Genomic DNA, 72,089 nt, shown 5'->3' on the forward strand with positions numbered 1-72,089 from the left:
TAGCATACGAGGCACTAACCCACGATCGTACTTTAGCTAGTACGGTAAGCATACACTTAGGAAAAATACCCATTTCAAGTACTAGCCTCAAGGACCAAAAATGCAATGTTTTAATTACGAAGGGCTAAAAGGAAAAATACCCATTTCGAGTGTTATAGTGTGATTCGATATATTGTATCTCATTCATTTAGTAGGGGTTTTGATATTACTCTTAGAGATTTAGCATGTCCATTGCGGGTTTTTATCACCAATGAACATGGGGTTTCTGCGTCAAGTATTTATCAGGGTTGTATCTTTGAGATTTTTAGGGTGCCTTATCTGATTGATTTGATTTATATTCCTATGGGGGATGTGTGTGTGATAGTTGGGATGGATTGGTTGAGCAGGTTTGGTGCTATGACCAACTGCGAGGGTCAGCAAGTGGTAGTTCGAATCCCAAGTGGGGGAGAACTGGTTATTTATGAGGAGGGTACCAAGATTGGATCAGCCTTTTGTTCTGTTTCCAGGGCTCGAAAATATCTATATCGCAAGTGTATGGGTTACATTGTGTATGTGGTTGACACCCTGGTTAGGACGGAGGTTTTGGTTTCGGATGTGCCTGTTGTTAGAGATTTTCTTGATGTGTTTCCGGACGAGTTACCCGGTGTGCCTCCTGAGAGGCAGGTTGAGTTTAGGATCAATATGGTTCCGAGAGCGGATTCGATTGCTACATCGTCGTACCGATTAGCACCACCTAAGATGTAGGAGTTTTCCTCACAACTTTAAGAGCTGTTGGCAAGCGGTTCGTTAAAACGAGTAGTTTTCTATGGGGAGCACCGATTTTGTTTGTCATGAAGAAGGATGGTTCACACCGGATATGCATTGATTAGCGGGAGTTGAATAAGTTGACGGTGAACAATCGTTACCCACTTGCATATATTGATGATCTCTTCAATTAGTTGCAGGGTGCATCATGGCTCTCTCGATTTGAGGTCGGGATATCATCAGGTGAGGGTTAGAGAGGAAGACACGGAGAAGACTGCATTTCAGACTCGTTATGGTCATTATGAGTTTGTAGTGATGCGATTTGGGCTCACCAACAAGCCTGCAACATTTATGGATTCGATGAATTGGGTGTGTAGGCTGATGCTTAATCGACCAGTCATTGTTTTTATTGATGATATATTGGTGTATTCCAAGACCAGGGAACATCAAGAAGATCACGTTTTAGAACTTCTGAGAGTTTTATAACGGGAACGACTGTATGCCAAGTTCTCATAGTGTGAGTCAAGTTATGAGAGGTCTAGTTCTTGGGGCAACTCATTAACCAAAATGGGATTTTCGTCGATTCGGCCAAGATTCAGGCTGTGATGCAGTCAAAGGTTTCGAAGTCTCCATGGAGATCAGGAGTTTCTTGGGATTAGCAGGGTATTACTAGAGCTTTATTCAGGATTTCTCCAAGATTGTGGTACCCATCACTCGTTTGACGAGGAAGGGTGTGGGTTTCTGCTGGTGGCCTGAGCAGCAGGTTGCATCCGAGACTTTGAGGTGAAAGTTATGTGATGCCACAGTATTGACCCCCCTTGAGGGTGTTGAGGATGTTGTGGTATATTGTGATGCATCCATCACTAGTTTGGGAGCGGTGCTTATGCAGCAAGGGAGAGTTATTGCTTATGTTTCCCGGCAATAGAAGCCACATGAGGGTCGTTATCTGACCCATGATTTGGAGTTAGGAGTAGTGGTGTCTGCTCTCAGGATTTGACAGCATTACTCCTATGGGGTTCATTATACCATTTACAAGGATCACAAGAGTTTGAGATATCTCATGGGTCAGCCGAATATGAACATGAGACAGTGGAGGTGACTTGACATGGTCAAGGATTATGACAGAAAGATTCTGTACCACCCATGGAAAGAGAATGCAGTTGTCGATGCTTTAAGCTGCAAGACGGCGAGCTATTAAGAGACTTTATGTGAGGATTTCGATTGATTCGTAATTGTTGGGAATGATTAGAAAGGATAAGGTTGAAGGATTCAAGAAACAAAATTGAAAGCAGGAGCGACTCAGAGGCGAGATTAGCAGGTTTTCCACCGAAAGCCATGGATTATTGACCCGGTGTGGTCGTGTATGGGTAACAGATTTTGGTGGGGTCAGAACAGTTGTGCTGGAGGAGGCACACAAGTCTAGATTTTTGATACACCTTGGAGCCACCAAGATGTCTTGGGATTTGCGACTTAGCTATTGGTGGCTGTGCATGAAGCGGGAGATAACCTGGTATATCGAGAGGTGCTTGGCATGTCAGATGGTCAAAGCCGATCACAAGAGGCCGCATGAAAAGCTTCAAACTTTGGAGGTTCCCATGTGGAAATAGGAAAAAATCACCATAGATTTCATAACCAAGTTACCTCAGACGGCTAAGGGTTGGTTTGATGCGAATTGGGTGATAGTGGACCGGTGGACCAAGAGTTCTCACTTCTTAGCCATCTACGATAGCTTGTTGACCGATAATTGGGTGATGTTTTTGTGTGCAAGATTGTCTCTCGACATGGTGTTTCAGTTTCTATTGTTTCAGACTGGGTTGTTCAGTTTACTTTGCGATTTTGGCAGAGGTACCACGAGGAATGGGGTACGAGGTTGCATTTTAGCACCGCTTATCATCCGTAGATGGATAGTTAGAGCGAGTGGACGATTCAGATGCTCGAGGATATGTTGCGAGCATGTGTGATTGATTTCGGTGGGAGTTAGGACTGCTAACTTCCCCTAACTGAGTTTTCTTACAGCAACAACTATCACTCCAGTATTGGTGCACCGCCATTTGAGCTCCATTATGGGAGGAAGTTTCGTAACCCAATTTGTTGGAGGTTGGTTGGTCATAGGGTCATGGGAAGGATTGAGGTAGTGCTTCAGATGATAGAGCTTATTTATCAGATTAGGAAAAGACTTTAGAGAGCTTAGAGTCGGCAGAAGAGTTATGCTAAGAAGCATCGATTTGAGTTGGAGTTCCAAGTCGATGACATGGTTTTACTGAAGGTATCACTCTGGAAGGGTGTAATACGCCTCAGGAAGAGGGGCAAGTTGGGGCCCTGATATATTGGGCCATTTCAAGTAATTGCCAAAGTAGCTTATTGACTGGATTTTCCTGAGGAGCTCAGTCAGATTCACAACACCTTCCATGTTTCACAACTTTGAAAGTGTGTAGTTAATGACTCAATAGTTATTCCCTTGGAGGATATTTAGGTTGATGATCGCCTGAAATACATGGAGAAACCAATGTCGATTTTGGATTGGAAGGTGAGGACCTTGCACAGCAAGGTGGTGTCTTTGGTCAAGGTTCAGTGGTTGCATCAGAAGGGTTCCGAATCGACGTGGAAAACTGAGTAAGAGATGTGGGAGCATTACCCTGAGTTGTTCATAGCAGCAGACTTCGGGGACGAAGTCTAGTTCAAGTGGAGGAGCATTGTAATATCTTGATGTAGAGGTATTTCCATTCTTAACCCTAAGTATGAGAGTTATTGCATTTTAGACCTTGTGTAAGAAATTGTTGCAAAATGGCCCTTAGTGGCATTTTTGGAATATTTGAGCAGAGCACGCATACGCTAGGCATACACAACATACGTTGGTCCTACATTCCAAAACCACAAACCCTAATATTTAGGGTTTAGATCCTATATAAACATCATTAACTCCCCAAGGCTCATTCCCACATCAGCCTCCAACCCTCATTTCGTCCATAGGAACCCTAATCTCTTGTGTTTTCATTTGGAGCTTGATAATGTGTGTTTTGGTGTCTTTGAAGCCAAGAGAAGATTGAATAAACATCTTAGAATATCAAGACCACTTAGATCCAGAAATACCTTACCTCCAAGCTTCATTTTGAGGTATAAAGTTCTGAACCTGATGATCATATATCTAGATCTTGATAATTTTCGAAGTTTATGTTAATTAACCCCATAGCCTTGGTCTATTTGGGTATAAGCTACCTTAGACCAAATAGTTGTCCTTTTGGATGTTTTATGGTGGTTTGAGTGATAAAAATGTGATAGTTGTCCTTTTGGATGTTTTATGGTGGTTGAGATGTCTTAATGAGATAAGAAGTTAGGGTTTCAGCTTTTGGGCACTTGCTAGCCATGAAATACCATAAAGTTGGAAACTTTATGGTTAAGGAAATTATTTTGGGGCTAGATCTGAGAATCAGACGAAAGAGCTTAATGAAATAAGCTCTTAATAGAAGGATTAAGATGAGGCAGTGAATGCTAGGGATACAGAATGGTACACTGAGCGTAGCAGTTTAGTATTGCGTTTTTGGTCAAAGATCGAGTACGCCCTACATATAGGCTGAGTACGCCCAACATACTCAGCTGTGTTGATAAACTTTGACTTTTTGACCTTTTGATTTGGACCAAGTTTGACCTAGGGGCATCTTGGTTATTTTGAGTGGTATTTGAGATTGGACATTATTTGAAGAATAGGTGACTGGTTGAGCTCGTAGCTGTATCCTATTCAGTGATCTTTTTCAAACTGAGAGGTGAGTTTTCCTTACTGTACTTGCGGTTTGAAGGCACCAATGTTGATCCAACAAGTTATGTACCCTGGTTTAGATGATGTTGCTCTGTTGTATTGATCTGTTAGTACTGAGTTCTTGTATATAGGATGTTACCATGCAGTAATACTCAGTAGATATGCCTCTGAGTCTGTTGACTTGCTATATGATTATATGTCTATTTAATATATGTTATATGTTAGATTTCGACATAGTATGGTTGGTTTGATATTGTACTAGTTAGGTTGAGACTGTACTACTTTGTGCATTCAGTCAACAAACCCGTGGCAATCCAACCGAGAGGTTATAAGCCAGGGTAATCTAATAGGGAGGTTGTGGGCTAGAGTAATCCAACTAGGAGGTTTTGCACCCAGTATGTTATATGCAGGGCAATCCAACCGAGAGGTTATGGGCCAAGGTAAGCCAAACAGGAGGTTGTGGACGCAACATGCATTATGTATATTTGTTTGGTTGTGCTATGTGGTAATTTGGGGGAACTCACTAATCTTTGGCTTACAGTTTCAGTTTATTGTTTTAGGCACTTCAGACGATCAGGGGAAGGTGAAAGCGTGTTCATTCACATCCTTTGGAGTTTTATGTATTTGAATCTTCGGATACTCTGAATATTGATTTTACTTTTGAAAAAATGGTTTTGTAAACAATTATTATCTTGTGGCTGTTTTGGAAAAATGAATAATTTTACTCAGATTTTGGGATGTTACACATGAATTGCTGGATGCATGCAATATTCATGAGACCATGTTTTTATAAACTATAATTGTAAACATATATAAAACCTTTTATTAAAATACAATTCATTTCCGTCATTTTGAAGAACACTCAATATTATTTGTATGGTCTTAGTATCATAAAGTCACCTGGTCATTAGGATGGTCTTATGATGTTCGAGGTAGTTTTGTAGTTTCTGCTATCTAAAGGGTCACCTTGTCACTGGTTAGTTGCAATACTACAAGTTGTTTCAAGTATGATGACTTGATCAGAATCTTGTGTGATAAAGGTCACCTAAGCATGAGAGGTCTGAGGAATAGATTGGATCAAACATGCCAATATAAGCAATAGTTGTCTAGGATCCCATTATCTAGGAGTTACATATCTTATGCAATTGGTAGTCGCTACCTACCGATTCTGATTAAGTTTATGGGATAAAGGTCACCTAATCATTTACTTGTTTCTTTTACTTGGATACTAGACTATAGTAAATTAATGTTTTAAGAAGCAATAAAAGGTATTGGTTTTTAAAGACTACATATTGAAAATACTAAATGAAACTTTGTTAAATTCTATTAATAACCGTTAATACTCTTTCACCCTGCAAAACCTCTCTCTTGTTGAGTTTCAGAGATAGTGACCTTTGATGGTTATAATTTCTATAACTAGTATAATATCTTGAGTTTCTACCTTAAAGATAAATAGAAATTATATATACTGAAAGATCCCATACCTGAACAACCTCTGCAAGCCAGTTTGTATGATCATGATACTTTGATGGAAGTATTATTGTGATGATATTGATGTGTCTCACATCATATTGGAGTGATTAACCTTGACTTGCAGAAAGTATTGGATAATTATAAAACATGTTAGATGTCTCACCTAGGGAAACAAATATTGAATATGAATAGTAGAAAGTGCTCCAAGTCTGTTCAAGCAATGAATAGTGGAAGTCTAAGAGATTTTGTACTCAAATAGATTGATAGTTTAGTTATAGGAAATACAACATAAACCCAGAAATCAAGAAAGGACCAAATGATTAGTGTTGTTTTTATTGTGAAAGAAACTAGAAACTAAAAGAGAAACTAATTCTCTAATCTTATCAAGTTGGGGAAGTTTGACTTGACCAAGACTTCAAATATCTAAATTATAGAACTATTTATTTTTCCATAATTCACTTGAGTATTTTACACTTCAGGTGACACTAATAATTGATATTATGTGCTGATGATTGGAAGAAATAGTCAACTCATTACATACGAATGAGATTTCATGCTGAAGATATAAGAAGTGTTGTTATAGTCTTTATTTAAACAATAAATGTTTTGTACAGATTTTATAGGAACATGTAACACTTGTAAATTTATGAATAAATAGGGATTACTTATCATTTAATGGATGTTCACACTCATGTTCTGAAACGATGTATTATGTGTTAAAGAATATTCTCTCATAATGTTATTTATGAAGTAAATCTATAAGTTTTTCACTAAATTGATAGTTCTAGTCATAACCCCTAAATAATCAAATGATCTTTTATTGAAACTTATCTATATAATAATCTTCATAAATATATAAATATGATACACATATACCAACATCAAAAAGGATGGAATTTTTGAAGGAAAATGAGCTTGATTCATATGATATATGTGAATACTATTTATATAGGAATATGATTTGCAAGTGTCTTTGTAAAGCAAGTCTTCTTGGAACATCTTAGGAGTTGTAATTGATTCACAACTCATTCGGTCAAAAACACTCAGTTGTCATTAGTATCGTTGTTGTGGCAGATGATCACCTGGTCGCTTGGATCTATCTTTTGATGTTTGAGGTAGTCTTCGTATTCTCTAGTGGGATAGGGTCACCTGGCCACTAGTTGAATGTTGATAGTACAAGTTTTTGAATAGGATAACATAGACCTTGAAGTCTATTTTATGATGTTTTTAAAGAGCTATTTATTTTATAATTTTTTTTGGAATTTTGCTCACTACAACAAATATATATATATATATATATATATATATATATATATATATATATATATATATATATATATATATATTCCAACTAGAAAAGTAGATTAAATACTTTCGTTAGAATAAGGATGAAATAGTTTATCCTCATCTAAAATGTATGGAGTTATAGAGTTAATGTTAGACAATAAGCTTAACCACTCTACCATCTACTCACTGCATTTATGTAGATTATCCTAAATGTTGGTTTAGGATAAAGTCTCTACTAATCCCACTAATTGTCATTCCAGAAGACAAGTGCTTAGAAAGTTCTTTTTCTAAGTGAGAGAAATATGGAACTTTAAAAGCTAAAGAACCATAAACTAAATGCATCATATTTTGGAGGAACCAAGTTTTTCAACCATTGTTGAATCTACTCAATAGTTGATCAGAAACTAAAGAAAAACATAGAGATACATTCATGTATGATTATCAGCTATGAGCTTGATTAATCTTCCTCGATATATTATGAATATAAAGAGTAAGGGAGTTTTAGAGGAGAAAACGTACATGAATGAATATCTTTCCAAGATTTAAGCTAACATCTCAATGTAAGAATCTTCTTTCTTATAAGATAAGTACATAATGTGGTTTAATTATAAGTCCAGATGAGTCTTCTGTTTTCTATAAAGCTAGTGGGCGCGCAACAACATTCCTAGTCTTATATGTAGTCGACATACTTATTGTTGAAATAAAGATCTATATAGGTAAATCATGGTGACTTAAAGGATTAAGTTACATTGCATTAATTTTCAAGGATTTTAAAGAGATTTAGATAAGGACTCTAAGAGAATTATCTTGTTAGATACCACATGACATGATTTTGAGCAAAATCCTAGGGAAAATATTTTTGAACAAGATAATATGATTGTATTCCATATGCTACTGCAACTGGATTAATCATATATGTTATGATTATGTGTAAAGGCCAAATAAGTCGTATGCTTGGGGCATGTCGAATGATACTAATATAATCGTAGAATAAGTCATGGTGTGACTAAAAAGAACATTCTAAAGTACTTACAAGAACTAAAGAAATATTCCTAATTTGAGGAGTATTTGAAAGAAAGATATTTTTAAAGTTGTAGCACATGTGCTGAACTTTCAAATAGATCGAGATGATTCTCAATCACAATCGGACGTGTCCTCATTATGAATGAAGATAAAGTTACATGGATAGTGTTTCCATGTAGATTTTAATTACAATTACACATTAGAGTTAGAGTAAATTTTTGTCTAGGGAACCACATACTAAGATGCTTAATGTATGACACATTATGACTGTGAACAATCCCATTATTCAAGTATCGGTATCTAAGTCATGTTTAAGCATCTAATACATTCTCAATAGTTTTCCCATATATATATATATATATATATATATATATATATATATATATATATATATATATATATATAACTGAAAATGTTTGTATTCGCAAAGTTGATACAAATCAAATTTTGTCATATCTACTTAACAAAGATCCATCATTAGCTAAAACATGAAAGTCATGCTAATGCTATAGGGCCTTGTTGATATATGTATATGTATTTGATTGAAATTTAGTATTTGAATATTGGAACAATAAAGAAATATATATTGTAATGAGTTAAGATATTGGATGAGTCTTTCATTAATGAATTGTTGTGTTTTATATTAGCGTGTTTGAATCCTTGAATAATTAGGTTATTCTAAATGTCCATAGTCGTGGGAGCATCCATGAGGTAAGACTAATAAGACTGGATTGGTTGGTTTTCATGGAGATGAAAATAGCAAGATCCGCTTCCAAATTCGTAGGTACTTGATTAGGAGAATAATTGTTGGACCTGACCTCCATCAGAATCACTTTATGGATCGTGGTCATGAGTGATGTTTTGATCAAGGTTATATATTTGTATTCTTATATTTGAGATACATAATTGGGACTTGAAGTGTAGGAATTGTTGTGCTTTGGCATGGTTTAAACCTGTTCCGTAAAAGGTAGTCATAAGGGCCAACATTGGGTATGACATAAACTGTATTGATGGGAGTATGTAGTCAAGATGGGATTTTCAATTTTATTCTTTTAGAGTTAGACATCTAAAGCCTTACTTGAAGTTGAACACTAAATGAGATTTATGGTGATCCATATCTCATGTTCAACATGATGTATGAGACAAAGGAATAATTAATACTACACCTTTAGTAACAATTGTAGCTTAGAGTTGTTGGATGTTGATGAGATGACACCCTTCATATGTTGTTAGGGGTAGTATCCCGTTGCTAGACATCAACTATTGTCTATTTCAGTCTATAATGAATCTTGTGAAAGCGGGAGATTGTTGAATCTATATACCCAAGAATCATTATGGAGTGATATTGCTAATAATATATGATCCTATAGGGTCACACCTTTATCAAGTTGGCATCTTTTGTATATTTATTACTAATACGATTATTAATAAATAATATCAATTCTAGTATTTTAATTGGGGAATAATTAATGTTTTGTGAAAATAATAGTTATAAGAGAGTATTACTAGTCATTATTTCATACGATATTAATTAATAAGTCATGCACAACCTTTTGGACTCGTTGAATTCTTTTTTCTCTTAGTGAAAGACAAAGTTTATATTTTATAAACTTTAAGTTTATAAAATTCAAACAACCCTTCCTTTTTTTAATGGGTATGGCCGAAACCTTTAGGAGACATGGAGGTTGCTTGTCAACTTACATGCTTTTTCTCCCCATGCTTCTAGAGGATACAAACACTTTAATGTATTTTAATGTAACCCTTACCTTGAACGTGACTACAAAAGAGTGTGTCTTGCATGGGTTTTGAGATAGTTTTTTTTACTCTTCTTCTCCGTATTTCTATTCACCAAGTGTTAGGTATAGAAAGTATTGTGTCAAATGTATGTTTTATTGTTTTGTATAATTCCGAAATGGGCCTGTCCAGGTTCGGAACTGCCGGCGTAGTCTATATATAACATGCATGTAACTTATTAGGGTTAACGCTCTTGTGAACCCTAGTGTCGTTTTTGTAAGATCTTATAGAGAAGTTCATCTTCAAGAACTCTGCAAGAGCTGTTTCAATCAAAGCATTAGGCACAACTATGAATCATTCTTTCGTGATATTAATTCTTTTCTCAAATATATAATCTATCGATCATTATTGTTTTTTTAATAATTGGCATTAGAGTAGGAGATAGTGTAAATTAATTTGTTATTCTTCTGTCGAGTAATAAGAATCTCAAAATAGAAACCTAACAGTGTTAGATAGTGGACTTTACGTGAAGTAGAGTCAAACTTCTTGACTTGATCAACCTTATGATCTTTTAGGTAAATAGGCAGCTTCACAATCAATGTCCCTTCCTTTTGGCAAGAGAAACATATGGGCTCTTTGGAAATGGTACATGGGACTATCGTATACCTGCCTTTCTCTTTACCATTTGGTCAACCGAGTTGACTATGGTCAATCTCTTTCCTTAAGAAGAGAAGGTTTTTTCTAGATATCCAATGTTATCATTGTCAATGTCCATTGGGAAGTTGATCTCCTAATCAATTTGCTTTACTAGTCCTCAAATCATTGCTAATTCAGCAGCACCAAGCAAATAGATAAGATCATTAAGGTTCATGTCATAGTCTACTTCATAGTAGTTCCAAAGTAACTCACTATGTGACTTAGAAAGTGATTGAACATCCAACATTCTCAAGACTTTGAAACCCAACTCTCCCGGCTTGTCAATATGTGACTTCATCTCAGATTTGCTCTTGTTGTCTCAATCGTCTCAATTGATTGTAGATTCGAAATCTAGATCTCTACTTTTTCCCTTGAACTCGATTCACATTTTACACATTTGGTTCTATATTTGTTTCAGTGAATGCTTGATATTACGCCTAAAAAATCTCTTTAGTTCAATCTCTCTAGCAATATTGGATGCACGACAAGGATTCTAATTCTCTTTCCAGAAGATTATGAAGTTTGGGCTTTGCACTTTGAATATTATGTTCTTGGAATTCAAGAACACGGTTCCACTATATGGCATGCAATGACACAGGATACATACACACATACGGGCACCAAACATGTAATAAGACTCTGGAAGATTACAATGCATTGATTGTTGAACATACTGATGTTCCATAGAACGAGAAGGATAAGTTAACGATCAATATAAAAGCAATGAGAATTATTCGATTTGCTCTTCCTCCAGACACTTTTTGTCTTGTTAGTGCATGCGATACTACAAAAGGTATTTGCGATAGGCTGAAGGAGCTATATTCAAGTGATGCTCATTTAGAACACTCTATGCAAACTTTGCTCTTATCAGAGTTTGGAGCATTTGTACAAAAACCTGATGAGAAGCTAGATCAGACGTTCAATTGCTTCAATAATTTGTTAAGTTGAATGCCAAAGAATAATATTAAGCGTGAAGTAACTGAACAAAAGGTCACGTTCATGAATGGACTTAGATCCTAATGGAAGGCTATTGTTTTCATTGTTAAGGCATAAAGAAAATTTAAAAGCTATTCTTTGGCCACACTTTTCGACATTCTGAGATCTCACGAAGATGAAGTTTCTATGGAAGTGAAGCTTGTTTCTAGTGTTGGATCCTTAGCATTGGTTGCGAAAGGAAAGAATTTATCAGAAAGTGATTCTGAATTTGATTTTTAGACATTGAACTTTCAAAAGAAGACAAGGCTCTTATGGTATCCAATCCTAAGAAGTTATTCAAAAAGAATTTCACTTGATTCAAGAGCAAATACAGTCAGGGTAATTCTAGTTCGGAAAAGCCAATAGAGGAAAAATTGAAGAACTCTGGGAATGATGAAGAGAAACAGGAAAAGAAGCTACTGGGTGATTCGGGTTATGATTGTAATTATTGTCATGGCAAGAATGACTTTGAGAAGGAATGCTTATTGAGGAAGCAGAATGAGAAGAAAGAAAAAGAGAAAGACAAAACTTATTATGTTCAGAAGATAGAGGAACTAAGAAAGAAGAGTACATGAAATGCAAAACCTGCATTGATTATACCAGAGGAAAGTGATGACCGCATAGTCGAGGTGTGGTCTACACACTCAGAGGATGATGAGGTTAGGAAACCTGCCATGGTGGGTGCTTTGTAGCCAATTTAGAGAAGCATGGATTCTAGAAGTGTTTAATCGAGTATGAAAATCAAAACAGAGTAAAAGATGAACACAAGAAGTAAATAAGGTTTGGTTTAGCTCTTATTACTTTCATAAAACAAGAGTACAAAACTGATAGTAAATGATGAAAAACTCTACTATCAACTCTATGTTTAGCTCCTATTTGTAGGAGGCTGAAAGTACAAAAAATACTAAGGCTTGACATTACGCTTCGTTAAAAAGATGCCTTAGCAAATACATAAGGAAACATATGAAACTATCTATTACACAGACTTCGACATATTACAAGATATTTCGACTCTACAATCTCCCCCTTTGTAATCATGTTGAACTTCTCAATTCGTGAGAATCTATGTAGCAAAGTACATCATCCTTCGTATCTCTGAGTACCATGTCAAAATTTTTCTCAACTCAGTTTTATCTCCATCATTATTCTTCTTGCAATTATTCATACGGACAATGAAGTTCGTATATTGAGATGTAGTGTATCTTTCAACCGCACTTGCTTGGAACAAAAACCTCTTAGCTTTGTCATTCTTATCTTTTCCTGCAAAGACCAATCCAAAAGGCTTTAAGCATATCTCCCCAATAGCATATTTCTTCAGTTTAGCTTGGGTCTTCGATAATTCCATAGAAAATTTCACTTCCCTTCCCATTGCTAATGCTAACTCCTCATCAGTCAATGCTAGACAATCATAGTAATTGTCTATGAAGATTTTCATATGGGCAAGACCAAGCTGATGGGTTTTGCGCATTCTAACACTCCTATGGTGTACATGCAACCCTAGAAACTTTGGATCTATGTTTGACTAAGATACATGCAAATAATTATTTTTCCAAGGTTCTTATCCTATCTAGCATGGCATGGGGAACTTGAATCAAATAAAGCTAGTAGAATTACTTACCTTGTAGTTGTAGTTGATTGCTTGGAGTTTTAGAGCCTAGCGCCAATAGTGTGGATGCCTCAAATGGAAATCACAAATCACCATAAACTTTGGAACCTTGAGAGAATAGTCACAACTATCTTGAAATCGGCCCTCTTACTTTACTCACCACAACTAGTGTGATTTCAAGAACCAAAGCCTCCTTTATATAGTGTGGCGGATTAGGGTTACATCCATGTGAACCCTAATATCCATGTCTCTTCATTTCCATGAGATCAATGGGTTAAAGCTCCATGGAGTATCCATGGACTTTCCATGCAAGCCTAGCCCATTCCAAATAAGCATTAGCCCACACTATATAAATATAAGAGCCCATATTTAATTAGTAATACTTTTGATCTCTAAATTAATCCTAGATTAGTTATAGATCAATACTAATTAAATAACATGATCTTATATTAATATATTAGAAATTATAATATATTAATAAATCATAACTTATACTATTCTCAAAAGATTATCCATAAATTGTTCGGGTGAAGTGCAACCCAAATGGAGCATGCCGGGTCGGGTCAAGTACATACCAAATATAGTTATGGACTTAGACACTATATCCAACAGTCTCCCACTTGTATAAGTCTAATAACTATAATTGCAAGTACGACTTCAGGAACCGATCAACAATCGTAGCTCTTTAAAGTCTGTTGAACTAGAACGCGCCATTTTAGATAAGTGATCATATAAACATCTGTTCTAGATATCAGCCGGGCAAATACATGGAACATGGTCTTACTTATTTTCTAGCATTTGTTTCCCGATTTCTATTTTTGTTTGACATAGAACTTAACTGAACACATCAATTTAGTTATGACCGGGCCCGGTACATAGGTCAAAACAAAATCATCGAGGGGCCTAGATATCGCTTCTAATCCAAGAAGGAACATATAAACTTTGACTCATACGTTTGCTCTACTACTTGTTGAATTACACACAAAGGTACGTTTTATAACATCGAGTTACCAATGCGTTTTCGTACAATCAATGCATAATCAACTCATAGGTAACAAATCATATCCCTAGGTTTGAATACTTATACGATATTACCGTCTCACGATCACTCGAGACAAATTCCATGAAGTGGTTCCAGTGAGCGTGGGTTGAGTCCAATGCTCAGAACTTATGAGCACTCATGATTGTTGTAGCCATGTCCAACATCTTAGACCTCTGCAACGAATCATGATTGTCTTGATTCATACCTACTTCCAACATATGACCGACTGTGGAGGTTCGAATAATATGATATACTAAACATAATTATTCTGGAAGTCAAAACATGCAAAAGAAATATAGTAAACGGTTGACAAGTGATAGCAACACTTTACTCATAAATAACAGCTTTTATTTATCATCAAATGTTAATTACATTTTAAAAATTTCGAGATTATCTAACTACTAAAACTAATATCATCCTTCAGCCCTATGCTCCGAGCATGCTGGAGATGCTTAGCCCGAGTCAGTCCCTTTGTGAGGGGATCTGCTAGGTTCTCATCCGATGATACCCTCTTTGCCACGAGGATTCCTTCTTCTATTCGATGTCTGATGAAGTGATATTTTCTGTCAATGTATCAGGATCTTCCATGATCTCTCGGTTCCTTGGCTAAGGCAACCGCACTATTGCTGTCACAGAAAATCTCCATTGGCTCCTTTATAGCTGGTACAACTCCAATGTCTCCGATGAAGTTCTTTAGCCATATAGCCTCCATTGCTGCCTCGCTTGTTGCTATATACTCTGATTTACAAGTGGAATCAGCCACTGTCTCCTGCTTGGAACTTTTCCAAGTAATTTCCCCTCCGTTTAGTGTAAAGACCCAGCCCAAATGAGAGCGGAAATTATCCATGTCAGTCTGAAAACTAGCATCATTGTACCCTACAAATCTAAAGTCATCACTCCCATCAAGGGTAAGGACCCAGTCCTTAGTCCTCCGTAGGTACTTGAGGATATTCTTTACCAAAGTCCAGTATGCCTTGCCAGGGTTCCCCTGATACCTGCTAACCATGCTCAAAGCAAAGGCTACATCAGGTCGAGTACACGTCATAGCATACATGATCGATCCTACAACTGAAGCATAAGGTATTTGACTCATTTCTACTATCTCAGCCTCAGTACTAGGGCTTTGTCTCTTACTTAATCTGGTGTTACTCTGGATGGGTAACTCACCTTTCTTGGAGTTATGCATGTTGAATCTTTTCAACACTTTGTCCACATAGGTGCTTTGACTAAGTCCAATTAGTCTTTTACTCCTGTTTCTCAAAATCCTTATCCCTAGGAGATAGGCAGCTTCACCAAGGTCCTTCATAGCGAAACACTTCCCAAGCCAGGACTTTACTTCCTGCAGGGTTGGGATGTCATTTCCTATGAGTAGTATGTCATCCAGATACAGTACCAAAAAGCTGACTATGCTCCCACTAGCCTTGATATAGACACAAGATTCATCTTCACTCCTAGAAAAGCCAAATTCCTTGACATTTTCATCAAAGCAAAGATTCCATCTGCGAGGTGCTTGCTTTAATCCATAAATGGATTTCTCAAGCTTACACACTCTATTAGGGTATTCGTTGCTGACAAAACCTTTTGGTTGACTCATGTAAACATCTTCAGCCAACTTTCCATTATGGAAAGTGGTTTTGACATCCATTTGCCATATTTCACAGTCATGAAATGCAGCAATGGCTAACAAAACCCTAATAGACTTAATCTTGGCCACTGGTGAAAAGGTCTCATCAAAATCAACTCCCAGAGTTTGAGAATAACCCTTTGCAACCAGTCGTGGCTTATACTGTGTACATTACCATCCATGCCGGTCTTCTTCTTGAAGATCCATTTGCACCCAACTATCTTACGATCAGGTACATTGTCAACCAAGTTCCAAACTTGATTGTCATACATGGACTGTATCTCTCTATCCATAGCCACTTTCCATTTAGCAGCCTCAGGGCCTGTCATGGCTTCCGTGTAGCTGTTAGGCTCATCCAGATTTACCAATGTTTTATCACTGATAAGTGTCTCACCTTCTGCAGTAATATGGAAACCAGAATAATGCTCAGGTGCATTCCCAACTCTGGTGGAACGCCTCAGAGGTATAGATTCTTTAGTCGGCTCAACAGGAGTTTCCTCCTCAAGTTGAGGGCTAGGGTTTGAGGTTCCTTCACCACTTGACTTTTGAATTTCCTCAAGGTCAATTTGCCTCCCACTGTCTCCTTGTCTCATGAATTCTCTCTCTCGAAAGAATCCTCTTCTTGCTACAAAGACCACATTATCACTAGGTCTGTAGAAGATGTAGCCAAAGGATTTCTGTGGATAGCCGATGAAAATACACCTTTCACTTCGGGGTTCGAGCTTATCGTGAGTCTCGCATCTCACAAAAGCCTCACAACCCCAACTCTTGATGTGGTCTAGATTGGGAACTTTTCTAGTCCACATCTCATGAGATGTTTTGGCAACCTTCTTTGTAAGGACTAGATTACGGATAAGGGCGACAGTCTCTAAGGCATAACCCCCAAAATGAGATTGGTAGCGAAGCTCGACTCATCATGGAACGAACCATGTGCAACAAGGTCCGATTGCGCCTATCAGCTACACCGTTCAACTGTGGTTTCCTAGGAGGAGTCAATTGTGAGATAATCCCACATTCCTTAAGATAGTCAAGGAACTCAGTACTAAGATACTCACCACCACGATCGGATCGAAGCATCTTAATGTTCCTGCCCAACTAATTCTCCACTTCTTGCTTATACTCTTTGAATTTCTCAAAGGTTTCTGACTTATGCTTGATTAAGTAGACATATCCATATCTACTAAAATCATTAGTGAAAGTCACATAAAACTGATTAGCATCTCTTGTGGCGGTTCTGAAGGGTCCACACACATCCATGTGTATGAGGTCCAACAAACCTTCACCCCTAGCACAAGTGCCAGTAAAAGGTGACTTTGTCATTTTACCAAGCAAACAAGATTCACAACTATCATCTGACTTTAGGTCAAGTGACTCCAAGACTCCATCCTTTTTGGCCTATGCGTTTCTTGCTTACATGTCCAAGATGACAATGCGATAAAGTTGCTTTATATAAGCTACTGGAAGAGTCAATATACAATACATTATTTCTTAGATTATCTGCAACAGATACAGTTTCATACACGCCATCACAAGGTAATGCTTTAAAATAAAGAACATTATTAAAAAAAGCATCAATACTATCATTATTATTATCAAAATAAAAGGTAAAACCTTGTTTATACAATGCATGAAAGGAAATAAAATTTCATGCCATTTCTGGTGAATAATAACACTTATTCAAATCTAATGTAAACCCACTATTTAGAACTAAGGAATAAACTCCTATCTTGATGACAGGTGAAGCTTTCCTGCTTCCCATGATCAAGTTTATCTTTCCCTGCTCCACATTCTCACTTCTTCTTAGTCCCTCTAAATTACAACATATGTGAATACCACAACCTATGTCAAGGACCCAAGACTTAGAATGAGGTGAGTTACTAGACAATATAGTGTATATACCTGCATGGTTGGGTTTTACTTTCCCATCCTTCACATCTTGTTGGTACTTTGGGCAGTTTCACTTCCAGTGCGACTTTTCATGACAATAGAAGCATTCGGCCTCATTAGGGTTAGCAGAAGGAGTGACAAAACCTTTCTTGGTTTTGCTTGAAGAGGAGCCTTCAAGGGTCTTACCCTTGGTACCCTTAGAAGGGTTCTTTCTCTTCTTCCTTTTGCCAAGACATTGGCCGCCGTTGGAGTAGGAGTAGGAGTAGTAACAACCGACTTACCCTTTAGACCACTTTCGACGGTCTTCAAGAGTCCTTGAAGTTTACTGAGGGTGACTTCTTCCTTGTTCATGTGATATTTCATGCGGAACTAATCATAACACGATGGTAAGGAGTGCAAAATGATGTCAATTGCTAACTCCTCGGGGAAGTTCACATTCAACTTTAGTAAACGATCCACATACCTTTGCATTTTCTGCATGTGGCCCATGATGGGTTCACCATCCTTCATTCGGTTTGTTATCATGGAGGAGATTATTTCATATCGCTCTTGACGAACACTTTGATGGTAGCGGTCCATCAAGTCCTGGTGCATCTCAAAAGGATAATAGTCCTCATAGGACTTTTGGAGCTCGACTGTCATGGTGGCCATCATGATGCATGCTACTTTTGTAGCATCTCTTTCATGTACCTCATATTCAACAAGCTCTTCAGGAGTAGCAGTTGGCTCGAGTACCTATAGCTCCTTGTCGAGAACATAATCTTTATTCTCATACTGAGTGACCATCCTGATGTTTCTGATCCAATCAGTAATGTTGGATCCATCGAAGATGACTCTCCCACAAAGATTCATGAGAGAGAAAGAGCTAGTAGGGTTAGAGCCAGAAGCATTGTTATTGGAAGACATTTGAAAAGAAGAGGGAATATATTAGATTAGATTTAGAGATATTCCTTAATAAAACACCCAAATGTAGTATTAAGGCTAGGACCCAACACAATATTTTATAACTTAGAAGTGAGATGTCGTAATCTAAGCTATAAGATATTCGAAGGTAGGTGAATGATGATTCACCAATTTCCACCATGAAAAACGAAATTTTTAATTAGGTTTTAATTGCTTTAGAAACTCCTAGATTCTATGAGAATCATTGAACTTTCTTCAATGTCATGTTTCAATCTCGAGTGTGACCTTCAAGTTTTGTGACTGGGATGCCGAGGATCACAAAACAAGGTGTGAAGTAACCATGCAAATTACTTGGTACCCTCAATGTATTACCCCTCAATCGATGTGCCGGTTAACCACACACGCTCCATCGATACTATGATAAACATTAAGTCACCCTTTACCTACCTTGTTAAGTTCAAGTTAGTGTGCCGGTTAACCACACACGCTCCACTAACGACTTAAACAAAGTGTAAAGTGTAATTTTATGGATTAGTACCTTATTCACATTTTCCAAAACTAACTAAGATTGGGAATTCTATAAAGTTTAGTTACATTAGTATTATCATTATACTTTTAATGAGAATTTATAAGTCCTTGTCCTACCCGTTCGGCTAACGACCCTCCACCGATCAAGGAAGCGGTGGGTGAGAGTGGACACCCATTAAGTTGCCATTTTATAGGCAACAACCTTATACCCCCCTTATAGACCGGCTTCGTGAATGAGGCGTACTAGCAGTAAGACGACTTGATCTTATATATATATATATATATATATATATATATATATATATATATATATATATATATATATATATATATATATATATATATATATATATTATTAACTTATAATATTATAAAGTATAAGGGTTGAATTTCAACTTTTAAAATTCTAAGGGTTGGAACTAAAGTTTTAATCATGACTTTACTTGTTCCAAAACTTGAGGGCAAGTTTTGTAAACTATCAAAACTTTTCATTTCTTATAACTTATGAAGTTAATTGAGTATTATGATCAAGAATTAAACTACCAAGTAGGTTACAAACAATTCCTATGATCATCTAATCTTCATAAGTTCAAGAACATGAATATGAACATTTCAAGAATCATAAATTACTCATAAAACTTGTAATTTTTTATTATAGCCACTGTAAATGGATTAGCATAAACATTACACCATCTAAAACAAGTTTTATAACACCAAAACAGTTTAGGGTAATTTTTCTAGTCCATTTCCAGCAGCAAAAGTCGAAAATCTGCATTCTGAGGCTCATACTCGTCGAGTTCACGAACCTACTCAGCGAGTAGGATGAAGATACACATGGACTCGGCGAGTTCATCAGGCAGACAGCAAAAAATCAACTTTGTTCCACTATATTGCATCAAGTATCAAACAAACAAGCCTAGGCTCTGATAATGGGTTTTGAGCATTTTAACACTCCTATGGTGTACATGCAACCCTAGAAACCTTGGATCTATGTTTGACTAAGATACATGCAAATAATTATTTTTCCAAGGTTCTTATCCTATCTAGCATGGCATGGGGAACTTGAATCAAATAAAGCTAGTAGAATTACTTACCTTGTAGTTGTAGTTGATTTCTTGGAGTTTTAGAGCCTAGCACCAATAGTGTGGATGCCTCAAATGGACATCACAAATCACCACAAACTTTGGAACCTTGAGAGAATAGTCACAACTATCTTGAAATCGGCCCTCTTACTTTACTCACCACATCTAGTGTGATTTCAAGAACCAAAGCCTCCTTTATATAGTGTGGTGGATTAGGGTTACATCCATGTAAACCCTAATACCCATGTCTCTTCATTTCCATGAGATCCATGGGTTAAAGCTCCATGGAGTATCCATGGACTTTCCATGCAAGCCTAGCTCATTCCAAATAAGCATTAGCCCACAGTATATAAATATAAGAGCCCATATTTAATTAGTAATACTTTTGATCTCTAAATTAATCCTAGATTAATTATAGATCAATACTAATTAAATAACATGATCTTATATTAATATATTAGAAATTATAATATATTAATAAATCATAACTTATACTATTCTCAAAAGATTATCCATAAATTGTTCGGGTGAAGTGCAACCCAAATGGACCATGCCGGGTCGGGTCAAGTACATACCAAATATAGTTATGGACTTAGACACTATATCCAACACTAGCCACAATACATCTTTTTCAATCCCTTGAAGTTGCGAAGCCTCCATGTCGTTCAGGATTAATGCAACTTGAATCAGGTCATTCAAGTTCATTAGAGGAAAATCGGCAATCGAGAAATCACATACTTGATTGTTCACTCTTACAACATGATACCGAAAATTATGTATCATATTCTCGAACAATACATCTTTTGTTATACAGATAACCTTCTTGACATTCACTAATGACCATATTTCTTCTGGTTCTTTTCCAACACCGCATGAAACCTAAGTTTCATATGAATAAAATCATCCTAGTTTTCGAACTTCTCAACTATCTTGTACTGAGTCATTTCATTCACCGGAAAATCAAGCTGACTCATATCAGTGTTAGTGATAGAATAGCTTTTCTTAGGCTTTTTCTCAAACGCATACATGTGATTGAAAGCAACTCTTGCTTCAATATTCTCATTGTTGTACAACTTCTTTGGATCTCCCTTATACATACTAGGTGGATCACTTTCACGAAGTTTTAGTATGCTCTATATCTGCCTTTGTTTCTCAATTTCAGCTTCAATTTCAACTTTCTTCTCTTCTTTCGATTTTTCAACTAAAATCCCCTTCCCTTTTCCATCATCTTCAGAAGGTTTTGGTTTAGAAGAACTTGAACTTTCTCCTTAAGTAGAAGAGCCAATAACCAATCCCTTCGAAATAGGTCTTGTTGCTATGTTGATGGCTTCTGTTGTATTCACCTTTGAAACTGTAGGTGTTGGGATTTGATTAGCTACAACTTTCGTTTATTCACCAGTAGTTACAATCTTGTCAATATTTTTCGACTTTTCAACCCCTTTTGTAATTTTCGAAGATTTGCCTTCTTGAATTTTCTTTTCTCCCCCTTGCACCCCTGTGACAACAGGAGGAGTACTAACAGGAAACATGTTGGCAAATTTCGAAATTGGAGCAACAACCTTCTAAATAGCTTGATCCAAACTATGTAACTTCTGAGTTACAAACGATTGTTGAGCAGGCTTTGAGACAACTTCGTTAAGTTCACCAAGTTGAGCAGGATTTGAGACAACTTTCGTTAATTCACCTTCAATTGGTCAAACTGAGCCCTATCTTCTTTACCCTTGGCTTTGATAGAAGGAATAGTCAACTGAAAAGTCTGAATGAAGTTTGTAACTGCTCCTGCTATGATGTCAACCTCCGAAAGAATGGATGAGTAATTTGTACTCTAAGTGTTTATTTCTTTCGATACACCAACCTTTAACTTTTATATTGTCTGGTTGACATCTTCACGAACTTTCTTAACATCTTGTACAAAAAGAACATGACATTCTTTTGCAACATTTCGAAGCTCCTTGATTTATTAAGCAAACGAATTAGCTTGAGCTTTGACTCGTACCACATTATTATTATCAAGTACATCCAACTGCCTTTGCATTATGAGTTCGACAGCCTTGAGCATCACATCAACTTCTATCCCCGAAACCGAATTCTTGGCTCCAGAATTAGATTTTGATTGTAAAATAGAGTTGAGTTTTCAATTAAGAATCTTGAACTTCTTCCCCGACATCAGCATATGATTAGGTATGTTCTCCTCTTCAGAATCAAATTCCAAATCAGCAAATGTTCCTCCAAAACCTCCTCCATCTTCTTCATCATTGGAATTTAGTGTTGGTGGATCGGTGGATTGTGATTGGGAAAGTGTATGATGGGTTGTTGTAATACTTGTTCGAAAGTGGGTGAAGTGGTGGTAGTTGAAATGTGTTGAATAAAAGGTGGAAGTGAAACAAAAGTACTTGAAATGGGTTCGGAAGAAGATCTAATAGGAGTACCTTGAGATTTAGATGAACAATCACATTAACATGTGCACCCGTATCAGATACGTTTGCAGTAATGTTAGAAATTGGAACTTCCTCAGAAACTGACTTGGTTACAACAATTTCAAGTGGAATTGTTGTTTTTAGCAATGAAACTGTTGTGAGAATTAGTGGTTGTGAGAATTTGGGGGAACTCGAACCCAAAGTTGTTTTTGAGACGATCTCACTATCTGATGACTCTTCACGAACCACCAACTTTCGTGTTTTTCTCTTCTGTGTGAGGTGTTTCGCCATATCCTCACCTCTTTGCTTCTTTGAGGATGGTGAGACTGGTGCAGGAATCTCACGAACTTTCACTCCTTGTCTGTTAAGTTGAGCTTTGCAAATAGTAGGAGATTGATCTTCTAATGAAGTTCATTTGGTATAAGATAATTTCCTTAAACTTTTGAATACACTGGATTTTGAAGGGATCAATTCCTTCAAAGAGTCAGCAACAACCTTCTCCTTAGGCTTCTCAGTTTCCTTTGTAGCCTTCACCTTACCATCAACAACCTTCTTAGGAGACTTAGACTTAACTTGTTTCGTTGGGCCTTCGTGGTCAACATCATTAACACCTTTCTTCGACTTCTGTCCTTTCTTGGATAATCCTTCATCACTGGTTTTCAAAAAAAAATCTCAGTCTCCATTGAAGGGTTAGCATGTTTCAAGTATGCCACCAATACTGAATTCGTTGGATCATTTTTCTTCAGCATCCTATCAGGAGTTCGAGCAACATTTGGGAATACTACCGAATCATCTTCAACAGTCTTTGGAAAATGATACTTCATAAATTCTGCCTTAGCCTCATCAGCAGGAACTTGAATTCCTTCTTTCTCATATACAGACTGAAGAACCAAACTCCAGTAGCATGCACATGAAATTCCTTTTGCTACATTCGTGTTTTCCAGGCTCTTTATAAACTCTTTCCAAATCTGAGTAGCATAATCAACATTGAGATCATAGTACAACTCTACTATCATAGCATAGACTTCCATTCCCTCCTTGTCAAGCCCTACACTTCGCCCATTTAAGCAACAAAGATATATCCCGAACAAGAAATTCCATATGCAAGGAAGACCAGACTTCTTGAAGTCACTGATCTTGACAAGTGGTGGCTGATGACCCATATCGTTAAACATGAACATAATCTGAGCAGTAGTAGGTTGAAAGAATGGAGGTGAATTCGGAATCACCAAGATTTGAGTAAACATCTTCTTTGCGAGTAGAACTCGCTTTTAATTCACCAGATTGAATGTGATTACATCAGTGGCTTTGTTGTAAGAATCAGTGGAACCAGCCATTGATAACCATGAAATCGGGACATCAAAAGCATTAAAATTCGCAGTTGCGAGACCTGAATTTAGAAGAGCAACAATCAGCATCTTGAGTTCTTTAGGATACATTGACACATCTCCTTCAACCTGATAGTTTGTGCTTTGAATCTTCATAATTGGTTGAGATGCAGTTTCGACAGTAGTGTTGGTTGGAGCAACAACCATTGATTACGGTTTTGAGAAATTCTTGAAGAATTGAGAAATTTAGGGCTTGTTGATCGTCTGATAATTTGAACGTGTAATTATAAAAGGATATAATGACTTCCTTTTATATGTATCCCCATTAGAATTCGAAATGTTTTCTTTAAAGAGTAAGCCATGTCTGTCCTTGAAACTCGCACCACTAGCCGTTGAACTCACCATGTCAGATAAAGTACCTTGAAAGTCGGACCACATTGCCGAACAATCACATCAAACTGTTCGTGAGTACCAAGTGGATAAGATCGAAAACCTTCGACATGGAGGTTAGGCTCTCTCGTCTTTGGGTTTAGAAATGAAGTCATATGCCAAACTGTCGAAATCATCAGCCTGAGTTGGTAATACTCAGAACATCAAGGATTTCGTGAGTGCATTGTGCCAATAGATTAAGATAAGAAGCAAACTAACGAAAATTTGGGATCTGTGATTTCGAAAAATAAACTTTTGAAACAAAGGCAGTTAAACCCCGGGCAAAGGTTGCTTCGTTAATTATCAAGAGAGATAATCAACAACTTGTGTGGTTTCCCGTGAATTACAATCGAATATTTATAAAGAAGTATCGAAGGGCTTCTTTTTCAAGGCTTCGTGGGTGGCTTAAAAATTTCGTTACATATCAACCTAAACATAAGGTGAGTAATTGTAACAGAACTTACTTGTTGGACTAGTGTAGTCAGTGAAGAGTATGCTTTGGATTAATTTGAAAGTGATAATTGAAAGAATTGATACTCACACGAAAATCATATTCAAATAAAAATTATTTTCAGCTGGATCCTGCTGGGTAACAAATGTCGTGGTTTTCGAACATTTGATCAGACCACTCATAACGAAAGAATATGACTTGGAGTATCAAAAATTTGGTACTGAAACAAATGTTTCGTGAATATCTGGAACAAAGTTCCCCGTCAATTCCTTGAAAATTTAGAAAATTGGGTTTCACTTTCATCACGGCCTCATGAATCAATATCATAAACACAAAGTTTTGATATGTCTAAGTCATGATTGGTTTGATCAATGACCTCTTAGACATATGTCATTGTGTGTGAAATGTGTTAGAAGTTTGAGATGAAAAAGCATGTTTCACAAATTCAATTGTAACTCTGTTATATGTGGACGAGAAAGAAAACTCTTAACTCAAATGAGAAGAGTTAGGTAACTCAGTAGACTAATGTGAATGCAAGCCTGATTGAGAATAAATTTTCGTAATGAAAAATTTCATTAAGGCTTTCGAAATACCACATCGAGTCAATGGAGGCTTTGGTCGACATGCAACAACATGCTTCTAGGGACATTCTAACTAGTACAAAGTGTCGAAAATTTACCTTACCCTAGAAACACAAGCATCACCCTTGTAAAACTTCGTTGGTTCTGCAATTAAGAAAGAAAAGACAAAGTACAAAAAACAAAATCTTTTTGGATTTTATATTTTTGAAAAGAAAGAAAATATTTTTGTGTTTTTGAGTTTTTTGAAAATTAAAACAAATAACAAAAGAAAATCTTTTTGGTATTTTTGATTTTTCGAAAAGAATACAAATTAACTAAAATATTTTTGGTTTTTCTAATTTTTTGAAATTAAAGAATACACGAAAACTTAAGAATGTACCAAACTAATGAAACTTTTCTTTCCCAAATGTCGAAAACGAAGCATATTGAAGCGCTAAACGTGAACAATAACCTTTGAATGGTTAATAGTATCAGCCTCTGAATGAATCATTATTGCCCCTGAATCGACACATTTGCTTATCTCTTCTTTGTCATTCTTTCGAAATTAGTCCTAGAACAGAACTTGCTTCAAGCATTCCCAAACCTGTCAAAATTCTAACAAATGATTTTTTGTCCAATGGTTTTGTAAAAATATCAGCAAGCTGATCATTTGTTTCTCCAAAATGGACTTCAATATTTCCATCTTCCACATGATCTTTAATGAAATGATAACGAAGTGCAATATGTTTGGTTTTCGAATGTTGTACTGGATTATGAAAAATGCGTATAGCACTTTGTGGATCACAATACAATGGAATCTTTTTCATATTAATTGCATAGTCACGTAATTGACTCTAGATCCATATGATTTATGAAGTGCAAGCGGCAGCTGCAACATACTCAGCTTCTGTTGTAGAAATTGAAACACATGTTTGCTTTTTCGACTGCCAGCTTACTAACTTCCCATCTAAAAGTTGACATCCACCACTTGTACTTTTTTAATCAAGATTTCAACCTCCTAGATCAGCATCTGAAAAGCTTGTATAAAGAATCTAGTTTTCAAAGGATACCACAATCCTAACGAAATTGACCCTTTGAGACAACAAAAAATATTCTTCAACGCAGTCAAGTGGGGTTCTCTTGGATTTGCTTGATACCTAGCACAATTACATACATAAAACATGATATCAGGTCGACTTGCTGTAAGATAAAGCAATGAATCTACCATACTCTTGTATAAAGTAAGATCAACAGCAGGTGTGTCTAACGAATGTGTTAGGCTTGTTCCAACCGCCATTGGCACTCTTAACTTCGTGCTATTTGTCATTCCAAAATTTTCAAGCAAATTCCTGGTATATTTTTCTCGATTGATGAAAATTCCTTCTCTGCTTTGATGAATGTTTAAACCAAGAAAATTATTGATTTTACCCATCATGTTTCTTTTGAATTGGCTTTTCATCAAACATTCAAATTCACTAGACAAAGCAGGGTCAATAGAGCCAAAAAAAATATCATTGACATAAATTTGAACAAGCATTAGATGATTCCCAACTTTCTTTCGAAATAATGTGGGGTCAACTGATCCTTGCTTAAATTTTTCATTATTTTAAGAAATTAGTAGGAGTTGCATACCAGACTCTTGGTGCTTGTTTTAACCCATATACTGCTTTATCTAAAATATAAACATGATCAGGATATTCTTCATTAACAAAACCTGGAAGTTGTTCCACATAAACTGTCTCTTCAAGTTCCCCATTTAAAAATGCACATTTCACATCCATTTGATAAACATTAAAGTTTTTATGAGCTGCATAGGCCAAAAATATTCGAACTACCTCGAGTCTTGCGATAGGGGTGAAGGTTTCTTCATAGTCTATTCCTTCTTGTTGCAAATAACCTTTTAATACACGCCTAGCTTTATTTCGAAAAATATTACCATCTTTGTCTGTTTTATTTTTGAAAATCCATTTTAATGCAGCTATCGAAACATCTTTTGCCTTAGGAATTAGTCACCAAACCTTGTTTCGATCAAATTCAGCAAGTTCAGATTGCATTGCAACAACCTAGTCAGAGTGTTCCATTGCAATTTTCACTGTTTTTGGTTCTATTTTTCAAATAAAAACATTAAACATGCAAAATTGTTGATGAGTATTCAGTACCTCATTCTTTGCACGAATTTGAGCTCTAGTCAAACTCCATCTTGTGGATTTTCAATGACTTGTTCTTTTGGATGATTTCTTGTCCATTTTTCCAATAGTGGATATGTTGGATCAAAGTCCAATGGTGCATCTTCGTACATTTCTTCATATTTGGATCCTGCAACATAATTATTATCATTTAGTTCATGAAATTCATTGTTTAGATCAAGATTTATGGTTTCAGTATCATTATGCTCCCTCTCAACAAAATTGTTATTCTGATGCTCCCCCTCGAAAACATCATTCATACTGCTCTTCTCCCCCTCGAAAGAATGCTCTCCCTCAACATTTGAGGATATATGCAAGTGCTCCCCCTCCACTTGTGCATCTAGCATACTTTCTCCATTAGCGGTTATATCTGATGTGATTGTCAAATCATCATTATGTTTTGAGGATTCAGGAGTTTGATAAACAGCAGCATTTACTTCAGCATTAACAGGCCTGTCTGGAACACCAAAAATTAAATCATAATCAAAATCAGATGAATTATAACTTTCAGACTCGTCATTTGATTCATTGAGAATTGATTTTTGTTCAAAACATTTTTCAACTTGTTTCACATAGTAATCCTCAAATGTGAGATTAAATGTCTCTTCAACTTTTTGTGTTCGTTTATTTAAAACTCTGTATGCAACCGAGTTATTTAAATATCCCAAAAATATTCCTTTATCAGCCTTAGCTTTAAATTTCGAAAGATTATCTTTGAGATTCATGATAAAACACCTGCAACCAAAAACATGCAAGAATTTGACATTAGGATTTGGGTTATTTATGATTTCATACGGAGTTATATTAAAACGAAGATGAATGAAAGATCGATTCTGAGTAAAACATGCTGTCGAACCTGCTTTTGCCCAAAGATATTGAGGAAGATTCGCATATGTCAACATTGTTCGTGATGCTTCATAAAAAGACCTATTCCTTCTTTCAACCACACCATTTTGTTGTGGTGTATATGGTGAAGAGAAATTATGCGAAATTCCTTTTTTTGTTAAGAATGAATCGAGGACATTGTTTTTAAATCCTAAACCATTATCACTTTTGATTTTTCGAACTTTCTTCTTTAGGCTTGTCCAAATTTTCTTGATAAATTCAATCATTGTTTGAGCGACTTCAGATTTTAACCTGAGAAAATACACCCAAGTGAATCGTGAAAAATCATCAACATTAACAAAAATGTACCATTTCTTGTTAAGTGTTTCAACAGTTGAAGGTCCACAGCGGTCAATATGAAGATGTTCCAACGATTCAACAATTTTTGAATCTATGACTATTGGATGCCCTTTCCGATGTTGTTTCCTTGTTCGAAAGCTGCACATAAAGTATCATTATCAAACTTTAAAACAGGTAAACCTCGAACAAGATCCTCTACCACCAATTTATTCAAATTTCAAAAGTTTAAATGAGATAAACGTCGATGCCACAACCAGTTGACATCAGTTGGAGCTTTCGAAAGTAGACAACCTGAGGGTTTCCCAACAATTGGTTTGATGTCAAGGGTAAACATATCGCCATATCTTTTTGATTTCAACAAAACTTCCTTCGTTTCAACATTAGAAATGGCACTTCCTTCTTCGTTAAACACAACTTGATTGCCAGTGCCCACAACAAGTTGTGAAACACTTATCAAATTATGTTTAAGACCTTCAACATAAGTAACACGATTCACTGTAAATTGTCCATTTGTTACTTTTCCATAACCTTTAACTTGACACTTTTGATTATTTCCAAACTTCACTACTTCTTCATTTTCCCAAATTCTAAAATCACACAAATTCTCCTTCCTTCCAGTCATGTGACGTGAACAACCACTATCAATGTACCATTTCTCATCATATTGCTCGTCACACATTACCTGCAATTATTAAAAGAATTTAGGTACCCAAGGCTGTTTGGGTCCTTGGTCATTAGTTTGAAAAAGTGAATGAAATTTAGAACCTAAAGCCCAATTTCTAACAGTGGTTTTGAAAGTATCAATTAAGCCGACATCATCAGTTAAAGATATCGAAACACAATTTTTCGATAGTTTTGGACTTTCACTGACTTTCTTCTTATGCTTCTCAGTGTGTTTGTCCTTTGAGATTGGTTGCCATATTTGAACTAGAGTATTTGATTCTTTCGAAGATGAATTTCAAAATGAAGTATCATTCAAATATTGTTCATAGGCCTTCTTGATTTGATGTTGAGAAAACTTTCTTGATTGATACTTTTTCCCTTTTTCCTCAAGCCAATGATTTATAGTTTGCACCTCAGAATAACCTTTTGTGTACGAAACTTTATTAGCTTTGTGTGCCGATGGATTTGGAAAATTTGGTTTTTGTCGAGTAAACTTCGCATATGGATGAAATGTATCATTTACAATTGTTTGATTGTTCGCAGAATTTCGAACATTCTCAAATTTTCGAATATTGTCAAATTTGTGGACATTGTCAAATTTTCGAATATTCTGAAGGTGATGAACATTTTCAAAATATTGATTTGTTCTATTTGAAGAAAATCTGTTTTGATCATTTGTTGGTTTTGGAAAAGATGAATTTGAAGTTGAAAACTTTTGTTGGCTTTTTGAATGAAAATTCTTTTGTTGAACATTTGTTTGAAAAGTCTTTGAAGATGTTGATTTAGAAAACTTCATTGAATAATTTTGAGAATCATACCAAATTGGTTGAGCGAGATTTTCCTTTTTATCAGAACGAGTTGAAAACTTTGTTTGTACAAGTTTAGACAACCCATTAGCAAACATTTTCTTGGTTGGTATTTTTGATTGCTTTTCATTTGACACTACTTGCCAAAAAAAATTCTTTCGTGCCTGTGTTTTGGAAATTCCTTTTTCATTCAAAAAATTTTCAACAAGATTCTTGTGCATTAAGTTTCACATTCTCATTTGTTTCATTAGATTCTTGTCTCAAAAAATCTTTCGTATTTTCTTGTTTTTTAACCCATTTTCATTGTGGGTTTTGTCTTTGAAAAACATACGAATTCTTTGTTAGATTATTTTCGACAGTGCTTTGATTTGAAAAGAATCCTTTGTCCGATGTTTTCTTGTTATCTTCTTCGACAATTTTGTTGAACTTTGGTTTGATGTTTTCAACATTTCCATTAGTGACAAACACTTGATTCGGAAATACAACATCATCTGAACACTTAAAATTTGGATACACAACTGTATTTGTTTCCAAATAATGAGCACCTTTTTCAAATAAGACTTTGTCAAAATTTTCAGTGTCTCCAAACACTTGATCAACAGCAACTCATGGAATGGATGTTTCATTCGAACCATTCTTTTCTAGCTCAAAATTGTTCGAAACTTTTTCTTCATCCTCATCATCACTAATATCCGTTTAACTGTCTCTTACATTCACATAGTCAAAGTCACAAACTTTCGAAGTAGAGGGTTTGTCAGTGTTATCCTCAACCATCGAATCATCACAAATTTCTTTAGCTTTTGACTTAGATATGACATTATTGACAGATAACTGTGAACAATCGACACTTTCCTCTTCCTCAATTTCACTGATTTCGCTAAAATTATCAGAATTATCTTCAATATCAGAAAAATTAGATTGAGAGTCAAGTTTCGAATTCTCATTTCTTTTCAAAATTTTGATTTGTTCACTTTTGGTCAAAGTATCATTCACTATCTCAAAAAGTTCATCAACATTCAAATATTCGTCTATCTTAACAATACCATAAGCTAATCGATTATCAGGCACTTTATCGAATTATGCTATGGTTTTTTTCACAATCATAGGACAAACTATCAACTTTCTCTCTTCTAAAAACAAGAAGAGGCAATAATTTCCTATGTTTTTCTTTGCTTATATCAGATGAATGATGCAATGAAGTCAATTTAGCATATAATCTTTTTGCTGAATTATAGTAAATGTTTCACTGAGCAAGTAACATTCGAACTTCATTATCTGGACATTCTCTATCATTATTCACATTATTCAATTGCAATTCCAGATACTCTACCCTGCTTCTTTTCGAATCTAGCAATTTTGGGTCTCTAGCAACTCGATATTTAGTTTCTTAGCTACATTACTAGCAGATAACACAATTGTATCAAAGTAAGCAACAATATCATCAAATGCAATTATTTAAGAATCATAAGATTGTAATGTAATGTTAAAAGATTGATGAATAGAACGTACCTTCGTTGTCATCGGTGATTTGTCTCCTGATTTGGTCATGAAACAACGACTAGTCACCATTTCGTCCTCATCCTCTTCAAATTGTGCGAACATAGCCCAATGCGTCGGATTACGCATCTCTTCGTCATCAGATCCTGACCCTATTCTTTTTCTCTCCAGTTTCTCCATATAATAGGCTTTGTCCTTGACCCTATTCTTTGTCTCTTCTTTCTTACGAAGCATACAATCATTTGCCAAATGATTTACTCTGTTGCAGTAATAACAGTCAAAGCCCGAATCTCCCTTAAGTTTCTTCTCAATTTTGGCTTCAGTTGCCTTCACATCATCCTTCTCGAATTTCTTCTTCTCCCCACCCACAAACTTATTAATGAAACTTCCTTTCACATCACTCTTCTGCACCTTGGGATTGAAAGGTTTCTTGAAAAACTTTTTAACTCGGTTGTTCAAGTAAAAAGCAATCACCTCATCATCAGAATTCATTAGAAAGCCTTCTACATCTGAATCAACTTTCTCAACTACTTCTTTCTCAGACACTTTCGAAACAAGTGCTAAAGGACCTCCCAAACTAAGTTTCGACTCATCATCCATCTCATTCACTTCACTTTCGTGAGTTTTCAACTGATTATACAAATCATTCAGAGATGAAGTATCGAAGCTTTGTTGAGTCTTCACCATCATGCCGACACTTCTCCATTCCTTACGAAGTCCCATCACAAAAGTGAGATTGAACTACATTGAAAACCTTATGATTCCATAACGATTGCATCTATAGATCAATTCATTAAGATGACCATAGTAAACTTCAATCGTTTCATTATCTTTTTGTCTGAACTCTTTCAGCTCCACAAGACACTGCTTAACAAAATTTATCTTTGTTTTCTTGCTTCCCTGATACTTTTCCTTAAGTGTGTTCCAAATTTCATTTGTAGTTTTACAACCATAGACGTAATTGTAAACAACAGGTGGCAAGGCACCTCGTAATTCTCTCAAACAACACTTTACATTGTTTTTTAGCCTGGTGCACTGATCAGTAACTGCAGGTGCTGATCCCGATGATCCAATATTTTGAACATTCGATGGAGGTTGAGCAATTCCTGTAATACACTACAAGAAAAAAGGCCTTTTACGACGCTCATTGCGCGTCGTAAATGGCTCAGACGACGCGCAAATGCGTGTCAAGGAAGGCCATGTCATAAAGATAGACGACGCGCATTTACGACGCGCATTTACGACATGCATTTACGACGCGCGGTTACGACATGCAATGCGTATCAAGGAAGGCCCTGTCATAAAGGAAGACGACACGCATTCGCGTGCCGTAACCTTACGACGCGCGTGTTAATGACACGCAATGCGTATCAAGAAAGCCCCTGTCAAGAAAGGCCATGTCATAAATGAAGATGACACACATTTTTGCGTATCGTAATTTTAAATTTAAAAAAAAATTATTTATGGATTTACTTATTTTCATATTAAATTTGCATTTTATGTCACATAATGGAAAATAAAATACCATATACAAATAATACAATGCATTGCACAAAAGTTAATGTTATACAAATAATCATTCGAATAGTAGACAAATGTAATACTACAAATAATCATTCCAATAGTAGACAAATGTAAGATTTCAACATTTTTTTATATAATTAACTAAATTATTAGCCAAATTTCCTAAAATACCAACATACTTTTCTATGAAGAGCATTAACACTATTCTTTTCCATCAAAAACTTCAAAACCTGCATAATTAATTTAATGTTTAATCAGCTACAGGTCAATAAGGTAGGTTTAAGCAAAAGAGGTTCATAGTAGTAAGATTTTACTTACCACTGTTGTTAATGACATTGAAAGAAGCAGCCCAACAAACACCCCCTCAGAAGGATTATTACTAAATGAAACCACAAACAAAGTTAAAAAGTCAAGTATTTTGTGACAACCCCGGAACCAGGGGCAAGGCTGTTTTTACCCATGGTATGACCTAATACATGATAATAAAGACTTGTTTAACAAAAAGAAAAATGATTTCTCATGTGACATCACTATTAAGAATTGATGAAAGAGGGTACTCCACACTGTATTGCCAACAAGCTTGACACCAACACCTAAAAGCTGGAAAAAACAATAACAGAAATAAAAATAAATGTAAGATTTGAGATAACAGATGCATAATTCACATGTCTACTTTTACCAATTTATTTTATGCAGCATATATGCAGCTGACATGAATGAATTATACAACAAGTTAGGAGTAAAATAAGGGATGGTTGCATATTTAGTATGATAAATAAAGAGATTTGTGGCATAAGGGTGCATAAATAATAAAAAGCAAAAAGGAAGAGGAAAGCTGACTTACATAATCAGCAAATTTCTGAATTGGTGCTTTTAACATAATACATAAGAGTGGTCCCGAAGGGATAGCTGGCAGCAAAAAATCTCAGGCAAAAAAAATTCCAGGAGAAAACAGTTAGTACCTCAAAAGCAAAGGTTTTATAGGGTTAGACATGCACCAGCAAGACAGGGACTAATATTATAAGTGATGTGAATGGGACATAGTAATTAAAGGAATTTTTGTTACCATTGTTCCATGCATAGTGGTTGGGGTAGAGTGTTGTTCCATGTATAAATGTGTGTGTAGCCTCCAATATATTGCATCTTAGCTCCAACTTAACAATTTGTGGATCCAATCTATGTAGATACCCAATATAGATGCCATTGGTCAGACTTGTTTCAGGAGTGCATCATCATGTCATTTTACATAGATGGTCATTTAAATTGCTGGTAATTAGCGTATCGGGTTTCCTTCGTAACACCATTGCTAATACTACAAACAGACCCACCTGAGATTTTGAGGGTGTTTTTTGGGCAACTTTCTTGGATCCCTTTGAGCCACCTTTTTGAATTGCAAAGTCAGCATGAATGTTGTCTAAGGACCAAAGGAGAAAAGAACTAATGGCTTCCATGGATAGTTTGTTGATCCAATCAACTGAGGTTTTGTAAACAGCCTCAGGAATATGTGACACAGGATTCTGCACTTGAGAGAAAGTGGATTAGAAGCTTTGTGTGTGTGTGGAAAATAGTAAAAGTGTATATTTTGATACAAAAAGCACTGAATCATACACAAACAGTTTGAAAAATTCAGATTTCAAAATCTTTATACCATGATATCATGTTAATTAGTAGAGAACACACTCACAGGGCCTAAAATTTGGCAGCATAAGTTCGAATCCTTTTGAATTACATTATATGAAGAGAGAGTCTAAGAGGAGAACTTACATCTGCAACCTTAGCAACACGAGATTCTCTCAATAACTTCACCCAGGGAAATTGTGAAGCAGTCACGCTAGAAAATGCACGTCCAAAATAGTCGGCAAACCTCATCAACTGTATATCTTGCTGTGCCTCGAATGAAGTCTATGAACACATACAAAGAAGTTATGAAGATTAGCTTCCTATATTTCAACTAATAATCAAATTGTGTGAGAATGAAGTTGTGTATGTAATCTACAACCATATTGACAATAATTTTCATCCTAGAACTATACTAAACTTTGATAAACTACACAGTAATTAAAGCTGAATCCAAACAAAAAACTACAGAGAAATGTCACAATTACATATCTTCCCGTTCCGATCGAAGCCTATATAGTACGGATCCGTTTGGAAGCGCCTTCGGTTGAGGCACCTGCTGCTTAGGCTGATTCTTCCTGTTCTTCTTAGCGTAAGTAACCTTCTGCCATCCGTGATTGTTGTTGTTGTCTTCAGAAATATTGTTGGATTCGAACTCCATTTCGGGAATTGGATTAGAGAAGAAGATATGTAATTGCTTAGAGAGAAACTGTTGGAAGTTGATATGTAATTGCTATTTATCTGTTTCTTTCTTGTTTATTAGTTTCACTTTGTTTTATATTACAAATCGACTAATTGGACCTAAAAGATCACTACTTCCTTAGAAATGTTCCATTAGGCCCTGTTTGTTATTTAGTAACACCATTTCAATATATTAATAATGGAAAATATGTAATTCTTACCCAAAGTTTTTGAAAATATATATTAATTTTTTTAATGGTCTGACTATAACTTGGACGGCTATTATTTTACTTAAGGCAGCAATATTGTACTTATACATATGATATAAGCAGTCACGTGGTAGGAACCTACCCATAACAACTAAAATGGGAACATATAAACAATCAAACATTAAAGTCACTAAAAAGACTGTTGTGTGATTGGTTTTAAGCTGGACTACCTTAGATTATTGGTTTTGACAGTTGTTACAGAATTTCAGCGGAATCTTATAAATTGTTGATTGTATAAGGAATTAAAGTAGAATCCAAAAAAGTGGGATGGGGTCATACCTGTAACTTTGAGGCCACGATGGGTTTAAGGAACTAGGTTTTCTTTGATGTTGAGGGTTATCGTCAGAATAATTTGAAAATTCTGAATCATTCCCATCGTCTTCACCTCTAATGGAGTCCTTGTCTCCCTCCTTGAAATTGAGCACAAGTCTAAAACAAAAGAAATATGATGAAATTGAACACAGGGCCTAAATTCTTTGAGAAATTTTCAAAATTCAATGAAGAACCATACATGTTCAACAGAAAAATTATAAATCAAATCCTATATATTATCAAAAAATCGGACCTGATGAGAAGAGGAAAAAGGAAGAAGCGTACCTGAGGAGAAGGGGAAGGAGACTTCAAAAAATTGGAACAGATGAGAAGAGGGTCATCGACGATTGGTTGTTGCGGGAGAAAAAAATTGGCGTTGAAGTAGGAGAAGAAACGATGGAGTCGCTGATTTCTTCCTTTGGTAGGGCAAGGGTATAATTGGAAACCCTTCTCCCTTTCTTCCTCCTTTCTCAGTTAGTCGATTTTTTCCATCTTACCCGATTAGATTAAGCTTTCCGAGTCAGATACACAAATTTAGTTCATCAAACGTCTTTATCTGACCGGGTCATCAAAAAAAGTCGTTGATGTCTGAGATTCGATACCTTGAACCAAGAAATCCCTAAATCTCTATGAGATAGGAGCGCCGACACCTCGATCGATTTTGTTGAGAAGCATCGAGCATAACACTAAATCTTTTGGGAGTCGCAGTCGCATGCCAGGAGAAGTGAATGTGATGTTGTAGTGGTCTGTTAGAGATAGACAGAAAGGAGGGACATGGATGGAGGAAAAGGGTGGCCTGGTGGTTCTAGGCCAAAAAACCTTTGATCAATTTCAAGGCCTGGTGACCAAAAAACCTTCGATTTCACTAAGAACCGGAACCCTAGTTCCAACAATAGTCGATTTTTGGTATTTGATTGAGAGAGAGAGAGAGAGAGAGAGAGAGAAGAACGATTGAAAGAAGGTAGAGGAGAGCTTGGCGGGGTTTTTAATTTTTTCAGAATTTCATTTCCCCCTTTCCCCCATTATTAAAGGATGGAACACGCGTTCCATTAAAAAATATAAAGCGACAGCCTTAGACGACGCGCATTTTATTATAGGTGCCCTCCGTGTTTTTTTTAGACACTAATTTAAGGGCGCGCAATAATGCGTGTCTTCTATCCTAAATTTTTTTGAAGAGATGACATTTTTCTAATGTCACTCTCCTTTGCGTAACATAGATCAATGAGCGTCGTATTTTGCGCGTCGTAAAAGGCCTTTTTTCTTGTAGTGATACAACTCTAGAGTTCCTCGTCCAATCCGTTCAAGTAATCCTCCATTCGATCAGCCCACTGATTATAGTACTCTAGAATCAACATAGGAATCATAGAAGATCCTAATAGATGAGAAAATGAAGCATTGTGTTCATGTTGAAATTCGCCATTAACGTACAGATGAGATTTTTCAGAAGAACTTGAAGAAATTTGAAATTGAATGAATGAATTGATCAGAAGCTCAAAATCGATTACTCGATTACACAATTCAAACACAAAATCAACTCAAAAGTGTAGATCAAAGATGATTTTCAGAATCAAATAGTGCAGAAACTTTTGAGACAAACTCGCGACTCAAAAACTAGAGATTCATTTGAAAACCAGATCTTCGCAGTATTGATTCTTTCTCTGATACCAATTATAGAAGTGTTTAATCGAGTATGAAAATCAAATCAGAGTAAAAGATTGTCACAACTAGAAATTTTTGTGCCTTGTAAACTACAACAACTAAGTCAAATTGTGAATCAAAGACGTGAGAGCATGTATGATGCATACTCTATAACAATAGAATTTCAATCAAACACCTCATACAAGCATTTCAATGTAGTCATTAAGCAATTGGAAACCCTAGAAGTTCTTGTTTAAGTCCATTATGGACTAGGACTTCCTTATTGGGCCCAATGGACGGATAAGCTTCCAATCTGACTACCTTGGGCTTAGAACTCTTAAATGGGCTCTAATTGGACCCACTTTCATTCATTTTAACATTTTGGGCCATATTGGGCCTAGAATGAAATAAAACACCTTAATGGACCTCATTGGGCCATAACTAACCTAATTAGCCCTAATGGGCCATAAGAATCATATTTATATTTATTTGGGCCGTGAATTACTCTAAAAGGGCCAATGGAGGCGAAAACCATTAACTTGGACTCCATATTATGGACTTAAACATAAAAGGCCCAAATCTCCATCTCTCTTCTCTATCTCTCGGCCCAAACTACAAACCCAAGAGGAAGGGTTGACTTTGCTTGCCACCTCATTTTTATATGGAGGATATCTAAGCTTTTGCACTTCAAACATCCATGCAATCTCATCTTCCCATGCAAGCACTTCTCTTCTTCTCCCTCTCTCTCTCTTGCTCTTGGTCGATTCCAAGCACACACACACACATTTCACTCATTATTCTCTCAAGTAACTCTCTCATTTCTCCTCCATATTTTCGAGATCTAAGGAGCTTTCAAGAAGATATCTCGACAAATTCTTCATCTAAGGTAAGATCAAGTTTGGATCTATGATCTAGGTTCTTTGTTTTATCAAAAATCTCCTACTAATCCATGTAAAAATCATTATCACTCTCTTAGAAACCCTCTAAGTTCGAGATCTCCAAGGAAGGTTGCTAAGGCCGAATTTTCTTCTCATTTTCTTCCAAAAACCGAAACCACACCCAAAGGTGAGCTTCATACCCCCTCTTTTTTGGTTTTTATAAGTTTTGTGGGGGAGAATACAAGCAAATGTGTAGATCCATGAGTATATGTATGCTTTGTGTGGTCTCTATGCTTATATGTATGATCTTATGTGATTATGGTGTTTGTACTAGTCAAAAAGAACTTAAAAACCGAGATCTACAATATGATGAATGAAATAAGTATAACTTATACCATTTCACACTAATCAAGTCTAGAAAAATAACCAAGTTCGTTAATATGAACATTTTTGGACTTAAAACCCATTTTTGGGCTCAAAATGCTAAAAATATAAAACTAAAGGGCCCAAAACGACAATATACGAATTCTGAAGGTTGAGATGAGTCTAAACAGTTTCTAATGTGTATTTTCTGAATATCAACACTTTTGAGGGGTTAAAATATGAATTTTAAACATAATGGGCCAAAATGGGCTTTTCGGCCCAATAAAGCCCCGAATTGCGAGATTTTTGATTTGGAGGGGCTGAAACTGCACATTTCTGTAAAACAGGGGATTACTAGTGTACCAAGTCCATTTCAACGGTCAAAATGCTTTTCAAATTAAAAAGGGACCAAAGATGCAAAAATTTTCCATTTTGGGCCAAAATTGTAAAAGTTGCGAAAATGGAGGTTTCAACCGAGAAAATTTCATTTTTGAAGGACTTAAGCTGTTTATCATGTAAATTTGTGCTAAAAATGTCTTTCCAACAAGTTTTGATACTAAAGTGTCAAGAAAAATAGTTTAAGGACTAAAATGGAAATTCTTTTATACACAAAGGGTTAAAAGTGTAAAGTTTATCCAACAAAGGACTTTAAAAAAAATTAAAAAAAAAGGAATAAATAAGCTCTAACTCTTACAACAACAAACCCCCTTACGATTAAAATACAAGAACTACGTCTACCGGCGAAACGTAATAATAAATACACCTTCAACACCAAAAATCGTTATCAAACGAATTGATTCGGTCTCGAATTAATAACAAATCAAAAATCAATAAACGATGGTACTTCAATACACATGCGGAAAATTCACGAGAAGTCAATACACCATCTTTGGGCTCAAAAGTTTCAAATTGTGCTTGTGGGGCCTAGCTAGCCCAATGACATGATCTTTAGGCCCGAAGGGAACGCACTTACATGTTATTGGGCCTTATATGACCTAGTTTCGTGTAAAAGGACTTTCAATAGCTTTATTGTGCTGTTGGGCCCCAAGGGTCCTTTGGTACTGCTAGCAAAGTCAAGAAGTCAAATGCGAGTCGGGCCAAGGGCCTTTCGCATTCACGATAGCCTTGAACGACTCATGGAAATAACGGGGACTTCGTACCCTCTTTTCTCCTCGGTTGTGGGGCTATGAGAAGTCAGGGTGGTTGGATTAAGTGAGTAGTACGGACGACGCCTAAGGGATCGTTTGTATAGTTGTAAACTAGTCATTTTCATTAATGCGTGATTATAACGACTCACAACCCGTAATTAATCCAATGTCACTTGGAATTATCGAAAACAACGTCGTATCGGAATAATACTAACTCAACCAAGTAATTTAATGTATTGGGAAAACATCGGGTTTTCCTGGGAAATTCAACGCTCTTAACTATGTGATATATACATTCACAATAATCAACAAGCATACTTACGGATCTTCACACTTTTTCTTATATACAACATTTCTTTTTAGAAAATATCGGATTTTCTCTGGTTTTCAAAATGATACAAATCATTTCTTTTCAAACCTTACTTATGAACTCACCAACATTTCATATGTTGACGTTTTTCCAAAATACTTGTATTCTCAGGTAACAGGTAAATCGAAGGAAAAATGTACCCAGTGATGTCATGTTGTTTGTTTAATTAGTATCGAACAATTTACGTTTTGAAAATGTAATGTTTTGAAACAATGTACTAAATGTAAACAATACCGGTTGTAATATTTCAATGCATGGTGATGAATGATGTTATGTTTCATGTATATTCATTGTGATGGTATTCAATTGAGTCACAATAGCCCTCGGACATTTCCGCCGTCTGGTTCGGGGGTGTGACAGGTTGGTATCAGAGCTCTGTTTATAGTGAACTAGCATATCTAGCCACATATTGATATGCAAATATAAATCAAAAGAGGTACTAACACAACTCTGAACAGAACAAGTAAAACACAACAATAAAACACCCTTGTTTGTATTAGGAACGAGAACCTAACACCGAATCAAACAAGATAATGCTAGTATCTTGGTTAATCCAGGATTGTTCTTAGTGTATCAAGGAACGGATGTAGCCTGATCAACTACATTCCTACCAAGGTATCACTACAACACGTCCTGAGGAAATCGTGATAGCTAGAGAACCTAAAAACATACCCCTTTATCACCAAAAAGAGAACATTTGTTTAGTCTATACCATAGTGGTAGAGTCATAGGAGTAACGATAGTTTATACCTTCCCCCAGTCTTCATGGAGGGAGAGCAGCAGGGTATCCAGTTTCATCAAGTCCTAGTGGCTCATGGAATGCTTGAAGATGAACCAGAAGGGAATCAAGAGGAAGCACACGACGTCGGACCTGACGAATACACAGAAACTGACTACGAGTTCGAGGAGACCAATGATGACATAGAGGAAGGACAAGACCCGGGCAAAGATCACGCCACGTCGTTAGTATATGAGGCGCAACCGGACCACCCCGCCCCACCAGTGAACCCCCCAAGGGAGAACCGCTCTCCCGAAGTTGAGATCGCCGCCCTGCGGCAACAGCTGTACGCCATGGAAGCACGTGCAGTGCAAGCTGAGCATGAGAGGGATGAGGTTATTGGAGACATGACTGAGTGGCTCAATTGCTGGCTTAACACTTCGGTATATGACCCCACCACTATATAAGACGCACCACGGAGTACTAGGGATAGGCTTATCTGACTAGGCCATTAGGATCTATGCTATGTACCTCGACTCTATGTTTAAGTGACTACACTACTCATAGAGCCATTATGCTGCCGAACTAATATCACTTATGTATGCTCTTTCGAGCAAAATTTTCATGTATCAAATGCGGATAATATTAGTGAACTTTTATGTGTTTTATTATGACATTACAAATTGCTATGTGTTGCGAATTCATAATTGTATGCTAATTTGTAGAAGTACTTAAGTTCGTACCATGCACCTAGTCAGTAGGATCACAACCTCACAGAACCCACAAACACTCAACATCTTTCTGTTTCATGACAGAAAGATGCCTCGCCGACCTACTCGCGAAAACCTTGGACCAACCCTACCCGAAGTTGACTCCACTACATTCCAGGCAGCCGTATTTGCTGCGGTCACCGCAGCTATGGCACAAATTCACCAAGGGAAAAACGGAGGAGGCAACGGGTAAGGGGTCGGGAGTTCGAACAATGAAATGAATCAAGGACCCACCAAAGCCTGTACCTACAAGGACTTCACAAACGCCAAACCACGAACCTTTAACGGCACTGGAGGAGTGATCACCCTGAAACAATGGATCGAGAAGGTGGAATCGGTGTTCGAGATATGTGATTGCCCTGAAGAGATGAAAGTAAAGTTTGCTGCATGCACTTTTGTCGACCAAGCGCTCACTTGGTGGAACGGGCACGTGGAAGCCATGACACTCCCCGTAGCCAATTCCATGCCATGGACAGAAATGAAGGAAATGCTGATGGCTGAATACTGCCCTCATGGTGAGATTCAGAAAATGGAGCAAGAGCTGTGGAACCTCACTGTACGGAATGCTGATATCGATGCCTACATATCCAGATTTAGTGAACTATCTCTGTTATGTCCGGGCATGATCACCTCGGAAGGAAAGAAGATTGAGCGATTCATCTGGGGACTAACCTCTTCGATCCAAGGAAACATGATAGCTGCAAACCCCGAAACTTTCGACAGTGCTAAGAGATTGGCAAAGAAGTTATATGACCACAACAACAAGAAGGGTGAGAAGCCAGCGGAGGCTGAAGGTAAGAAGGAAGATGATGGCAAGAAGGGGAAGAACAACAAGAGGAAGGGGCGTCAAGGCCTCGAGACTTCTAAGAAGCAGCAGATAGTGGCAGTTCATGCTGCCACCGCACAAGTTCCGATCACACCACATGCTCCAGCCTCAGCTGCTTTGAATGCTCCTAGACCTTATTCCGGTAATCTTCCCAAGTGCAACAAGTGAGGTTTCCATCACAATGGAGAGTGCAAGGAGCTGCAGTGCACCAGTTGCAATCGGAAGGGGCACACCACAAAGTATTGCAGGACTTACCCTCCTCAAAATCAACAATAGGGAAACAGCAACAACAACAACAAACGCAACAACAACAACATCAACACCGGCGACAACAATGCAGGGCCTAGCCACACCTGATATGGGTGTGGGAGGACTGGGAATTTCCGCCGAGATTGCCCTAACAACAACAATCCCAGAAATGGAGGAACAGGAAGGGTGCTGACTATGGGTTAAGGGGAGACGACTCAGGATTCCGCTGTTGTTACCGGTACGTTTCCCCTAAACCACACTTATGCATGCATCGTATTTGACACCGGAGCCGAGCGGAGTTTTGTGAGCAATAAGTTTAAACATTTATTAAAACAACAACCCCAGAAGCTCAATGAAACCTTTACGGTGGAAATGGACAATGGGAAAACCGAATCCACTGGGGAAATCTACACTGGATGTACCCTAACCTTAAATCAACACGTCTTTCGAATAGACTTAATGCTTGTTTCCATTAGGAGTTTCGATGTGATTATTGGCATGGACTGGTTAAGCCCCCACCATGCTGAAATTATGTGTCACGAGAAGGCCGTTCGTCTTCACCTTCCCAATCACGAAACCCTAATTATTTACGGAGACAAACCTAGCACGAACCTTCACCTCATCTCGTGCATCCAGGCACAGAAGCATCTACGAAAGAACGATTTGACGTTTCTGGCTCACATAGTGGATAAAACCAAGGAAGAGGTTAACATTCAAGACATTCCCGTAGCACGTGAATTCCCAGACATATTTCCTAAAGATCTTCCTGGAGTACCCCCAGAGAGACAAGTTGAGTTCCGAATTGACCTCATTCCAGGAGCAACCCCTCTCGCTAAATCGCCTTACTGGCTAGCTCCTGCTGAAATGCAGGAATTGTCCAGCCAACTCAGCGAACTCCTGGGCAAGGGATTCATGCGACCCAGCTACTCGCCATGGGGAGCTCCGGTCCTCTTTGTCAAAAAGAAGGACGGATCTTTTAGAATGTGCATTGATTACAGGGAGTTAAATAAACTTACCGTCAAAAATCACTATCCACTCCCACGAATGGACGATCTATTTTACCAGCTCCAAGGAGCTAGTTACCTCTCTAAGATAGATCAACGATCCGGGTACCATCAACTCAAGGTCCAAGAAGAGGATATTCCTAAAACCGCTTTCCGAACTCGTTACGGACATTATGAATTTATCGTAATGCCCTTCGGTCTAACAAATGCCCCTGTCGCATTTATGGACCTGATGAACCGAATCTGTCAGCCATTTCTCGACAACTTTTTATCGTCTTCATTGACGACATCCTAGTCTATTCCCGAAGCGAAGAAGAGAATGGCCAACATCTCTGACAAATCCTAGAAACCCTGCGAACGGAAAAGTTATACGCAAAACTCTCCAAGTGTGAGTTCTGGCTCCGTAGCGTGAACTTCCTAGGTCATGTTGTTAGTCAAGAAAGAATTCATGTGGATCCCTCTAAGGTCAAAGCCGTTGAAGGATGGGCCGTTCCGACAACACCCACAGAAATTCGTCAATTCTTAGGCCTAGCGGGCTACTATAGGAGGTTCATTCAAAACTTCTCTAAGATCGCCAAGCCACTTACCTCACTTACAAAAAAGGGCGTACCATTCAAATGGACGGACAAACAAGAAGTTGCATTCCGAACCCTGAAGCAGATGCTCTGCAGCACCCCGGTACTATCTCTACCAGAGGGAACGGAAGATTTCGTGGTCTATTGTGACGCGTCAAATCAAGGTTTAGGTTGCGTTCTCATGCAGCGTGGAAGAGTGATAGCTTACGCATCCCGCCAACTAAAAACGCACAAAGTGAATTATACGACCCATGACCTAGAATTGGGAGTCGTGGTCTTTACTCTGAAGATTTGGAGGCATTACCTTTATGGTACGAAGTGCACCATCCTCACGGACCACAAAAGTCTCCAGCACATCTTGAATCAGAAAGAGCTGAATATGAGACAATGAAGACGGGTTGAACTATTAAACGATTACGAGTGTGAAATCAAGTACCACCCAGGCAAGGCCAACGTGGTGGCTGATGCCTTGAGCCGGAAAGAGTACTCTAATCGTCGTGCAAAAACTCTCTCAATAACCATCCAATCTCACCTAACCACTCAGATCGGGGTAGCCCAGTCAGAGGCCATGAAGACGTAAAACAGAGCAAGCGAAGCATTACGCGGAATGGAAAAGAACCTAGAGGTGAGAGAGGACGGAGTATACCATTTCATGAACCGTATTTGGGTCCATAAACTCGTAGGATTTAGGGAGGTAGTCATGAAGGAAGCCCACAAGACGCGATACTCCATCTATCCTGGCTCGGACAAGATGTATTTCGATATTAAACAACACTATTGGTGGCCTAACATGAAGGCAGACATTGCCATCTATGTTGGTAAGTGCCTTACTTGTGCCAAGGTAAAGTTGGAGTACCAAAAGCCCTCGGGATTATTACAGGAACCGGTGATTCCTGAGTGGAAGTGGGAAGGGATTTCTATGGATTTTGTGACCAAGCTACCCAAGACGCTGGACGGATTAGACACTATATGGGTAATAGTTGACCGACTGACGAAATCCGCCCATTTCCTGCCAATAAAAGAATCCTACAAGATGGAGAGACTGACGCGTTTATACATTCGAGAAATCATGATACTTCATGGAATACCAGTGTCTATCATCTCAGATAGAGACAGTAGATTCACTTCACGTTTTTGGCAATCACTTCAGAAAGCACTCAGAACCCATCTCGACATGAGCACCGCTTATCACCCATAAACGAACGATCAAAGTGAACGAACCATTCAGACGCTCGAAGACATGCTTCGCGCATGTGTAATAGACTTTGGGAAGTCTTGGGACATCCACTTAACCTTAGTTGAATTCTCTTATAACAAAAGTTACCATTCGAGCATCAAAGTCGCTCCTTTCGAAGCACTATATGGACGTAAGTGTAGATCCCCGTTGTGTTGGGCTGAGGTGGGCGACACTCAGCTAGCAAAAACACTAGCATCGGACAAGGCGCTAACGGGACCGGATATCATTCGTGAAACCATGGAAAAGATAGTTCAAATCAGAGCTCGATTACAAACATCGCGTGACCGACAAAAGAGCTACGCCGATAAACGGCGAAAGCCCTTAGAGTTTCAGATCGGGGATCGAGTGCTGTTAAAAGTCTCACCTTGGAAAGGAGTCATTCGTTTCGGAAAACGGGGAAAACTGAACCCATGATACATTGGACCTTTTGAGATCGTTTCCCGAATAGGTCCAGTGGCGTACAAACTGCAGCTACCCGCGGAGCTAAACAGTGTACACCCCGTGTTCCATGTCTCCAATCTAAAGAAGTGCCTATCAGATGAAACACTCGTCGTTCCTCTAGACGAGATTGAAATCAACGAGAATCTCCTGTTCGTTGAAGAACCAGTCGAAATCATGGACAGGGAGGTGAAGCGTACTAAGCAAAGTGTAACAGCCCGAAATCCAGGTATTCTTCTTTTGGTCTTACATCTTGGTTAAGTTGATGATTTAGGGTTTTCATGGTAGGCGAGTACGTTGGGCGTACAAGGTGTACGTCGCGCGTACTCGCGCGCCTCATTTGGATGCTATTCCCCTCAGGTACGCGGGGCGTACCCAAGGTTACGCCCAGCGTAACTTATTCAGATCCAAACCCTAAATTCCTTTGATGGGGCTATAAAAGGATCATGTGGCTGGTCTTCTCAGCCACCATCCCTCAGAGTGAAACCCTAAAAAGAGTGCACCCTCGTTCTTAGGCCATTGTGTGTGCATTCTAAGCTTGGTGGTGTCATTTCAAGGTTGCAAAGGAGAAGAAGAGCTTGTTGGAGAGGCTAGAAGTGGTGCTCAAGTGTAGATCTGAACTTTGAAAGGGCTAATGCTTCATTTCCAGGTATAAAGTTCGGATCTTGTCACTTGGTTCATGTTGTATGCTTAAAAGGCCATTTTCTAGGGTTTAAGTCCCAAAGGTGGAGACTTTTGTGCAAATGGCCTCCATAAGCTTAGATACTTCATATTTCTGATCTATTGGGGTTGTAGACTCATAAAATGGCATCTTGGACGTGGGGTTTGCACCATGCATGAGATCTAGGTCCTTGAGTTTGAATAAAGGGTTGTTATGTGATGTTGGAGCCTTTACAGCCGTGCCAAGGCTTAAAGGTCTCGACTTTATGGGTTTAGACACACTAGAAGAGTCGGATCTAGAAGTGGAAGTAATGGCTTAACCGATTAAGACCAGAAATGGAGAGTGGCTGATTCTGGGGGTTACGCAGGGCGTAACTTCCAGTACGCGCAGCGTACTGGGTGGAGACCCCGATCAGGGAAGGGTTGGCGACGTACGCCCCGCGTACATCTAGAGTATGCCCCGCGTACTCTCAGGGTTTGACTTTTGTTGACTTTTAGGGTTTTGGTCAACTTGAGGACTTTAGGTCAAGGAAGGGTAAAATGGTCTTTTACCCTCTGAGGAATGATGATAAGGAGTAAAGTTCTAAGTGGTGGAAGTCCTTGTGTAATAAATGATATTTTTATGTTTAGGCGAGGTTGAGCCGTCGTTCGGGGTCGGTGTTAGCGAGGACACGAGATCTTAGACTTTCCACGAGGTGAGTCTTCTCACTATACTATACCCGAAAGGGTTTGACTGTGTGACCGGAAGGTCGGATATGGTATGAGATATATGTGTTGAGTGTAATAAGTTAATCGTTATATGTGCCATGTATGATATGCTTGATATGGGCCAGAAGGCGAATATGTTATGGGCCGGAAGGCGTTGTAATGTGGACCGTAAGGTTGGCGTGGGTAGGACCGGAAGGTTTACCTAGTCGGGACGGAAGTCCCCTGAGACACATGGACCGGAAGGTCTGGGCCTGGAAAGGCGTATGTGCATAGGTTGTATTTTGGGGAACTCACTAAGCATTTATGCTTACAGTTGTTGTGATATGTGTTTCAGGTACCAGCGAGGACCGTGGGAAGGCGCCGGCGTGATCTGTACACACTGAAGAAGGATTTATGATCTTCGGATTTATATGATTTGTATTATGACATGATACATTGGATCTTTATGACTTATTTGGATGGAAATATATTTTTAAGAAATGAAAATTTTGTTTTAAAAATTTCCGTTGTTACAAGTTGGTATCAGAGCCTTGGTTTGAGGGATTCAGGTGCACCTTCGGGCGTAACTGAACTCAAACCGAGGATTTGAGGAAATCTTTCAAAAACAAAAGCATAAAAGTTTTATAAAGGATTTTGTGATAACCAAGGATGAAGCAGTGTGTACGATCAGCCAGCGCCCGAACGGTAAAAATCGCCAAAATACCCTTACAATATGTGTTATGAAATATATATGATATGATATGATACGCACGCTAGAAGACTAGGTATTCATATTAGGACTAGAGTGGCCTGATTTGTGATGCCTTAGTCTAGGGAAATCTGTTGCTATGAGGTGCTTTGAGAATGAATGGGTAGCTAGTGCATGGCAAGAATAGAGTACTCAGGATCCGGGGTTTGGGGAGGAGGACTTGGGGTGAATGCTGATGCGGTGTAGTCGGTAGTATTGGGCCCGTACTACTGAAGACACCGGGTCAGTGGGCAACCCAAGTAAGAATCCCTGGGTATCGGAGACTGAGTAGGGTTGCGTTATCGAGTGCGATTATGCTCGATAGAGTCTCTAATATTTCTATGTTGTATTTCAGAGGCATCATGATTGGACCACGCCACAGACCCAGTACGAGCAGTGTGAGTGACGAGGAGATTCGTCAGATGATTCATGAGGAGGTGGCTGCAGCGATCCGGGCTGAGATTCCGGAGATGTTTGGGTCTATTAAGACCACATTGATGGAGACATTTGATGAGCGGTACGCCGCGTTGACTGAGGCTGCAGCCGCTGCCAGACCACAGGGAGGTGACTCGTTGCTGTTCCGGGAGTTCAACAACACGAAGCCACCTGAGTTCGACGGGACGCAGGATCCGATCGCTGCGATGAGATGGATTGCTGATATCGAGGGATGCTTCTACACTTGTTCATGTCCGGAGCATCTGAGGGTATGGTTCGCCTTGAACCAGCTCCGCCTGGGAGCAAAGGATTGGTGGAAGTTCGTGACGGTGAACTTCACTCTGGCAGAGGTTTCAGCTGTGACATGGGAGAGGTTTACCACTATGTTCAGAGACGAGTACGTTCCCCCGGTAGACAGGGAACGGTTGGTTCAGGAGTTCTTATTCCTCAAGCAGGGTAATGATTATGTCACGGTGATCACGCGGAAGTTTCATGAGAGGACGATGTTCTGCCCCGAGCAGGTGTCCACGGAGCAGGCTCGGATGAGCCGGTATTTGGGTGTGCTGAGGAGGGATATCTGGGAGTTTGTATCAAACTCATCATACCAGACTTTTGTTGAGCTTCAGCCGAATGCCAGGAAGCGCGAGATTGAGTTGGAGACCCAGGCCAGGGAGGAGGCCGAGTCTCAACGGGTGGATCGGCGGCCGGCTCAGTCCCAACCGGAAACCAAGCGGACCAAGTCCGCCGATTCGAGGACGGGAGGTCAGAAGGGCCGCACTTGCGGAAAGTGCGGCAAGGGTCACGAGGGGACATGTCGATCAGGTGCTTGCTACAAGTGTGGCAAGGAGGGGCACATTGCTAGGGATTGCCCAAAGGGGTTTATGGTTTGCTTTCATTGCAATCAGACCGGCCATCGGAAGGCCGAGTGCCCTCAGCTTCTCCAGGGATCTACACCTGCTGCCAGGGCTACTGAGACTCGACCAGTGAAGGCCGAGGCATCGAGGGCTCGTGGGAGAGCTTTCCAGTTGACTGTGGAGGAGGTCCGCGCGGCGCCTGATGTTGTGGCTGGTATGTATTCTTTCTTGTATTTATTGTTCTTTTATGAGATGTTGTGCATTTTTCATGATATGCGTAGGTACTTTTCTTGTGAACTCTATACCTGCTTTAGTATTATTTGACTCGGGTGCGAGTCGGTCTTTCGTATCTCTGGCTTTTAGTCAGCACCCTCGGTATTGATCGAGAAGTGATGAGTCGACCTCTGAGGGTTTCCATAGCTGATGAGAAAGTGATATATGCCGCAGACGTGATTCGAGGATGTGTGCTCGAGATTTTTCGTGTCAAATTTCCTATAGACTTGGTTCCTATAGCGATGGGGGATGTCTGCGTTATCGTGGGCATGGACTGGTTGAGTAAGTCTGGGGCAGTCATTGACTGCGAGAGACAGTTGGTGACGATTCGAGACCCTAGTGGGGGAGTGCTTACGGTGTATGGCGAGGGGACCCGGTGTGGGTCGGCGTTTTGTTCGGCTGCCAGGGCGAGGCAAAGTTTGCAGCAGGGCTGTAATGGATTCATAGCCTACGTGACGGATAATCGAGTGGCCGCGGGAAGGCCCAAATCGGTGGATGACGTTCCTGTTGTATGCGAGTTTTCGGATGTGTTCCCCGAAGAGTTACCAGGTGTGCCTCCGGAAAGGCAAGTGGAGTTCCGTATCGATTTGGTTCCGGGAGCGGCGCCCATCGCCAAGGCGCCTTATCGTCTCGCTCCACCGGAAATGCAGGAGTTATCCTCGCAGCTTCAGGAGCTGTTGGGGAAGGGGTTTATTCGACCGAGTAGTTCACCTTGGGGAGCGCCGATTTTGTTCGTCAAGAAAAAGGATGGTTCACACCGGATGTGTATCGATTACCGGGAGTTGAACAAGTTGACGGTTAAGAACCGGTATCCGTTACCTTGGATCGACGATCTGTTCGATCAGTTGCAGGGGGCATCTTGGTTCTCCAAGATAGACTTGAGGTCGGGTTATCATCAGATGAGGGTTCGGGATGAAGATATTCAGAAGACTGCTTTCATAACTCGTTATGGGCATTATGAGTTTGTGGTGATGCCTTTTGGGCTCACCAATGCCCCAGCTGCGTTCATGGATCTCATGAACAGGGTGTGCAGGTCGATGCTGGATCGGTCGGTGATCGTATTCATTGATGATATTCTGGTATATTCGAGGTCCAGGGAGCAGCACGAGGAGCATTTGAGGGAGATTCTTGGAGTTCCAAGGTCGGAGAGGCTGTATGCCAAATTCTCCAAGTGTGATTTCTGGTTACGAGAGGTCCAGTTCTTAGGGCACCTCGTTAACCAGAAAGGGATTTTGGTCGATCCGGCCAAGATAAAGGCGGTGATGAGATGGGAAGTGCCGAGATCGCCCACAGAGATCAGGAGCTTTCTTGGTTTGGCTGGATATTACCGCAGGTTTATCAAGGATTTCTCCAAGATCACCGTGCCACTTACTAGGATGACCTGAAAGGGTGTTGCATTTTCGTGGGGACCGGAGCAGCAGTCCTCATTCGAGACCCTTCGTCAGAAATTTTGCGAGGCCCCGATGCTTGCACTCCCGGAAGGGATGGAGGATTTTGTGGTGTACTGTGATGCATCTATATCGGGTTTAGGGGCGGTGCTTATGCAGAGGGGGCACGTGATAGTGTATGCTTCGAGGCAGTTGAAGCCTCATGAGTCGAGATATCCCACCCACGACCTGGAATTGGGGGCTGTGGTGTTTGCCCTCAAGATCTGGCGGCATTATCTTTATAGGGTTCGGTGTACCATCTACACGGACCACAAGAGTCTGAAGTACTTGATGGATCAGCCAAACTTGAATATGCGACAGAGGAGATGGTTGGATGTGGTGAAGGATTACGATTGTGAGATCCTGTACCACCCGGGTAAGGCTAATATGGTGGCCGACGCGTTGAGCCGTAGGGCGGAAAGCGCCCCGATCCGAGATATTTGTATGAGGTTGACGGTGATGACCCCGATTTTAGATACCATTCGAGGAGCTCAGGCTGAGGCTGTGAAACCAGAAAACCAGAAGAGGGAGCGGGTTGTGGGTCAGGTATCAGGATTCGTTACGGATGGTTGAGGGCTTATGACTTTTCAGGGTCGGATTTAGGTACCGTTTGTGGGCGGTACGCGTACTATTTTGATGGAGGAAGCGCATTAATCGAAATTCTCGATTCATCCCGGGGCTACGAAAATGTATTTGGACCTAAGGAAGGAGTATTGGTGGCCCTGTATGAAAAGGGATGTTGCATGGTTTGTTGAGAGATGCCTGACTTGTCGGCAGGTTAAGGCCGAGCACCAGTGTCCACACGGTAAGTTCCAGCCGCTAGAGATTCCCGAATGGAAGTGGGAACAGATTACCATGGATTTTATCACCAAATTGTCGTGGACTGCGAGGGGAGTCGATGCGATTTGGGTGATCGTGGATAGATTGACGAAGAGCGCTCATTTTCTAGCCATCAGCGAGAGCTCTTCTGCGGAGAAGTTGGCGGAATTATACGTGAGGGAGGTGGTATCGCGGCATGGGGTTCCGATGTCGATTGTTTCAGATCGTAATGTGCGTTTTACTTCCAGGTTTTGGAAGAAGTTTCATGAGGAGTTGGGTACGAGACTGCACTTCAGTACTGCATACCACCCGTAGACAGACGGACAGAGCGAGCGGACGATTCAGACGCTTGAGGATATGCTCCGTGCATGTGTTTTGGATTTTGGAGGGAGCTGGGACACCTATCTGCCTTTAGCAGAGTTTTTGTACAACAACAGCCATCATTCGAGCATTGGTATGCCACCCTTTGAGTTGTTGTATGGTCGGAGGTGTCGCACCCCCATCTGTTGGGGAGAAGTGGGGCAAAGGGTGATGGGTAGCACGAAGATTGTACTCCAGACGACCGAGCAGATTCAGCAGGTCAGGCAGAGGTTGTTGACTGCGCAGATTCGCCAGAAGAGTTATGCGGACAAGCGGCGGTCCAAGCTCGAGTTTCAGGTTGGCGACCTTGTGCTCCTAAAGGTCTCTCCTTGGAAAGGGGTGATACAATTCAGGCAAAGGGGCAAGTTGGGACCCCGGTATATTGGACCCTTCGGGGTAATTGCTAGGGTGGGCCGGGTAGCCTACCTGTTGGAGCTACCTGCTGAGTTGGGGCAGATTCATGATACCTTTCATGCCTCGCAGTTGAGGAAATGTATTGCCGACGAGTCGGCAGTGGTGCCATTGGATGATATTCAGGTGGATGCAGGCCTGAACTATGTGGAGAGACCAGTAGCGATCAGGGATCGGAAAGTTAAGGTTTTGAGGAACAAGGAAATACCCCTGGTACAAGTGCAATGGCAACATCGGAAGGGGTCCGAGCTGACATGGGAGACCGAGTCTGAGATGCGGGATCAGTATCCAGAGTTGTTTTCAGTATGAGACTTCGGGGGCGAAGTCTGATTCTAGTGGGGGAGAATTGTAACAGCCCGAAATCCAGGTATTCTTCTTTTGGCCTTACATCTTGGTTAAGTTGATGATTTAGGGTTTTCATGGTAGGCGAGTACGCTGGGCGTACAAGGGGTACGCCGCGCGTACTCGCGCGCCTCATTTGGACGCGTTTCCCCTCAGGTACGCGGGGTGTACCCAAGGTTACGCCAGGCGTAACTTATTCAGACCCAAACCCTAAATTCCTTTGATGGGGCTATAAAAGGATCATGTGGCTGGTCTTCTCAGCCACCATCCCTCAGAGTGAAACCCTAAAAAGAGTGTACCCTTGTTCTTAGGCCATTGTGTGTATATTCTAAGCCTGGTGATGTCATTTCAAGGTTGCAAAGGAGAAGAAGAGCTTGTTGGAGAGGCTAGAAGTGGTGCTCAAGTGTAGATCTGAACTTTGAAAGGGCTAAAGCTTCATTTCCAGGTATAAAGTTTGGATCTTTTCACTTGGTTCATGTTGTATGCTTAAAAGGTCATTTTCTAGGGTTTAAGTCCCAAAGGTGGAGACTTTTGTGCAAATGGCCCTCATAAGCTTAGATAATTCATATTTCTGATCTATTGGGGTTGTAGACTCATAAAAATGGCATCTTGGACGTGGGGTTTGCACCATGCATGAGATCTAGGTCCTTGAGTTTGAATAAAGGGTTGTTATGTGATGTTGGAGCCTTTACAGCCGTGCCAAGGCTTAAAGGTCTCGACTTTATGGGTTTAGACACACTAGAAGAGTCGGATCTAGAAGTGGAAGTAATGGCTTAACTGATTAAGACTAGAAATGGAGAGTGGCTGATTCTGGGGGTTACGCTGGGCGTAACTTCCAGTACGCGCAACGTACTGGGTGGAGACCCCGATCAGGGAAGGGTTGGCGACGCACGCCCCGCGTACATCTAGAGTACGCTCCGCGTACTCTCAGGGTTTGACTTTTGTTGACTTTTAGGGTTTTGGTCAACTTGAGGACTTTAGGTCAAGGAAGGGGTAAAATGGTCTTTTACCCTCTGAGGAATGATGATAAGGAGTAAAGTTCTAAGTGGTGGAAGTCCTTGTGTAATAAATGATATTTTTATGTTTAGGCGAGGTTGAGCCGTCGTTTGGGGTCGGTGTTAGCGAGGACACGAGATCTTAGACTTTCCACGAGGTGAGTCTTCTCACTATACTATACCAGGAAGGGTTTGACTGTGTGACCGGAAGGTCGGATATGGTATGAGATATATGTGTTGAGTGTGATAAGTTAATCGTTATATGTGCCATGTATGATATGCTTGATATGGGCCGGAAGGCATTATGTTATGGGCCGGATGGCGAATATGTTATGGGCCGGAAGGCGAATATGTTATGGGCCGGAAGACGTTGTAATGTGGACCGTAAGGTTGGCGTGGGTAGGACCGGAAGGTTTACCTAGTCGGGATGGAAGTCCCCTGAGACACATGGACTGGAAGGTCAGGGCCTGGAAAGGCGTATGTGCGTAGGTTGTATTTTGGGGAACTCACTAAGCATTTATGCTTACAGTTGTTGTGATATGTGTTTCAGGTACCGGCGAGGACCGTGGGAAGGCGCCGGCGTGATCTGTACACACTGATGGAGGATTTATGATCTTGGGATATATATGATTTGTATTATAACATGATACATTGGATCTTTATGACATATTTGGATGGAAATATATTTTTAAGAAATGAAAAATTTGTTTTAAAAATTTCCGTTGTTACACAAAGTCGCATCCCGATCGTGAAAGTACGGTGGAACGCGAAGCATGGGCCAGAATTCACGTGGGAACGCGAAGACCAAATGAAGCAAAATTACCCTCATCTAATCTAGCATTCTCAAATCTGGCTTTCAAAAAGAATTTCGAGACGAAATTCCCTCTAACAGGGGGATGATGTCACAACTAGAAATTTTTGTGCCTTGTAAACTACAACAACTAAGTCAAATTGTGAATCAAAGACATGACAGCATGTATGATGCATACTCTATAACAACATAATTTCAATGAAAAACCTCATACAAGCATTTCAATGTAGTCATTAAGCAATTGGAAACCTTAGAAGTTCTTGTTTAAGTCCATTATGGACTAGGACTTCCTTGTTGGGCTCTAGAACTCTTAAATGGGCTCTAATTGGACCCACTTTTATTCATTTTAACATTTTGGGCCATATTGGGCCTAGAATGAAATAAAACACCTTAATGGACCTCATTGGGCCATAACTAACCTAATTAGCCCTAATGGGCCATAAGAATCATATTTATATTTATTTGGGCTGTGAATTACTCTAAAAGGGCCAATGGGGGCGAAAACCATTAACTTGGACTCCATATTATGGACTTAAACATAAAAGGCCCAAATCTCCATCTCTCTTCTCTATCTCTCGGCCCAAACTACAAACCCAAGAGGAAGGGTTGACTTTGCTTGCCACCTTATTTTTATATGGAGGATATCTAAGCTTTTGCACTTCAAACATCCATGCAATCTCATCTTCCCATGCAAGCACTTCTCTTCTTCTCCCTCTCTCTCTTGCTCTCGGCCGATTCCAAGCACACACACATACATTTCACTCACTATTCTCTCAAGAAACTCTCTCATTTCTCCTCCATATTTTCGAGATCTAAGGAGCTTTCAAGAAGATATCTCCACAAATTCTTCATCTAAGGTAAGATCAAGTTTGGATCTATGATCTAGGTTCTTTTTTTTTTATCAAAAATCTCCTTCTAATCCATGTAAAAATCATTATCACTCTCTTAGAAACCCTCTAAGTTCGAGATCTCCAAGGAAGGTTGCTAAGGCCGAATTTTCTTCTCATTTTCTTCCAAAAACCGAAACCACGCCCAAAGGTGAGCTTCATACCCCCTCTTTTTCGGTTTTTATAAGTTTTGTTGGGGAGAATACAAGCAAATGTGTAGATCTATGAGTATATGTATGCTTTGTGTGATTTCTATGCTTATATGTATGATCTTATGTGATTGTGGTGTTTGTACTAGTCAAAAAGAACTTAAAAACCGAGATCTACAATATTATGAATGAAATAAGTATAACTTATACCATTTCACACTAATCAAGTCTAGAAAAATAACCAAGTTCGTTAATATGAACATTTTTGGACTTAAAACCCATTTTTGGGCTCAAAATGCTAAAAATACAAAACTAAAGGGCCCAAAACGACAATATACGAATTCTGAAGGTTGAGATGAGTCTAAATAGTTTCTAATGTGTATTTTCTGAATATCAACACTTTTTTGGGGTTAAAATATGAATTTTAAACATAATGGGCCAAAATGGGCTTTTCGGCCCAATAAAGCCCCGAATTGCGAGATTTTAGATTTGGAGGGGCTGAAACTGCACATTTCTGTAAAACAGGGGATTACTAGTGTACCAAGTCCATTTCAAGGGTCAAAAATGCTTTTCAAATTAAAAAGGGACCAAAGATGCAAAAAATTTCCATTTTGGGCCAAAATTGTAAAAATTGCGAAAATGGAGGTTTCAACCGAGAAAATTTCATTTTTGAAGGACGTAAGCTGTTTATCAATTAAATTTGTGCTAAAAATGTATTTCCAACAAGTTTTGATACTAAAGTGTCAAGAAAAATAGTTTGAGGACTAAAATGGAAATTCTTTTATACACAAAGGGTTAAAAGTGTAAAGTTTATCCAAGAAAGGACTTTAAAAAAATAAAAAAAGGAATAAATAAACTCTAACTCTTACAACAAACCCCCTTACGATTAAAATACGAGTACTACGTCTACCGACGAAACGTAATAATAAATACACCTTCAACACCAAAAATCGTTATCAAACGAATTGATTCGGTCTCGAATCAATAACGAATAAAAAATCAATAAATGATGGTACTTCAATACACACGCGGAAAATTCACGAGAAGTCAATACACCATCTTTGGGCTCAAAAGTTTCAAATCGTGCTTGTGGGGCCTAGCTAGCCCAATGACATGATCTTTAGGCCCGAAGGGAACGCACTTACATGTTATTGGGCCTTATATGACCTAGTTTCGTGTAAAAGGACTTTCAATAGCTTTATTGTGCTATTGGGCCCCAAGGGTCCTTTGGTACTGCTAGCAAAGTCAAGAAGTCAAATGCGAGTCGGGCTAAGGGTCTTTCGCATTCACGATAGCCTTGAACGACTCATGGAAATAACGGGGACTTCGTACCCTCTTTTCTCCTCGGTTGTGGGGCTATGAGAAGTCAGGGTGGTTGGATTAAGTGAGTAGTACGGACGACGCCTAAGGGATCGTTTGTATAGTTGTAAACTAGTCATTTTCATTAATGCGTGATTATAACGACTCACAACCCGTAATTAATCCAATGTCACTTGGAATTATCGAAAACAACGTCGTATCGGAATAATACTAACTCAGCCATGTAATTTAATGTATTGGGAAAACATCGGGTTTTCCTGGGAAATTCAACGCTCTTAACTATGTGATATATACATTCACAATAATCAACAAGCATACTTATGGATCTTCACACTTTTTCTTATATACAACATTTGTTTTTAGAAAATATCAGATTTTCTCTGGTTTTCAAAATGATACAAATCATTTCTTTTAAAACCTTACTTATGAACTCACCAACATTTCATATGTTGACGTTTTTCCAAAATACTTGTATTCTCAGGTAACAACAGGTAAATCGAAAGAAAAATGTACCCAGTGATGTCATTTTGTTTGTTTAATTAGTATCGAACAATTTACGTTTTGAAAATGTAATGTTTTGAAACAATGTACTAAATGTAAACAATACCAGTTGTAATATTTCAATGCATGGTGATGAATGATGTTATGTTTCATGTATATTCATTGTGATGGTATTCAATTGAGTCATAATAGCCCTCAGATGTTTCCACCGTCTGGTGCAGGGGTGTGACAAAGATGAACACAAGAAGTAAATAAGGTCTAGTTTAGCTCATATTACTTTCAGTGAACAAGAGTACAAAACTGATAGTAAATGATGAAAAACTGTACTATCAACTCTATGTTCAGCTCCTATTTATAGGAGGCCGAAAGTAGAAAAAAATACTAAGGCTAGACATTACGCTTCGTTAAAAATATGCCTTAGCAATTACATAAGGATACATACGAAACTGTCTATTACACACACTTCGAGATATTACAAGATATTTCGACTCTATAGGGATTTGATGGCAGGTGCTTGATGGTTCAGAATGGTGTTTCGGAACCAAGAGGATATGCAACTGATGTCGGAAAGGCTTCGGATAGCTGCTTTGTTGCTACTTAAGACAGTCTTAGAGTAGGTGAAAGAGTGCGAGAAGGTGGTTGATAAGGTACACTCTATTCTCAAATGTCTTAATATTTCTTTGTCTAATCAATTTAACATGGTAACTTTTAAAAGTGAAGAGAGAAGATTAAGAATAAAGGCATTGGAAGTAGAGCTTACTAGATCACGTGATGATATTATTTACCTTAAAAGAGATAGTATTGCACTTTTGAAACAGAGAAATACTTTTTGTTTAATTGTTAAGCGTTTATATTTTAATATTACTCAATTGCATTTGGATTGTGAAATAGGGAAAGGTTTGCATAAAATGATTTTACCCTTTCTTGAATTGAAAGAGGATGAAATCGATGTTGATTGCTATAAATGCGAATCAATTGTTTCTTTAGATGATGTTCCTGGTTCATATAGGGTTGGACTTGAGAAAATAGAAGAATACATTCATTCCAAAGAACACAAATATATGTTGAAATAAATGTTAAATGAAAAGGATAATGAAGAAATCAAATTAACTAATACGCAGAAGTATGAATTACTCTTTTACAGGCAACATAGGGTTGTCTGGGGGGCATTCTCGTTACATTCTCTTCAGTTACCTTTTGAATTCTACTAAACAAAAACACACATGCATTAATACAAGATCGGACACAAACATACTAAACTATTTTAAGAAAATATAAGATTTTCTTGTGATCACAATGTTATACAAATCATTTTCTCAAAACATGCTTATGAACTCACCAACATCTTTATGTTGACCTTTTCAAATTAACTTGTATTCTCAGGAAACCGTTGAAGCAGGTTTGGCTGAACAGTTTAATGGATGTTTTGTTATATTTTGTTCCATCATACTTTAACTATTTTGGCATGTAATATTTAAATACAATACTTGATGTAAACAATGTATGTTGTTATATTACATGTGTGATGATGATGTTATGTTTTGATTATATACTATGTGATGATACTACAAGGATGAAATCACGCACAAGCACCCGGATGTTTCCGTCGTCTGCTTCTAGGGTGTGACACCATTGACTTTTGACTAGTTTTATTTTGGGGAAAAAATTGAAGGACTTGGGTTATTATTTACAGAATCGTCTTCATTTGGTGCTAGTCAGTTTGCGGGGGTGATTAGTGTAGAGAGTGAGGGTGTTGTTGTGTTTCCTTGGGTCTTCAATTTACGCAAGTTTCCTCATAATACTATGTGTTGCAGTGGATATCTTGATATATTAGAATATAAGAGTACTGTTATGCTAGTTTGAGTACCAGAAGTTTGGTGGCCGTGTAGTTGAGTGTCCTAGGGGTTGTATGTAGCCATGTTGGATAAGATGAGAACTCTTAATCTAGGCTTTCTTGCTTGTTCCTTATTTTGTTGTGGCTTTAGAGTGGGATCGCATGTTCGACTGTCTATCTCACCTCTGATTACATGTAGTTATGAATTCATTAGTTATTTGTCAATGGTGACGTAGAGTACTGTATGAGTCCATGTATGTAGTAGTGAGTTGTTAGACATTTAGAGTAGTGTAGATAGTTTCTTGTGGTTATGTTCTTGTTTAACTGCTTGTTTGATTCATATGTCGATATATGTGGTGGTGGGTTGAGGCGATCCTACTGTGTGCGGTAGGCCAAGATACCCGGGCGAGACAACAGTGTGCTGTAGGCCATGTGCGGACAAGCTGTATATCGTGGGTAGCTGGCCAATCATGGAATTGAGTCTCAGGAGAACGGACAGGTAGGCCTTGCGAGGTGGTCTAGTTGGACTAAAGGCTCGTGTGTGCATGCATTGTATGTATATTGTGGTGTGTGGTATTTTGGGAGAAGTCATTACGATTTGGCTTACCGTTCTAAACTAAATGTTTTCAGGTACGATTGGTGATTGTAGGTAGGTGAAGGCATGACTGTACACACTCATCAACAACATTGGAGTTTCGCATTTATATCATAGTATTTTTTCTATTCCTAATTAACTACAATTGAACAAATAGGTTTTCTTAAATTGAGTTTTTATGAAAATGGTGTTTCAAGTTGGTATTAGAGCCCTAGTTTGATAGATTTGGAGGATCACTTGTGTGAATTCAAACTCAAAGTAGGATTTGAGGATTTTCACAAAATGTTCTCGAAAATGATTTTTTGATGAAAACAATTGGGTTAGAAACATGGGCTCAGTCTCTTTTAATGTTCTTGTTTAATTTTTGGCTTGGGATTGTGAGCATGAATATTTGACTCCACCTTGGTTTTAGAAGAAGATGTGATTCAAACAACCATACAGAGCCCAAATAGTAAAGTGATTTCCAATATATCCATACTTGTTATATGTTGAATTTGAGCTTGCTAATATGTGAAGTGTTAGAAATGCATGCTAATGGGTAGGCTAAGGATTCCTTCAGGAACAACATGATACTATTGCCTGACTTCTGTGAGGCCTTATGGCCTAGGGATTTTATAATTATGTTCTACTTGATAATTTTAATTCCTAAGTGTATGTTTTATAGTTGTACACGATGAGGGTTATATAACCTTAGAATTATTAATTTATCCTTATTTCCTGTTCATTTTTTGGTTGTGGGCTTAGGGTTAAATCATTTATTTGACAGTCTATTTTATACTATATTGTGTAGAACTTGCATGCATAAGGAAACTGTTGAAGCAAAAAAAGTGACCCTCTTAAACAATCAGCTACCGCAACCTTCAAGCCATCGCAGTCAAGCAAGCTTCATCAGCAATCATCAACCGAAGTCTTCAGTACCGCAGTCTCTATCTAGTTTAAATTTTTCTTTTCTGTAAAACACTCTATTGTCTAGTATGCCTTGCATGGCTACTCTTAGAGTTGTAAATTTGTTATCTTTTGAGTCTCTATAAATAGAGCTCATCCTCATGTATTAATCAGATATCGCATCCAATTCTAATACACATCTCAAAGTTCTCTTTCTATCTAATCTTCTTACTTTCTTAATCAATCACAATCTCTCCTCGGAGCAAGTCCTCTGTGACTTAATCGCTAAGTTTGATCTTACTTATTAACTTGGTTTGAATGCACTCCTCTTTATGAATCAACTTATGTGTATACTTGATATAACAGTTGTTGTCATTTACATTTCTTTACTTTTCCGCAACTAAGTCTCTAACTTCTAACTCTTAATATTATTGTTGAGCTTTTAGATCCTTCGAGATTAACTATTCCGCTATATACTTGTTCTAACGTTTGTTCAAGTGTGTCTCAAAGTTTTTCTCTCAACAATTGGTATCAGAGCCATAGTGGTTGCTTTCTGAAAATCGGAACTCTGATTTTTCGAAGAGCCTTCTATACCAATGAAACTCATTTCTAAAAACAAAAAAAAACAAAAAAAACTTCAACATGGCACAATCGTTATCTCTGAATTTTTCCAACAGTGTTGGTGGTCCAAATCGAGACCCAATACTGGTTGCAAATGAGTATCATCACTGGTCACAAAGGATGGAAATATATCTCAGAAGACTTGGTAGAGATGTATGGCAATCTATAGAAGAAGTACCACATGTTCCAGTCCTTAAACCAGTCCAAACTGACGAAGCCACAACAAGGCTCGGAGGAGGTCAACCAGCTTTGAACCGTCCCACAAAGGATGATCTAGATAAAATGGAAAATGATGTTGTTGCTTTTTATGAAATCTCATGTGGAGTTGCTCTTGACAACATTGATATTATCATAAATTGCAAATCAACAAAAGAGATCTGGGATGTTCTCAAAAATCTGTATGAAGGCTCAGAGCAAGCTCAAGACAAGAAGCTCACAACTGCACTCAACGAGTTCAACAACTTCAAAGCTCACACTGGCGAAAGCTTGGAAGACTCATTCAAAAGATTCAACCTGATTGTCACCAAGTTATCTAATGCAGGCACCATCTGCAATAACCATGAAACAAACCTTCAGTTCCTTAATGGCTTGGGAAGATATTAGACTACGGCCAAAATGATAGTCCAAGGTGATACAAAGATTCATTCCTTATCACTCTACAAACTCTATGGGGAACTCCTAGCACAGTAATCCACCGTACTCAAAGATTGTGCTGACTACGGAGGACGTCTGGCTCTCATAGCACAAACCCCACAAAACCAATCTTACACTCCCTCGTATGATACTTCATCCCTCCAGACCGAGAATTTCATTTTCCAGTCAATGATAAGACTTTTTCCGAAGATACCAAAACTCACTTTGGGAGACTGCACAAACTAAGAAACAATTGTGTCATTGAGGAAATTGTGCCCGAGGTTTCTGATCACACATGTGATCAAACTCCTATCAATAGCACTACTATCCTAAGTTATCAAAACTCATCCGTAGTCGATGAAGAAATTGTCATTGAGGACACCGAAATCTCTAAAGACTTTCCATCTCTGTCCTCAGACCGTAGTGCTCCCCATTGTAGTCAAAAGTATCACATGAGTCCCACTAAAGTCCCAACTAAGACATACTCTGTGGTTGTCAAGTCATCCTCACCACAGTCTTCAAACAAAAGTTATGCGACACTTCAAACAATTTTTCATGAATTACGCATAGAAAATTTCAAAGTAGGTCAATGTTCCCAAATCCCAGAATCCTCAAGTTCTGATGACTTAAGCCCACGTTTTCACAAAATTTACAAGGATTCCAGGAAACCACAGTTGAATAACAAAGACTACGGTTCACCAAAATCCTTAGCTAAAAAGGCTTTCAAAGAAGAACTTCGCTCCCGAGGCACAAATAAACAAATATTTTGAAAAAACAAAAGGCATTTCAGATCCCAAAAGTCCAAAAGTCTAGAAAAATTTGTTTTCTCACACTATTTTTCAAAAGAACCTACTACCAAGAAAACATCCAAAAAGCAATGTACAGTCTCAACAGTCATTCCTTAGTAATCTGACACGACTAAAAAGGGTTCAAAGTCTTTTCAAAACGGTGTTTTTTAAATCTATTCCTCAGATGATCCGAAATGGAAAGGTATTTTACCCACTCCAACACATTTGAAATCATGTCAAACATTTCACAAATGGAAGGGTATTTTACCAAATCCAACAAAAAGGACACAAAGATCTACACGTTTTAAACCTATTCCAAAACAAACTTTTCAGAAAAATGATAACACTCATCTCAGATCTTTTCAACCTCAGTCTAGCCAAAAATAAACAACTCTTCCTTTAGACCGCTGACCAAATGACGTATCAGAACTAAAGACAAAATCTTAACCTGTGATTGTCAGTGTAGTTGCAAAAATCAGAAACCTCGTAACTTTACAAAAACACACAACACTCCAAAATTGCACAAACGTCCCGGACTAGGTTTAAAAGTTGATACGAAACCAGTCCCTGCAACCTCGGTCCATGCATCACTCAGAAACTCACATGTTGTCCCAGGCTCCAAACTAGTTTGGATGCCTAAACTAACCGTGTAATTCTCAGGCTTTGTGCAAGGAGGAACAAGAAGATGAATGGTTAATTGACAGTGATTGCTCCATGCACATGACCAAAAGGTTAGAATACCTTCGGGATTTCAGGCCTATATACAATGGTGGAAATGTTACATTCGGCAACAATGCGAATGGAATCATCCGAGGTTATGGTGTACTCACTACGGGGAACTTCTAGATTCATAAGGTTGCTTATGTAGAAATCCTTAAACACAATCTCATTAGTGTAGGCCAACTATGTAAGGTAGGCTATCGAGTTGAGTTTGATGATCAATTCTGTTACGTTATGACAAGTGATAGAAGCACCTACTTGATCAAGTTACGATTCAAGGGTACCATGTATCCTCTGGATGTCTCTCTCATCATTGGAAAACCGCATCTGTGTTTTCTCTCCACAGTTGTATCCGAAGTTAGTTGGTTATGGTACCGTAAGCTCGCTCATCTCAATTTCAAGTATATCAACACCTTGGTTACCGGAGAGGTGGTCAGAGGATTACCCATTCTCAAGTTCAGCAATGACACTCTATGTCCTGCTTGTGAATGTGGTAAGCAGTCCAAGGCAAGTCACCCCATGGTGATTGACTCGTCAATATCTGAACCACTTGAACTTCTACACACTGATCTCTGCGGTCCATCAACCGTAGCCAGTCTTCATCTCAAAAAGTACATATTGGTTATTGTTGATGACTTCACTCGATTCACTTGGGTATTCTTCCTCAGACTCAAATCCGAAACACCGCAGATTCTCATCAACTTCATCAAAGAGATAGAACTTCAGATCAAGCTGCCCGTAAGACGCATCCGCAGTGATAATGGAACCAAATTCTCTAACCATCTGTGACAACCCGATATTTCGAGTCAATGTAATGTAAAACCGATCAAATTTAGGTCAAAATGTAACCTTCCTAAAATCTTATTCGGATTAAATAAAGTAATAGGAATCATATCAAGGTTTGCGTACATAAAAAGAACGTCCAAATCTGACTTCGGATGAGGAAGTTATGAAATTTTGAAGAAATTCCTTAATCACGTCATTTTAATAAAAAAATAATAATAAAAATAATTTCGGAATTTGCCAGCGGAATCTAAACGAAAGTTGTAGATCATGGTCTCGCCTTCGCGTGGATATAAAGAACGTCAAAAACGGAGTCCGTATGAGAGAGATATGAATTTTTGAAGTTTATTTAAAATAAATAAGAATTTAATTATAAATTCCCGGTAATATCCGAAGGGGAGTCATCGGATTGGACCGAAGTACACCCTGCGTACCTTCGTACGCCCCGCGTACTGAGATCGAGGGTCTCGGATCGTCCACGTCGCGCTATCCGAAGAATCTAACCCGTCCGACCCGTCCGAAGCTCCGACCCGTCCGACCCGACGTCCCATCCGACCCGGCGTCCCATCCGACCAGTGTACCCAGCAACCCGTCCCATCCGAACCGAGGCAGTCGAGGCTTCGGTCATGCATGACGTACGCGTACGCGCTGCGTACGAGCGTACGCCCCGCGTTCGGAGGCGGTTCAGCCTTCCTATAAATAGGATGCGAGGCTTTCCGAAAATGTTGCTCATTTCTCTCCTCTCTCTCACAACTTTGTCTCGTTTTTCGTGCCCGTTATAACCCGAAGCTCTGGTCTTTTTGCTCAAGTCCCGAGGGTCGATTTTACTCCCGAGATTCCCGAGAATCCCGAGAAAAATCCGTTTTCTGAGACGAGACTCTGCCCGGTTTTCCATCTCGCTTTCTTCAATCAAACAAGTGAGTTTCATACCCCTTAATCAACCTGTTAAATATTCTAAATGTTTTTATATGCTTTCAAAAAGGGGGGGGGGGAAATACAAGTTAAATACTTATAGTTATTGTTTCAACCACACGTGATTGTATTAATCACATGTGATTAATAACTAGGGAAATCAGTGGTTTTATCACTATTCAAACTATCTATCAAACTGTTTTACTTCTAAATGTTTTCCAAACCCATTTACTTTTCGAATTTACACTGCAACTGTGATTTAAACAAATGTTCCTTATACTTAAACTGTTTTAATCAAATCTACACCTTCAAATGGTTTTATAGATTGACATCAAGTCAATCTTTCTTTAAAAATAAAACTTATGTTTCAAATGCCTTATAAATACTTATTTATGTTTTTATATTACAAATTGCATGCCCATATATGTATAGACGTATAAAAAATGTTTAAAGGGCTTAGGAAGGCTATCCACCTTGTTTCCTTTTCCTCGATTTGGATGTGGTCTGATAGGATTTCGGGTGACCATCCGAAGGTCGTTTCCATATTAATTATATATCAAATATACATATATAGACATAAAAGTACTTCCATAATCATACGTACTAAACGCACTGTTAACAAGTTACCATCGGGGTAACACAGAATCATACTATTACAACTGCTAGATCAATGAGTCAGTTCATTCATGAGTCTATACTAGGAAGAGAATATATACAACTATACTAGAACAAGAAACATTTCATCACACATGCAAGAATACGATAACAAATGTGATCCACTGTATCGGAGCATGCCTTAAATGTCATGGCCCGAGTTGTAGCCAGAATTCTCTTGGAGGGAGAGCGTTGAGTTTGCGTATAGATCTATACTGGATTGACTATCCTACACCTTGCTGCTAGCTACAGCCGGACCTGCAGGTCTGCGGGTGCCAAACGTCATTCCGTTATTACGACCGTTCTTTATGTCGTTGTTATCAGTCGATAGTATGGTGCAATTATCACATTATACCTTAATATAAATCCGGTTTAAGGTAGTAGTAATTAGTACAACAGTAGTTCTTATTATACAAAACTACAGTACTACAATGATTTACCCATTACATATTTTGGTGATAATCTCACTTAAGCATTAATGTACAAACTATATTTTATCAAATGATAGTTATACTTGGGTAATCACACACTTTTACAACAGACGAGTTTACAAAACAGTTAAGCCTTGGTAGAAGGTTACTTTTATAGAAAATATAGGATTTTCTGAGAGATTCAAACTTTTGCAAATGCTTTAAAACATTTATTTACATTTTTACAAACTTATACATTGGGACAAGTTCAAACGTTTTTGACAATGAGCATTGACACTAAAATACTTATGAACTCACCAGCTTAATGCTGATCTACTCTTTCAAAATAACTTGTATTCTCAGGTCATCAGTAGACAGGTACCGATGCCAGCTGTTGAGAAGATGGAGTGTACTAAGACTCATCATTTTGTTATTTTGATTTGCGTTATATTTTTGGTGTCTAAAATTTTACAGAACACACATGTATTAAATTTATATATTTAATGCAATGGATGATGTTGTTTGCCTATTTACATTTACTGTGTTATGACTACCTTACATGACGTCCTCCGCCCCAGAACGTTTCCGCCGTTCTTGGTTTTGGGGTGTGACAGATTGGTATCAGAGCATTGTTTATAGTGAATTGAGTATATCAACCCATAAAAGATATACTAAACTATAAACCCATTGGGGATTAAACTCTGACCAAGAGTCTATACTTAAAATAATAAAATATTTAACTAAGTATACTAGTCTGCATTCATACTAAAATAAGTGTCACAACGACAAGAACAAAAGTATTACGATTGTTAAATATCACAAGTGAGCTCGGGGATGTATGGTCAGTCCTGGGAATGGCATAGCCTGATCAACTATGCTGATCCTAGGAGTGATTAGCACATGCCTTAGAATGGTTGTGATAGGTTAACAAGTCTAAAAAAAAAAAAAACTTACCAACAATACCACAAGAAGATCAAAAGAATTTAAACTTAAAATACTATAGGAGTATTTTGCGCTACTAGTTACACGTATACTATATTCTTATACCTCTATTCTCGCATAGATCTTGATGGCTAGATATCCATCATGGCGACCCGTACTTTCCCAATGAAGGCAATGCCGGGTGGATCGATGAAGAGCCCGAAGTTGATCATCCAATCCCTTTGGATGATCACCTCGCAGAAGGCTTTTCAGATGGGTCCGACTCCGAACCTGAAGTCAACAACCTACCGATGGTAGGTCAAGCCCCGAACAACAACCCTTACCATACTTCCGGGGACCGAACCTTTTACAACGTCAGCGATGGTGGCTCTACTGACCGAGCTCTGCCTGTCATTATCCGCAGAATAGCTCGTATAGTCGAGCAAGGTGGAGCAGCCGTCGACCGGGTCATAGAGATTGATGCCGACTCAGGTGTCAACACAGTCAGCATCCGCCGTCTTGAAGAAGACATGGAACGGACCCGGAGGACAAATAAAACCCTGCAATAGCAGTTGGCTGCCTCACGAGCTGAAATATTGGAACTTCGAGCTCGTTAGAGGACTTAGGATCGACCCATTCAAGAGGTGTTTCGTCAAGTGTCCGACCGCAGTACTCGCCCGGGATTTTTCCCATCGCCGTTGGTTGATGTCTAGTACATCTCCGTCTTTTAATTAAAGGATAGCCTTTAACATCTGTGCTCCAAGTAGCACTTATGTGTAAAATATTTCTAACTTATGTATGACCTACTGTTAGGTCGATTTTCACTGAACTTATTACATCGGTAATACCAGGATTTTTGAGATCTATCTATCTGGGAAAAATCTATACACTTGTGCTTTCCTACTAATAATGCTTGTTGTGGTTTCAAGCACCCTTTCAACTGTTGGACTATGTTTAGTTAGTCCATGTGTCACTCTCGCGTTGCTTACAAATTGATTCTTACCATCTTTCTTATCTTTTTAAACTTTCAGCTGAAGGATGCCTCCTCGCAAGTCTCCCAGGAATAGGAATAATCCTGCACCTCCACCACCTCCTCCGCCTCCGGTCATCGATACTGTAGCCCTGAATGCTGTTGTAGCTGTAGCAGTGGCAACTGCCATGGCTCAGTATCACTCTTCTGATGCCAGCAGAGGTGGAACCCCTGTGGAATCTATTCCGGTCGAAATCCCTGTGCGCTCAAGGGAGTGCTCTTACAAGGATTTTACAAACTGCAAGCCGAAGCCTTTCTATGGCACCGGCAGAGTCATTGCTCTCTCACAATGGTTCGAGAAGACTGAATCAGTCTTCGAAATTTGTTCATGCCCTGCTACGTGCAAAGTGAAATATGCCGCATGCACCTTTGAGGGTAAAGCCCTAACGTGGTGGAACGGCCACGTCAAAGCCCTAACTCTCGTCGTAGCCAACGACATGGGCTGGGAAACAATGAAAGACCTCATGACTGAGGAATACTGCCCGAGGGGCGAAATCCAGAAACTGGAGCAGGAACTCTGGAACCTGTCAATGAAGGGCACCAATGTGGTCGCTTATACTGCCCGATTCAGCGAGCTAGTGGCCCTCTGCCCCAATATGGTTCCCACCGAGGGGAAGAAGATCGAGAGGTACATATGGGGACTAGTGCCTCCGTATCAGGGGAATGTGCTAGCGTCAAACCCCGCTACCTTCGACAGTGCCAAACGATTGGCACAACGACTCATTGACCATAGAGTCAAAACCCCTGCAACCACAACCACCCTAGCCATCCCGGAACCCTCCAAACCCGCCGATACTAAGCGGAAATTCTGGGATGAAAGGAAGAAGCATCAGGCTGCCAAAAAGCAGCAATTGGTGGCAATTCATGCCGCAGTAACCCCTACTGCTGCTACTACTGCTCCGGTGAGTCGGTATGCTGGAAGTTCGCCCAAGTGCACCAAATGCAGCTACCACCACAACGGCCCCTGCCGTGAATTGCAGTGCTCTAACTGCAACAAGAAAGGACACACCGTCCGATTCTGTAAGTTCCCGGCACAACCTATCAACCAAGTCCCTGGCTCTGGCGCGAGCCCAACCTGCTATGGATGTGGCGAAGCAGGCCACTTTAAGAAGGACTGCCCCAAAGCGAGGAATGCTGGAGGAGCAGGGAGGGTACTAGCTATTGGCCACGGGGAAGCAGTTGCTGACCCGACAGTAGTAACCGGTACGTTCCTCCTCGATAACTCCTATGCATGCATTCTATTCGATAGTGGAGCGGAGCGAAGCTTCGTAAACCATAAATTTGCTCACATGCTTAATCAACCACCGCACGCACTCAAAGAACTATTTACAGTAGAAATGGCTAATGGAAAAACTGAAAATACGAGTAGCATATACTTAGGTTGTACCCTAACCCTAGACAACCATTCATTTCCAATCGACCTCATGCCAGTCTCAATAAAAAGTTTCGACGTCATCATTGGCATGGACTGGTTAAGCCTTCATCGTGCCGACATCATGTGCTTCGAGAAAGCAGTCCGTCTAAACCTCCCGTCTAACGAAACTCTTATAGTCTATGGCGACAAACCCGGTGCAAGTCTTCGCATCATATCAAGTATTCAAGCACAGAAATACCTGCGTAAGGAATACCACGCATTCCTTGCTCACGTCGTCGACACGAACCTAGAAACGAAAGAACTAAAGAACCTCCCAGTAGTGAGCGACTTCCCCGACATTTTCCCAGAAGAACTACCCGGATTACCTCCGCAACGACAAGTCGAGTTCAGAATCGACTTAGTCCCAGGAGCTACCCCAGTAGCCAAGTCGCCCTACCGTTTAGCACCAGCCGAGATGCAAGAACTCTCTGGTCAACTTAACGAACTGCTCAGCAAGGGCTTTATAAGGCCAAGTTTCTCACCTTGGGGAGCACCGGGCTTGTTTGTTAAGAAGAAAGACGGATCCTTCCGTATGTGTATTGACTACTGAGAACTCAACAAACTGACGGTCAAGAATCGTTATCCTCTACCACGCATAGATGATCTATTCGACCAACTGCAAGGGGCGAACTATTTTTCTAAGATTGATCTGAGATCCGGATATCACCAGTTACGAGTGCTAGAGGAGGATGTGCCGAAGACCGCCTTCCGAACTCGTTACGGACATTACGAGTTCGTGGTGATGCCATTCGGATTGACCAATGCGCCCGCAGTCTTCATGGATCTAATGAATAGAGTATGCCGACCCTACTTGGATCAGTTCGTCATCGTTTTCATTGACGACATCCTAATCTACTCCCGAAGTAAGAAAGAACATGGCGATCACCTGCGACAAGTTCTAGGGACATTACGAAAAGAGAAACTTTATGCGAAGTTCTCAAAATGTGAATTTTGGATCCGAAGAGTCGAATTCTTAGGACACGTGGTAAGCGAAGAGGGAATCCACGTGGACCCATCCAAAATTAAGGCCATTGAGAACTGGTCAGCACCGAAGACTCCTACAGAAATTCGTCAATTTCTAGGTCTCGCTGGCTACTACCGCAGGTTCATTCAGAACTTCTCACGAATAGCGAAGCCTCTTACAACCCTAACCCAGAAAGGTGTGGCCTTTGACTGGGAAGAGAAACAAGAAAGAGCGTTCCAAACGCTCAAACGAGCCTTGTGCACCGCACCAATACTATCCCTTCCCGAAGGAATAGAAGACTTCGTAGTTTATTGCGATGCATCAAACCAAGGACTCGGATGTGTTCTGATGCAGCGAGGTAAGGTCATCGCCTACGCCTCAAGACAACTGAAGACACACGAGGTTAACTACACGACCCACGATCTTGAACTAGGAGCAGTAGTGTTTGCTCTGAAGATCTGGAGACATTACTTGTATGGAACGAAGAGCACTATCTTTACCGACCACAAGAGTTTACAACACATTTTCGATCAGAAGGAGCTCAACATGAGACAACGACGGTGGGTCGAGCTACTCAGTGATTACGAGTGCGATATTCGTTATCATCCGGGTAAAGCCAACGTAGTAGCGGACGCCCTAAGTCGGAAGGAATATTCTGGTCGCAAAGTCAAGTCATTATCAATAACCATCCATTCACACCTGACTAAGCAAATTCAGGCGGCTCAACTTGAGGCCATGAAATCTGAAAA

Source organism: Lactuca sativa, chromosome 7, assembly GCF_002870075.4.
Source record: "Lactuca sativa cultivar Salinas chromosome 7, Lsat_Salinas_v11, whole genome shotgun sequence".
In the NCBI taxonomy this organism is placed as follows: domain Eukaryota; kingdom Viridiplantae; phylum Streptophyta; class Magnoliopsida; order Asterales; family Asteraceae; genus Lactuca; species Lactuca sativa.